At 46.8% G+C, this 55,846-nt stretch overlaps 2 protein-coding genes, 1 long non-coding RNA gene and 2 pseudogenes across 3 annotated transcripts; 2 read left to right on the plus strand and 3 right to left on the minus strand.

Moving 5' to 3' along the window:
- Positions 1 to 237: 237 nt before the first annotated feature.
- Positions 238 to 10,688, plus strand: LOC127215263 (paired immunoglobulin-like type 2 receptor alpha). The gene is made up of 8 exons (XM_051175643.1): positions 238 to 443; positions 753 to 1,154; positions 4,933 to 5,133; positions 5,744 to 5,898; positions 9,366 to 9,432; positions 9,875 to 9,922; positions 10,162 to 10,193; positions 10,345 to 10,688. Exons 1-8 carry the CDS (start codon positions 356 to 358, stop codon positions 10,465 to 10,467), a joined length of 1,116 nt encoding a protein of 371 aa, XP_051031600.1. The 5' UTR covers positions 238 to 355; the 3' UTR covers positions 10,468 to 10,688.
- Positions 10,689 to 11,252: 564 nt separating this feature from the next.
- Positions 11,253 to 29,424, minus strand: LOC127215264 (zinc finger CW-type PWWP domain protein 1-like; annotated as a pseudogene).
- Positions 29,425 to 32,288: 2,864 nt separating this feature from the next.
- Positions 32,289 to 33,627, minus strand: LOC127215257 (uncharacterized). Its single transcript, XR_007833935.1, has 2 exons — positions 33,579 to 33,627; positions 32,289 to 32,537 (listed from the first exon to the last, which is right to left on the minus strand). It is a non-coding gene; the product is annotated as an uncharacterized LOC127215257 (long non-coding RNA).
- Positions 33,628 to 39,658: 6,031 nt separating this feature from the next.
- On the plus strand, positions 39,659 to 44,109 carry LOC127215258 (7SK snRNA methylphosphate capping enzyme-like; annotated as a pseudogene).
- Positions 44,110 to 46,080: 1,971 nt separating this feature from the next.
- On the minus strand, positions 46,081 to 47,348 carry LOC127215259 (protein phosphatase 1 regulatory subunit 35-like). The gene is given in 5 exon segments (XM_051175641.1): positions 46,081 to 46,338; positions 46,419 to 46,555; positions 46,636 to 46,861; positions 46,863 to 46,892; positions 46,973 to 47,348. Coding segments are annotated over 5 exon segments (792 nt in total). The 5' UTR covers positions 47,198 to 47,348; the 3' UTR covers positions 46,081 to 46,164.
- Positions 47,349 to 55,846: the final 8,498 nt, after the last annotated feature.

The raw sequence follows: 55,846 nt of genomic DNA on the forward strand, positions 1-55,846 counted from the left end.
GGGTGACTGTGGTCACATAGGAATGGAAAACACTGGAATAGACAGGAGGTCAGGGAGGAAGAGAGGAGCGCCTGGCTTTGTGAGGCCAATTCCATCTCTTCCTGTCAAAATGGACCTGGGCTCAAGGGCACAGCCTCCCTGTCAGTGACCACAAGGGAGGATCTTCTGCAACATGGGAAGAAGAAGGCAGATGATAAAGGAAGTTGCTGGCCACAGGGAAGTGGAGATGCAGAGGTCCTGCCCCCACTCAGTCCTCCTCATGAGGAGGCCCTGAGGTTGTGAGCCTCTGTACCCTGATTCTCTCCTGAGCCCTGAGCACCCCAGGGTCCCTCCACAGGGCCTGTTCTGCTGCCTGATGGCTCTGCTGCTCTCGATTCCTGGAGGACACCAGGTCATAACATGGACCCTGTTTCTGCTGCTGCCAGCACCATGGCTGCAAGCTGGTGAGTGGAGGGACTTGGCCAGCAGGGACTCTGCCTTAACTATGAAGGAGCAGCGGGGCTGGGAAGAGTGGACCCTCATGTGGACAGGGGTGTGCTAGAGGAGCCAGCTGTCCTCTGTGACCCAAAAGGGAGCTCATCCTCAGAATGGTTAAGGCCAACCTTTCCTGGTCTGGGCTGTCCCATGGGGACTGTGGGATGTAGAACAGTCCCGCCCCGTGTGCAACACCTGCCTGGGGAAGATGGCTCAGGACGTTCCGGGTTGTGCCTTCCATCCCTGAAAGGACTTCATATTCTCCCCAACCTTCCCAGGTATCTCAGCAGCATCCAGCAGAGAAGGACCTTTTGGGATCACCCAACCAGCATGCCTCTCTGGTGTCCAGGGCGGCTCCATCGAGATCCCCTTCTCCTTCTACTTCCCCTGGAAATTGACAACGGGTCCAAATATGTGGATTCTCTGGAGATGGAAGGGCTTCCATGGGGAGTTCATCTACAACTCCTCCTCAGGTTTCATACATAAGCATTTCAAGAACCGGCTCATCCTGAACTGGACACAGCCTCAGACATCCGGACTCCTTAGAATCCTGGACTTGAAGGAGGAGGACAAGACATTTTACTTCTGCAAAGTTTATCTGAACACAACAAAAGGCAATGAGATGTTTCAGTCGATTCCTGGGACCAACCTCACGATCACCCATGATGAGCACATCCCAGGTCAGGCTTTGTTGATGCTGGCTTCCTTGTACCATAGAAGCTAATACAGATCTTACATGTCAGATCCCTGTCACTGACCCCTCTCCTGTGTTCTGTCCCCTCCCCTGAGCCCTGCCACCTTCCCCCTTTCCTCTCCTCATAGTCATCCACGGCCTTAGCTGCTCTCCCTGCGCTGCCGCTCATGGTGCCCTCAGATCCCACCCCACTCCTGGGCCTCCTCTTCCCAGGGGGCCCAGTCTCCTGCTCCTTTCTCCAAACTGCACTACTGCCCCGCCCACCCCACCACCCTTACCATAAACCCACGTGAAACTACAGGATGGAGCAGCCTCACTTGGTCCTGTGTCAGGGTCTCCACAGATCTGGGCTTTATACCATATCTGCCGTCTTCCACAGCAGGTGCCTTCTGGTCCCCGTGTATAACCCCTCACACCCTGGGTCCCCAATTCACCAGTCTCTAAGACACAGCCCTCTCCCTGCCCCTGCCCCCGTTCCTCATTCCCCTCTCATTTTCCTCTTCTCCCCCCCCCCCCGCCGTCCTCAGCATCCCCCATCTTTCCACACAGGCCCCCATGTTCTCACCGTGATCATGTCGTCTGGTCATTCTCCCTCCTCCGTGGGAATGAAACTGCAGCTTCCACACGGAGTGCACACAGGCCCAGCCTCGTCACCGTGTGGGCATTACCCTGGTCATGAGTCGCCATTGCTGGACACTCATGGTCATTATACAAAGAGCATAATTCACCTTTGCACAAGGTCCTGCAGGTGATGAACAGGCCTCAAAGGCACCCTTTACCTCCAACCATCTCTGAAACAGACACATGGCCTCTGTCTGAATTCAGTCTGTTGCTGGCCTCCCTTCTGTCTTGACTTTGTGGAATGTGTATATATGGTGTAACTGTGTGCATGCGTGTGTGTGCATGTTTACATATACCCCGTTTTTGTACTTGAGTAGGCTAGAGGTGGATACTGGCTGCCCTCCTCTAGTTCAGACCCTCCTTCCTCCCTTGAGATGGAGTCTCTCACTGAACACGGTTTCACCGTTTTGGTGTAGGCTGTTGGACTGGGGAAGTCCTACTGATCCTCTTGCCTCCATCTCCCATTGTGTTATGGTTACAGGAGCTCACATGGCCTGTCTTACAAATAAGATATATGAGATCTGAGGAAGGAACACCTAAGGTTAGCCTCTGGCCACACACACACACACACACACACACACACACACACACAAGCACCATGGTGTGTGTACAAAAATTTAATAAAAATAATTTTTTAGAAAATAAGATATAAAATTAAGAGTCAGATATTAATTAATTATCATTAAATACATTGCCAATCTCAGCAGTGCCAGGGACAGGTGGGTTTGTCCCTTCCAGGTTAGGTCCCCCTGCCTTCCCCTGGCAAACCACTCCTCCTCTTAAGCCCTGTGCTGGTTCAGGATAAAGTCCACAGGCAGAACTGGCCAGGCAGCCTCATGTCTGAAGTTCCAACCCCTCCTACAGCTTTCTCTAAATGATTTTTCTGACATGTCTGCTCTTCCCTGCCTCCTTGCTCTTCCTCCTTTCCTAATTTCTCCCAGCCTTTGCCATAACATATTAGTTTCTTGGTGGAAAGATCAATTTCAGGCACCAATTTCTTCCTCTGCTTCAATCAAACACACCATGCTTTTCTACTTTTAGCAGGACTTAAGATGGTCCCCAAGGCCTCTACAAGGGTTCTGCCATTGAGTTACACCTCAACTCTAGTACGAGACTTCCATCAGCATTTTTAAAATTAATTCATTAACTGAACATTGCTGTCAATTTTTTAAATATTAAAATTAATGATATAAAGACATTTTTCTTTCTTTCCATTTTTTTAAGATACTCTCATGTAGCTCAGGTTGTCCTCAAACTTGCTGTGTAACTGAAGATGACCTTGAACTCCTGATCCTCCTGCCTCCACTTCCTAAGAACTGGGATCACAAGGGTGTGTCTTCACTCCTGTGAACAGTGCTTGAGAGGGACTCAGGGTTTCTGCACCCTAGGCAAGCACTCTCCCACTGAACTACATTCACAGACCCCAAAACAATGTGTTTACCCAACCAAAATCTCCACATTTAGTGCAAAGAAATCACAAGGAAGAAATATTTGCAACAATATTGAAAAACAAACCTATGCTGGGTTTATTTTTTTTTTTTACATAATCTAATATATGTAACCAAATTAAATAATACTTTCCTTTCAGTTTTATCTGTCTCTCTCTTTGTGTCTCTCTTTTCTAATGAAAATAGATTCTTCTCCCATAGTATACATCTCAACCCCAATTTCCCCTCCCTTCATTCCTTCCTTCCCCCACATCTCCCCCCTTCCCAGTCCCATTCTCCCTCTGTTTCCTCTTCAGAAAGGAGCAGGCCTCCCAGAGATAACATCAAACCGGCTAAAACAAGATACATCAAGACAAGGCAAATGCCCTCCTATCATGATAGGGTGGACAAGGCAACCCAATAGAAGGAAAAGAGTCCCAAAGCCAGGCAAAAGAGTCAGAGAAACCCCCACTCACACTGTTTGGTGTCCCAAAATATCACCCTAACAGCCATAACATATATTCCCAGCACCTGGAGCAACCCCAGACCTGGTTTTTCAATTCGTCTATACAATAGCATGCTGAGTTTCTTGGCTTTCAGCCTAGCTGATACTTGAGACCCAATTTCACAGAGAGATGCTGTGTCTGAGGAATAGGTGGAGATTGTTGCAAGAGGGCACCAGAAGTATCTTCTGGCCTGCACATGCATATTCAGGGGCACATCTCTATCCGTGTGTGTGTGTGTGTGTGTGTGTGTGTGTGTGTGTGTGTGTGTACTCAAGTACACATGTATCTGTAGATAGGCACACAAGCTGAGCCTGGCAACAAGAATTTCGTGCAAAAACTCGTGTCTTTGGGAGCAGCATTGTCCACCCCGCAGGTACTTGTGTTCTAATGAGAACTGTTACTAGAAATGGACTGTTTTTGATCTGTATGACTTAGAGATTGCTCTTTGTAAGGAATGACATGAGGGTCTGAGAACATTCCTAACAAGAAACAGAGACTTCTCATTGCTCACCTGACTCTCAGCCTCAGCATCTCTTCCCTTCTTCCTGTGTGAGCTTCTAAAAGCTGTTCCCCATCCTGCATCCTCCAAAAGAGACAAGATATCCATGTCCATCCACCCATCCATCCCCCCAATCCAAGAAGAACCAACTGTTGGTTAGTTCAGTGTAGAATCAAAGTTTTGGCCCAGGCACCTCTAACAAGCCAGACTTGGTCATATGTCCTGAACAGGACAAAGAAAAAGATAGTCACAGTGAAGAACACAGGACAGGGGTTTATTCATCATGGCCAGATTGGGAACACAAACAAAGAGCCCAGTGACAACACCCACACTTCTATATTTGGGGTTTTGACATGTCCTGACATGAGGTTTAGGCCTAAGTAGAAGACAATTGATATGCATAGCTAAGCAGCCCCAGTTACTATGTGGCCCCGCCCACAGTGAGCCATCATTGTTTCTAGGCTCCCCTGAAAGTTGATCTGAAGAGTTGTCAGAACTGTGTGAACTCTCTTTCTGGGAGACCTGTTCTTTCTCTGGCTGGCTCCAGGCTTCAGCCTTTTCCTTCTGCCAGCATGAGACTCCTTGGGTGACTCCAGGTCCTTGGAGTGCTTTGCTTCAGTAGTCTGATGGGCAAAGAGTGCTGCAGGGCAACTTCACAACATCTTCATTCCTGCCAGGGAATTTCATGCTGACCATTTTATCTATTCCCAGCCCCCAAGACCACCTCTCCAAACCCCACCACTGCAACTTCCGCACTCACCACAAATGCCCTCACGACCACAGAGGGCAAGATGAACGGGACCAATCAGACCATGGACCTGGGAGCCACAGTTGGGTTGGCAGTGGCCACTGCTGTAGTGCTGGCTGGAGTTTTGGGATGGACAGTGTTCATCAGGTGGAAGAGAAGGAAAGGTAAGTGGTCCAAACTTACCTTTTACCCACCACACTTCCTGAGTGTTTCCCCAGGCTGTCTGCACCAGACTCATCAAAGGTGGTGTTCACAGTGCACAGCCTAGGGCTCAGGAGATGGCTCAGTCAGTAAGTGCTTGTCACCCAAGCTTGAGGTCCCATCACCATAATCTATGTAACCACAGTGCTGAGGAGGTAGAGACAGGGTGATCCCCAAGGATGGATGGCTAGCCATCCTAAACTAAATGGTGAGCTTCTTGTCCCAATGAGAGACTCTGTCTTTAAAAACAAAAACTAAACAAGGTGGACAGCTTTTGAGGACCAATAACTAAGGATGGTGTTTGGCCTCCCCAGGGCAGATCCCTGATGGCCTCCTTTGACTCTGAAGTCAGGCTCTGAGGCTTCTGCTTAGAGAAGCTGGGTCTTTTGTTGCTATGGTTTCAGTGTGGTTGCTTGCAGGTGTGCAATGTTATCTCCACCGGATTCTGCTTTAAGGGAGTTCCTCAAGTGAGGCTTCTGCAGGGTAAAAGTTTGGCAACCACAGTCCAGTCATGACTCAGCTCTTCTCTGTTGGCTTAGTCATTTGTCATCAGTCCACCCCTTTGGTTTACAGAGAAGAAAGGGCCTGCCCAACAGAAAGCCAGGGACGGGAGAGCAGAAGGGACCGGAAGTTGCCTCTACTCAGCTGTATGGCTCCATTTCCCAAAGCCTGGCTTGAAATTGGAGGATCATAAGAAGATAAAATTTCTGTTTCCCAGTAGCTACAAGGTGATGGGGGAGTACTCCCAAGGGCTGAGTGTTCATTTCAGAGAGTGCTGTGGTGGTGACAGACAAGGTCAGAGGAGGTGGTCAGAAGATCACTCAGAGGAAAATTAACACAGGAAGTCAAAGAGTAAATAATGACAGCCAGAGGCAGTGAGATGGCCCAGGAGGTCAGGACACTGGAGATGTCGGGCCACATGGATGAAGAGAAGAACTGACTCATGCATGCTCTGGCATGTGCACACTCACTCACATGGTAAATAAATAGTCATAATACTAGTAAAGTAAAAACAGTGACAGCCAATGTCTGCCCACACCTCAGTCAGTGCACCTGGGTGGGGAGGTCAAGGGCAGCCTTAGTTACCATAAAGTGTTCAAGGCCAACCTGAACAGCATGAGAATTTGTATCAACCCCCATCCCTTGCACAAAATATCCAGGAAAGTGCTGGGAGCCGTGTCGGGACACTCTCTGGCCCTCCAGAAAAGGGAAAACCATCATAGGAACTCTTGAGGAGTGTGGTGCTGGTGGAAGAGGCAGGAGATGATGGAGGGAACCCTGTCTTTCAGGGTACAGCCTCTGATTCTGTCTTATGAAGACATCAGTGAGTGTGAAAGGTCGAGTAGGGCTTCAAGAAGGTCACTGAGACAGGTTACTGGATAGGAAGGGTTTCCTGAGACTTATCAATGCCATGGACAGACAGAAAGGTAGCTAACAACATGGCAGGGGCTCTACAGAGGGCAATAGGCATGGGGTGAGGATAGGGCTGGTTTCACAGTGCACAGGCCTGAACCTGGAAGGAGGCAAGGAACACTAATGCCATTGGAGAGAGAATCCCTGGGCCTGGATGGAAGTAGCTGGGGAGCCACAGCGTCCCAGCAGGGTATCTGTGTGAGGTAAAGCTTGTGGCTGTGGTCCTAAGCGGCAGATGGATGCTAACATCACAGACTTAGGGTGTAGAGAACAGACTGGAGATGGCCAGGCTGTGTCAGTGTACCATAGTAGGGCTGCACATGGGAATGACTGGCCAGAGTCAGGGAAATTTTGAGGCCAAAGCTTTCAGACTTTGTAATAAGCCCGGTGTGGCAATAAGTGTCTGTAACTCCAGTGTGGACTGTGCAGGCTGGAGGATCAGCAGTTCAAAGTCATCCTAGGTTGGAGAAGACCTGAATCAAGCAAAGGCTTAGTGATTACACAAATGCATGGACCAGGGAACAGGAACAAGTCACATTTGTTGCAAAAACTGGTAGGAAACCACCAAGCCATGTAGGGACAGAAGGAGGAAGTCTGTGTGAGGGTTGTAATGGTGGTTACTCTTCCACTGCTGATAAAACATCGAGATCAAAAGTCACTTGTGGAAGACAGAGGTCCTTTTGGCCTGTGTTCCTGAAGGAAGGTTAATAATGGCGGGAAGGCTGGAGGACACTGAGCAGTCACAGCTACAGCCACATGCAGAAAACACAGAGAAAACTGCAGATGAGGAGGGGCAGTAAGTTCTCAAACACATGCCAGGGACACACGCTCCTCCAGAAGACTGCACCTCCTAAATGCTCCATAACCCCCTATCTCCACAGGTCAAGTAGGTGAGCCTGTGGTGAAGATTCTTCATTCAAACCACCACAGCGGTGGGGAATATAGTTGAAGTGCTGTGTGGATCTGATAGAGCTGACTAAAAAAAGTACACCCATATCCTGTATTTGTAAGTAGAAAGAGAAAACATAGAGAGATTGTTCAGGAGTTAAACACTTGCTTCTCTTGCTGAGGACCCAAGTTTAGCTCCCAGCACCCACAAAGAGCAGCTCACACCCTGCTGTAAGTCTGCCGGCAGGCATCCTGTGCTCTCTTCTGCCTCCTTGGACATCATAACAGAGATGGCAAACACAATCACACACACATACACACAATGAAAGGTAAATCTTTAAAACTAAACTGTAACGGAAAACACTTAGGGAAAAAGGAGCCGAATGACTTGTTTTTCAAAACACAGTGATTAATTAACCTTGTCAAAGGGAAGAGGGAGCAGGTGAGTGGGAAACGTCTCATCCATTCATGGCAAAGTCAGTTAACATGTGAGTATTAGAGGCTGGGGTGATGGCTGCTAGACAGAGCACCAGGGTTTCATCCCAGCACCACACTGACTCACAGGCTCCTGCAACCCCTGTGCCAGGGGATCTGATGCCCACTCTGACTGCCACAGGGACCAGGGACACATGTGGCAAACAGGCGTACATGAAGGCAAACATTCATACAATAAAATAAATGAAGTTAAAAAAAAAAAGATATCAAGCCTACTAGTGGTGGCACTCGCCTTTAGTCCCAGCACTCGGGAGGCAGAGGCAGCTGGATCTCTGTGAGTTCGTGGCCAGCCTGATCTACTGAGCTAGTTCCAGGTTAGCAGCCAAAACTACAGAGAAAACCTGTCGTGAAAAACTAAAAACAAAGAAACAAAAAAGATGTCTACGCTCAAGACTAGTGAACCCAATATAATTCCCACCTAAATGACAATGGCTGTTTTGCAGAAAAAAAAAAATCATCTTCTCCGATCCACATGCATTCATTCTCAAAGACAAAACGAGATGAAACAGTAAGAGCAACAAAAACAACAAAATGGTCAATAATGAAGCACTCCCACCGCCTGACCCAGATGTGTTAAAGTTGCAATAGGAGGCTGGAGTGGTGGCTGAGCAGCTAAGAGCACTGGCTGCTCTTGCAGAGGACCTGAATTCTGCTCCCAGCACCCACACCCACATCAGGCAGTTTACAACCGCCTGTAACTCCAGCTCCAGGCATATGGGAAGGTGTGTCCTAAATCCACAGGCATCTGCTCTCATGTGCATCTCCACAAAACAGGAGCAAATAATTTTAAATTTCTAAAAAGAAAGAAGAAGCAGCTACAGTAGCTAAATAAGTAAATAATAGGTATTTTTTAAGCTAAATCACCCCTCACAGGGTAAAAGGTGTTGGTGTCCAAGCCTGGGGCCACATGGTGGAGGGAACCAGACTCCTGCTATTTGCCTTCTGATCCTCACACAAACTGTGGCACATCCCCTACCTTGTAATAAAGTAATAGCAATAAAAAAGAAAAAAAGCTGTAGTCACTTAAACAGCATAGTATGCACTATGAAAATGAGATTAGTAGATTAAATATAATCCAGGGAAGGCAGTTTCTAGCGTCGGAAAAGGAAGGAGGTGAATGTATAGTAGACCAAGCAGGTATGGGGTGAGGGGAACTCAAGGTAAGGAGAAGGGAGCAAAGGACACAGGGGTGGAGCTTGGACCTGGCAGAGATTTGGGGGGAGGGGTTGCTGGGTAGGACCACAGCCCAGCAGAGGTAGTTCCAGGCTCTTCCAGGCTCTTCTCTGAGAGCCTGGGGCAGTTTCTTCCTTCCCCTGTCCACTGAAGATGGTCTGAACAAGGAGGACAGCTAAGAGAAGATCACCATGGATGTCACAATGACACTGTCTCTTCCCCACAGGCCAGAGGACTAACGCTGAAACCCCAGCCAGGTGAGCACCATCCGGGTCCCCTGAAGAGCAGCCAGTGCTCTTAACCACTGCTCCCTCTCTCCAGCCCCTTCAAATAGCATTAAAAACTAAAGGAGAACCAGGCAGAGGGCTCTTCGCATCGCCCACCCCTGACTCATCCTGACTGCTTCCTCCTTGTCCCTGTGACACTGGGCATCTGAATTGTGGTCTTCATGTTTGTGAAGCGGGTACTTTGCCAACTGCACCCTCTCTCCAGCCCTCCACTGTATCTCTTGAGACAGGGTCTTTCACTGAATCAAGAGCTCATCTGTTCCTAGGCTGGTCAGTGAACTCCAGAGACTTACCTGCCTGTCTCTGCTTCTCCTGCATCCATCTTTAAGTGGGTGCTGGGTCTGAAGTCAGGAACTGTACTAATGGAGCCATCTCTCCAGCCCAGCACCTAATGGCTCGATTCCCTCTTGTCCAGACTCTAATATGTGGCCCATCTTGTCTTATGCAGGGAACTCCCTTGAGAACACTGAGAAACACCAGAATGTTGAACCTGAAGGTAAATTCTGCCAGCTTCCTGTTTCCACATTTGGCTGTGACTTCCTCTCCCAAGACCCCATGTTTCCATGAGCATCCCTCAGCATTTTCATCTTTCCCTCCTTCACCCCGTCCCTCTCCTGGAACCAATGTCCCTCTCCTGCAACCAAGGTCCCCACCTCACTGTTGGAACTCCCAGCCATCGGTCCCCCTTCCTGTCACAGGGATAGATTCCAACGCTCCCGTTTCTTTTTTCTCTAGGGCAATATAAGGACCCCAAAGAGAACCCCAAGGTAAACAATGCAGATCAGGCCTGAAGGGGATGCTAAAGGAGGCAGAAGGGTGGAGGCCGGGGGTGTGGGTGGGACAGATGCTCAGGCCGCAGCTGCTGCTTTATGGCAGCCACAGTTTCCCGCTGCCCTCTGACCTCTTGTCTTCCCCCAGGACAACATCGTGTATGCCTCCATTGCCCTCTCAAGCCCGGCCTCCCCAGCAACCCCACCCTGCCCTCCTGTCCCCGGGAACCCCCAGGAAGAGACTGTGTACTCCATCGTAAAGACCAAATGAGTGGGTCAGGGTGGCCATCTCAGAGCCACCTTTGCTTCTAGTAGCAAGACGCCCAGCTTCCACAGCCAGAGACAGAAGCTCAAGGGTCACAGATATCCACGGGCAGAGACAGAAATTCACACGTCAGGGAGCTGGAACTCAGAGAAACGGAGACACTCCCAGTTCCCTTTTCTAACTTCCTTGGCCTTTCTCACAGGAATAAAAAGATACACAGAATTTGCCTAAATGAATCTAATTAAGGGACACTGGTGTGACCTTTAACTTCTGTCCCTCAAGGACTCCTCCTCTATCATTTTTTTTTTAGGTGTGCAAGGCAGGTGATGCCCCAAATGCTGGCAGCCAGTCCACAGGATGTGCCCCCACACCTGTGAGTGTGATAACCAGCACACACTGTGACTGGTTCCCATGTACCACCACACTGAGCATGAGCATCAACCCTAGATAGATGGTGTGAGACAGGGAACTAAACACCCAGAGGGTTTGAATGCTTTCCTAAGGCCATGTCACACCCAGGGAGTATCAGAGCCAGACTCACAGACAAGCTTTCCTGGAGGTTCCCCCAGGTCTGGGCCTCGCTGCTGTCCCCAGCCTCCATACCCTCCACAGTGGGTAGTTTGCCCTAGTGACAGGAAAGGACGCACACCCCAGCAGTAGCCCCAAGACCTGCTTTATTAACCCAGCCTGCACAGCTCTGGTTTGGACCACATACACAGGTCAACAACCCTGACATTTAACAGCTGCTCAAATGCTGACAGGCAGACAATAGTAGGGAAAGCCAGAGCACACTACTCCTCAAAGAGGGCTGCCAGGAAGCCCTCTGGACCGTCCCTCTGCTGGGACTCCCTCTCTCCTCTGGCTCTCCAATGTCTTCCATGAGTTCCTCCAAGTCCAGGTCACTGGAACCATCATCTTCAGGGGGAAGATTACTGCCTCCTGTGTCAGGAGCTCCTGAGGTCCAGGACCTTCCTTTCCCAATGGATGAGCCCCATAGCCAGCTGGTGGGGTAGGGTGCTGAGACACAATTTTAGTTTCTTTCTGCTCAGGTACGGTGGTAGCTGAGGCCTTGCTTTCAGGAGCCTTAAATTTCTTTTTAGGGCCTAAAGAGAACAAGGAACAAAGTTGAGAGTCCCTTTAAGTCACCTATCTGGAGTTTTACAGCCAGATTTCTGAATTCTTATGTTTAATGCATCTGAAAAGATAATCGCCATCTGAATGCAGAATACAGGCTCTCAGGTCACACGTAGACTCTAGCCTGTGTCAGCTGGGTATCCAACATGGGTCTTGAACAAATCTGAAACCTTCTGAGCATTAGTGAATTTGAATTTGAAATGTCAAGAAGCTGGAACGTTGGCTCAGTAGTTAAAACAACTTGCTGGTCTTGTAGAAGGCGGGGCCTCAATTCCCTTTCTCACATAGTGGCTCCCAACCACCTATAACTCCAGTTCCAGAGGCTATGACATCATCTCCTGGCACCAAGTATGTATGTGGTGCACAAATATATATGCACTAAAACACCCATACACATAAAAACCTTAAGTACATATTAAAAATAAATAAATAAAATGTCAAAAACCTAAGGCCCATTCTATGAGATGGAACACATACCTATCACTCTTAAAGTCTCAGGATCTTTGAGAAAGACTAGGGCAGGGCAAAAGATTGTATAAGAGCCAGAGGTAGTTGGAACAGTATTTTCTGAACACAATTGGGCAATTGCCCATATGAACTCACAGTGATTTTGACAGCAGGCATAAGATCTGTGCAAGCTTAAGCCATATAACATTGCAGTATGTAAAGGACATGAAATCTTACTAGTAGCTGTGAAGCTACCGGCATTGTTTTTGAAAAGATTTAATTTTATTTTATGTGTATGGGTGTTTTCCTTTTCCCTGCATGTACACGCATCACATATATGCAGTACAAAGGGGTCAGAAGAAGAGTCATGGATGGTTGTGGGCAATCATGTAGGTGCCAGAAACTGAACCTGAGTCCTCTGGAAGAGCAATCCCTGCTTGATTTAGCTTAGTATCTGATTAGAGAAGGAACGTCAGTTGTCTTTAATGACATGACTGATCCCTTGGTCAGCCAACTACACTCCAGGCCAGGCCCCACTCCCAAGACTAGCTAATGGGGCCTGATGGGGTGAGGGGCAGAAGAAGACTCAAGTGAGTTCTAGGAAAGGTAGGGTGACACAGAGAAACCCTGTCTCAAACCCCACCCCACCCCCAAAAAAAAGAGAAAGAAAAAATTCTCAAAAGAATTAACAATATTACGTTTAAAAAATCAGGTGACCCACACCTTTAGTATCAGCACTTGGGAGGTAAAGGCAGGTGACTTCTGTGAATTTGAGGCCAGTCTGGTCTACAGAGTAAGTTTCTGGTCAGCTATGGTTACACAGTGAGACTGTCTCAAAAACAAAACAAGTTGGTGAGATGGTTCTGTGGGAAACCCACGTGGTAGAAGGAGAGAACTGACTCCCTAATGTTATCTTCTGGCCTCTACTTCTGCACCATGGCATGCACCATGCACACACAGACAAAACAGGTGAGTGTAAAATGCCAAGTATCTAGTCTTGGAACAGTTGAAAGACTTAGTAGGAACATCACGGAATGAATTCAGAGAGCTGCCTGCCTCTGCCTCTTGAGTGCTGGGTTTCCATACTAGAACTGGGCACAATTAAGTTTATAAAGTATGTTCTATGTTCAATCTGAGATATGGCCCTTCACTCAGAATTTCATATGTTCTTCCCCACTCCCCCTTTGGTGTTTTTGAAAAAGGGTCCCACTCTATAGCCTAGAACTCATGTGTAACATGGGCTAGCCTCAGCTTCATAATCCTCTTATACAACAGAAAAGCAAGAATTGTTGAAGAATTGATCAGAAATGACCCAGGGAGGGGAGATGCAGACAAGGACTTCCCTCTCCCTGGCCTTCATGTCTCTGAGCCCTACCTGGATGGTGCAGCTCTGAATTCCCCTGTTCTTCTCTCCCCTCCCAAAGCGCGCCCAGGAGGGACTGTGGTCTCGCTGCCCAGAGACTCCCTTCACAGTCTTCTCTTTTGAAGTCCCATCTTGTCCTCCTGCTGGGCCTGTATAAGCCCCAGCCATAAGCATGAAGAAAATTTGTTGATGGCTTGGCATGGCAGATGATGACCACACATTTGGCTTCTGCCTTGTTCTACATCTCTGGCTCATTCTCTGTCTAGCAGTTCCCTCAGTAGCCTCCAAGTCCAGCCACCTTGACATGCTGTCCCTGGGTCTTCTCCCCACTATGGTTATCCTCAGAATCAGCCTTGGTGACCAAGCTGAGCCCTACACTTTTAGCCTAAGACTTTGAAAACAAGAATGAGGAGCTATGACTTTCTCCCTGGCATCAGCCCAGCCTGTTCTCTCAGGTCCTGGAGATGAGATTCAGTCCAGCACAGCTACCGGAAAACACTCTGCCTCTGCCCTCCCTCCCTTTAGGACTTGCCCCTTTCCAGCTGCCTTCCTTACCTCTGGACTTGGTTTTTCTGGTCTGTATTTTAGCTGGCTTGGGTCTAGGCAAAGTTGAGTCCTTCAATAGGGAAAGAACAGAAAAAGGCAAATTGAATCACAAAACTCTTCCCAAAAAACTGAGGAGGCCCCTAATCATGTGATTCCCATGCAAACATGAGGAACTGAGTTCAATCTCTAGAACACACATACAAAAGCTGAATGGTGAGTTTTAGGTTCCTGTGAGGGGGAACACTTATAATCCCAGCACTGAGGACATGAAAATAAGTGCATCCTTGGGGCTTATTACCTAGCCTATTAAGTGGACAAGCTTCAGTTCTATCTCAAAAACCAAGATGGATGGCACCTGAAGAATGATGCCTGAGACTGACCCCCTAGCCTGGCATGCATTTACACACACATGTGTGCACACCTACACACACATACTCTCATTTTAGTAGAGGTTTGATTGCAGCCTGATGTAGTTTAATCTGTATCAGGACAGAGGAAATGTGTAGTCGCCTTCCCATCTTGTTTAGTACCAATCAATGCAAAGATTGGATGCATAAGAAGAAATTAGCCTGGGGTGGGTAAATTAGAGACTATGAGATGGCTCAGTGGCTCCAAACCTGACAACTCCAGTTCAACTGGAAGGGCCCACAAGGTAAAAGAGAGAACCAACTCCCTCAAATTATTCTCTGGCCTGCATTCCCACCCCCAAAGTAAGTAGGTGTAATAATAATTTTGTAAAGAGGTAAACTAAAAGAGAAGTAGAAAATAAATGTTTCGAAGTGATACTAAGAAAATGGGTGACATCAAACCCAAAAACAAAACAAAACAAAAAAAAATCAACAAAGCCTGCCAATGGTGGCACATGCCTTTAATCCCAGCACTCGTGAGGCAGAGGCAGGCGGATCTCTGTGAGTTTGAGACCAGCCTGGTCTAAGAACTAGTTCCAGGACAGGCTCCAAAGCCACAGAGAACCCCTGTCTCAAAAAAAAAAACAAACAAAAAAAAAAAAAAAAAAAAAAAAAAAAAAAAAAAAAGAAAATGGGTGACATCTTAAGTTGCCACAAAGGAGGAAGGAGTGTTAAAAACAACTAAGGGTTCCCCAAAATTACATGAAGAACCAAAGAAACGCAGCACAAATTGAGACTGTGATCAAAAAGGAATTTCTGAAGGGCTGAGAAAGTCCAACTATGAGGAAGCAAAGCCTTCCTTCCTGGAGCTCCTCAGGGTGGGGCCAGACAGTGCAACCTGGGGCTGGATGGTTCACAAGACACCCCGAATCTATGCCAACCACATCCCTTCAGGAATCCCAAGGAAAAAGTAACAAGAACTTCTTTAAACCAGTATTTGAAGCTTTGCTTTCTTCTCTTCTTTCTCCTCCTTTCTCCTCCCTCTGAGTCCTTCTCTTTCTCCAGACAAGACTCAGGGCTGTTGGACTCACGGAGCATCAAATCTAGAAGAGGGAAAGGAAGGAAGACTTGTATCCAAGATGCATTAGGTGAGGTGGAGGTGATTTCAGGAAACTCATTTTCCAACCCTGCCTGAGTCCTCAGGATGGTTTCCATGTCACCATGACCCCACTCATCACTGCTCACCCACCTGTGTGGGCCACAGTCACAAGCACTCCCACTAGAGAATCTGGATGGGGCAGATGATGCAGGCTTGGGTCCTGTGGAGAGAAGAGGCTCTCCACCCTCCCACCCCATCCTCCTACCTTTCCCTTCCCCACTGCCGTCAGATCCATTGTATCGACTCCAGAAACCAAACGAGTTAACCCGCTCCTGAGGAACCAAGAAACAACAGTATCGCCCACCACCCTCCCAGGCCCAGCTTTTCCCTGTCTTCTAGATTCTAGTTGTGACAAAATCTGCATTCATTTTCCAAACTGTTTTCTCTTGAAGTATCACATTAGCTTTATCTGAACCTTTAATGGAGATTAATTGTAGTCTCTTTCCTGGATTATTCATGATGGAACAAATAACTAGGAAAGAGAAATACACATGTCATTCTCTACCCCACCCCTGCTCCTTTCAGAGAGATCTGAGGGTAAAACCTGTGTTTGGGCTAAGAGAAGACATCACCTGTCCAAGGTTGTGGAAAGGGGTGAGTGGCTTCAGCATCAGGGAAAACTGGCCAGGAAGGAAAGGATAAGCTCTAAAATAAGAGCAGCAATGGGGAAGGCTACCAGTTCCCTGCTGTAGGGTGGCAGGAGGAGTAGATTGAATGGGACCCAGCATGTGGGCTGAGCACTTGCCCACCTGAATATTGATCTGTTCTGCCTTGTGAGCCATTGCTATCGCTGCCTCCAGTTTCTGGTTGTAGTCCTTGTTCCTGCATTTTTTCTGAAATAGAAAGTTAGAATTCATGCTAAATATACGTTTAAAAAATAGTCAATAGAGAAACTCTCAAATAGCTAGTAATTCTTGAAATTATTCAATATGGGGCTAGAGAGATGGCTCAGCAGCTAAGTATTGTTGTTCTTCCAGAGGACCCAAGCTCAATTCTCAGCATCCACATCAGGCAATTAATAATCATCTAAACTCCGGCCTTGGGAGGTATGAAGCTTTGGGCCTCTGTAGGTACCTGCATGCATGCGCACACACCCACAATGAAAAATAAAATAAATTTGTTTTGTTTTGTTTTTTTGAGACACAGTTTCTCTGTGAAAAAATCCTGGCTGTCCTAGAACTCATTCTGTAGACCAGACTGACCTTGAACTCACCAATATCATCCTTTAAAGGCATGTGTCACCACTGCCTGGTTTTTCTTTTTTTAATAAAATTTTTAAAAGAAATATTAATCAGTAATAATATTAGAAAAATGGCCAAAACATACCACTACCTACCAGACATTATCACTTTTTTTTTATATGCAGGATCACACACTGTAACTCAGTTTAGCCTGGCACTTATTGGCCTCAAACTCACAGCAACTCTCTTGCTTCAGCTTCCTTAATGCTGAATTATAGGTGTGGATCACCATACCTAACTTAGACATTATCTTAGCTACAGGTGCTTAACTATCAGTTCCAGATACCGACACAACACTCTGCTCAGAAACAACACTCTCCTTCCCAATAAACTTGTGACATTTCAGTGCCTTCTCCACAGTGACCCACACAAGGATTTGAGAGCAAAGCAGACAGAAGTTCAGGTGACTCCACTTTTCAGTTCCTCACAAGTTCCCCTGAACCAGCAATTTAATGTTCATGGTTCTATTGAATAGGAGGTGTACAACAAACATTTCTTCTTCCTACTCCATAATCCCAAAGGTCATCTCATTAGGCTACAGGATCTCTGCTCACTTTAAAGCTAGTGAAACCCAAAATAATTACAGGGAGGAAATATGATTTAGATAAGCACATGCTTCTCAACTAGGGAAGACTGTCACCCAGAAAATGAGGTTTGAGAACAATTCACAAGGTTTGGGAACAATTATGTGGCTGTCACAATGAGAAGAGGGCAAGACATATGGTACAGGATGCTGCAGTGCCCAGGTGTGCTAACAGGTGCAGCTAACACATGCATTCAAAACAGGTGTTGATAACGCCTGTATGCAGAATAGGTGCAGCTAACACCTGCATGCCAAAAAGATTCAAGCTAACACCTACATTCAGATCAGGTGCAGCTAACACCTGCATGCAGAATAGATGCTGCATGCAGATCAGGTGCTACTAACACCTGCATGCAGAATAGATACAAGTTAATACCTGCATGCAGAACAAATACTAACACCTGCATGCAAAACCAGGTGCTGCTAACTACACAGCAGAGGATTATTTGCATCAAGATGCTCACAGTGCTGGAACTGAGAAACCCTGAGTTAACCTGGGCCCTTATGGTTGCCACTCCCAAACTGACTCAGAACATGGTGTGGTGGTACTTGCCTGTAGTCCCAGAATTTAAGAGGTTGGGGACAGATGATCAGAAGTTCAAGGTCATCCTTGACTACATAGTGAGTTCCAGGCCAGCCTGGGATATATGAGACCCTCTCTCAAAAAAAAAAAAACCAGCAAAGAGTCACATAAAGAAACCTGAAACCCGCTCCCTGTATCACAATAGATACCCAAAGTTTGCTCACCCCTCTGGCTAGCTCCAGAGACAGCTCCTGGAAGTTCTTCAGCATACTGACTGGGATCCACGCACGAGAAAACTGTTTCTCCAAAATATGTCACATGATACTTGGACTGTAACAAAAGATGGGCTTGTTTGGGTTCCTGCCCTTCCCTCTGCTTTTCCCTTGTCAGAAATGGTCGAGAAAGACAGGGTGGAGAGGGATTCACAGGGAAGATGCTGGAGCTCATATGCTCCCTGAGCCCTGGCTCACCTACCCAACTCACTGCACTGTTCCGCTACGCTGACCTTAGGAATCCCAGGCAATGTGTACTGAAAAAAACAAAAATGCCCTGCTAGGAAGCAAGTGTATCTCGATGCAAGTTCATCTCTATATATGTTTATCTTCCCTCCATATCTGTCATCCTCATTAAGTGACTGCTTCCACACATGTCTACTGGCTAAATCTATGTTTCTAACTCTGAACATGTTGGGACTGATATGTAGCTGCTTGGGCCAGAACCAGGAAACTCACCGGCAGGGAATCTAGATGAGACGCGAAAAGAAAATACTCCCCCAAGTCAGGATCCGTTTCTATCATGCCTGGCCACCTGGGGAAGAGAGATAGGAGGAGAAAGGACCAATGGTTAGAACACAACTTCATCATCATGCACACATGGAAATGAACAAGATGTTTTGTAGAAAATACAAATGCTATACTCTGTTAGTCCCTAGTAGTACTCACTACCAAATGATTGGCATGTCTTCCACCAATATAAAAGAGAGCTCAGTCATCCTAACATGCCCGTGGACAGAACCTCTGGCTGGAGACATCACCAGAAGAGATGCTAACCTACTCATCCTTCTCATGCCTCTCAAGTCTCAACATTTTTAAATGTCTTGAAGCAGGGCTTGCCAGCAATATGACTTACAATCCAGGCACTAGGAAAAACTTAGGTAGGGTTTCAAGTTCAAGGCCAGCATTGTCTCAAAAGCAATGCAAAACAACACATGAAAGTGCTTTAGGTCCTCCTTTTTTTTTTTTTTCTGACTCACTGCAACATCAATGGACCTATTTTTTCCAGAGATCCCACCTCTACCCAGGAACCTACAGTCTTCCAAAGCCTTCCAGCTTAGCCCTCACTTTTTCCTCACTGATGCGCTTTCTAATGAAGATACCACATCTATGACAAACGATTGCCACATCCTTTCCTTCCCACATGACTCTACCACTCCCGTGTTCAGGAAATGTTCTCTGTTATGGTGCCCTACCAGGGATAACCGTATTGCTTGGCCCAGATGATGGACCCTGGAACATAGGAGGCATAGGCCACGTCGCTCTCACATCCTGTCCAGGTCTCCTCAGGAATATCACAACGATTGTAATTCAGGTCTGCCAAAAGAGAAGGACTGTAGACATGGGAGGCTCAAAGGGTCAAACTAGGATGAGGGCCACAGATAAGGCAAAGGGAAGTGGTACAGGCTGCAGGTGGGAGAGAAGAGAAACCCACAGAGGAAACGCAGCTAGAGTCAAGACAAGTGGTGCCTCCAAAAACAGATAAGTGTTCGCACCCCAGAGTGACCTGTCCCTTCTATGGAGCAGTGTGGGGGTGGTTTCTCTAGGAGGCTTTCTCATCTGAAAAATAAGTGCACTGGACAAGATGGCCATAGTCTGTCCCAATCAGTTTCAAACATTCTAGAATAAATGCTAAGCTCACTGGGTCTTTCTCACTTGCTTTCCCTCACATGTCATATATCCCTCTCTATCCACAATCCAACACCAATATTCCAGGAAGCACAGATACAATCAGACAAGGCTGACATTAGCGGAGTTCACTCAGTATAGAAATACAGGTTCCCAGGCCACCCATGCCTTCCTCCCCCCAAACAGGAAAATCCTCCCTTCCCAGTCCCTACAAGGACCCCTCAATGTCAGCCACACCTAAGCTGTACCTAATTGAAAGGTACATGCTGGGAAAGAAACAGAGCAGCAATAAAAACTGAGGGGTGCATTTCCATTGCCTTGTACCTGGATTCTGATCACAAGACCAATTATCTGGGAGAACTGAGGGATCAATGTCTCCACGTAGCTGCCGCCATTTCTCACACTTTGGAGAGGAACACTGGACCCAGATAAGACACTGGCCTGTGACAGGAGACAAAAACATGCTCTTCTTCTTCCATCCAACTAAATTGAATATAACTTTCCCGATGGCCACTGAATCATATCTGAGACATAGTAACGGTCAAGTCTCTGAATTAAAATGGCAGAGTGAAAGCTCAGAAAAAGCATCAAGATGCTGAAGGCAACCTAACTTGGTGACAGAGCTGACCTTAGAACTCAAGTCCTACACTGTGATACTCTTCCTGTATTGACATCAAATAGAAAGGTTGCTGAAGCCCTGCAATTCAAAGTATGCACAGTTTCCCCAAGGTTTAGTTTTCAGCACCCACATGAGGCAGCTCACAAATGCCTTAACTTCCATTCCAGGGCATCTGATGTTCCCTTTTGGCCTCCATAGGCATTTTGCTCATGGACACAAACCCACACTCTGACACACACAAACACAATATTAAAACTTAAACAACAACAAAGACACTTTATAGGTTGCCTTAGGGCTGGAAGTATAGCTCAGTGTTCTGTAGAATATTCTTAATTTTTGCAAAACCCAGGAGTCCATCCCTGTAATCACAAAGAAGCAGAAAGCTTGAGGCTAGGAAGCTGCTTTCCTTGGAAGTAGGAGAACTGAGTTAGATCCACATTCTTCCCATGTAAAAAAAATGCTGGGTATGGCGATAGGTGCTTGTAATCCTGGCACTGGGGAGACAGAAAAAGGATGATCCCTAGGGCTCACTGGCTAACTAGCCTAACCCTATTTGATGAGTTCCAGGCCAGTGAGAGGCCCTGGGTCTGACTCTCTGACATAGCACTAATATTCTCCAAATACTAACCAGCACCTCTTTTGTGCACAATACCTGCAATTCTAATTCTTATTTAAATCTCAACAGATTTATCTTTCTGCTATCAAATTACAAGCTTGTGGGGCTGAACAGATGTCTCAATGATTACGGGCACATACAGAGGACCACATAGGGCATCTCTTAACTAACTGCATGTAACTTCAGCCCTAGAGATTGTCTTAGTCAGGGTTACTATTGCTGTGATGAAACACCATGACCAAAGCAACATGGGGAGGAAAGAGCTTATCTGGCTTAAGCTTCCATATCACAGTTTATCATCAAAGGAAGTCATGAGAGGAGCTCAAACAGGGATGGAACCTGAAGGCAGAAGCTAATGCAGAAGCCATGGAGGGTGCTGCTTACTGTCTTGTTCATCATGGCTTGGTCAGCCTTCTTTCTTATAGAACTCAAGACCACCAGCCCAAGGGTGGCACCACCCACAATGAGCTGGGCCCTCCCCATCAATCATTAATTAAGAAAATGCCATACAGGCTTACCTACAGCCCAATTCTTTTTGGGGGAGGTAGTTTTTTGTTTGTTTTGAGACAGGGTTTTTCTGTATTGCTTAGAAGCCTGTTTTGTTTTGTTGCTTGTTTTGAGACAGGGTTTCTCTGTATTGCTTAAGAGCCTGTCCCGGAACTAGCTCTGTAGACCAGGCTGGCCTCAAACTCACAGAGATCTGCCTGCCTCTGCCTCCTGAGCACTGGGATTAAAGATGTGCGCCACCACTGCCTGGCTGCCTGGAGCCCAATCTTATGAAGGCATTTTCTCAATTGAGGGTCCCTCTCCTCTGATGACTGTACCTGTGTCAACTTGACATAAAACAAGCCAGCCCAGGGACCTCATTTCCTCATCTGGCCTCAAAAGGCACTGCAATCATGTGCACAAATCTACATACATATATTTAAAAACAAAATAAATCTTTAAAAAATGACAAAGTTGCATCCTTTAGGTCCAATGCCCAGAGTTCATCCTCCTCCACAAGACACAGGTCTGGATCCAGATCTATTTTCTTAACCCCTTCACCTTATTTTTAAGGCATGATCTCTCTGAACTTGGAGCTTCCTGATTCTGCCCGTACTGGGCTTACAAGCACACACCCTGCACCTAGTTTTTTCACATGGGTTTTAATAAAGGCTCAAACTCAGATCGTCAAGCTTGCTCATCAAGCTCTTTCCTGACCAAGCCATCTCCAAGGTCCTCTATCTTCATTTTGATACCTGGACACTAATGACTGCCCCCACTCAGCCACTACCTCAGATCTCTAAGTGGAATCTGTTCCTTCTCATGCTCCTCACATCTCTCCAGGTAGAAAGTATGGAAACTTCTTCATTCCCACAGCCACTAGGCCTGTCTCCTGTAGAAGCCATCATTCTCTGAGATGCACTTTATTAGACACTAGCTAGCCCTACTGCCTCCTTCACAAGGATGGTAGCATCCTACTCAGTCTTTACCTCTCCACTTCGAGCCTTCAGTTCAGATGACAACCACATCACAGGACTACCTCACAAGCATCCCATTGGTGTCTTAGCCCTTTCCCCACACCCCTCCTCAGTAACCTACTCCACTCCTGCATGACCCAGCCAGTCACTCGGGAAAGCACACACACTCTCGAGTCATATGTTCAATCAGCCTCTGATAGAAATGCCTTGTCCTCTCCACCTCACTTGCTCCCACTCACTTTGTCGCAGTCTCCAGCACACCAGGCTGTCCCACCCACTCCAAGAGCATAAGGACCTCAGGCATCCATGTGGAATCTAGGCACAGTAGTGCACACCTTTGATAGGTAAGATAGGATCCCTGGAATTCATTGGCCAGCCAGCCTTGCTGAATCAGTCATGTCCAGGTTCAGTGAGAGAACTCATCTCAGCATATAAGGTAGAGTGTGAGTGAGGAAGACAGCTAAGGTTAATCTCTACTCGACACACACACATTCTCACACATGCACACACGCAACATGCGCGCACACACACCCACATACAAAACATTTTATATCATCAAACAATGTTTCGCCTGTAAATTTGCTGTGTTAAATTTTTACCCACTGTCAAATTTTACCTCACCCATATCTAATCTCGTCTCTCAGAATCATCAATCACACTTAATTTGGGTCCTTTCAAAATATCATCATATTACATACGAATCATTTCTTAAGCAATTTATCTAAAAACAAAATACTAGGGGGCTGGAGAAATGTCTTGGTGGTTACAATCACTTGTTTTTCCAGAGGGTCTGGGTTCGATTCACAGCACCCACATGATGGCTCACAATCATTTATAACTATACTTCAAGAGGAGTTAACCTCTTCTGGTCTCTGCAGGCACTAAGCATGCACATAGCATAGACATATATTCATACAAAATAACCACACACATAAAATAAAAACTAAACAAAAAATACTAGTTGGGCATGACATGTTAGCTAGAAATGACAGTTGTTGGGCCTGAGGTGATGTTCAATCGGTCCTACGTTTGCCTAGCATACATGAAGCCCTAGAACTTCATTAACTCGGGTGTAGCAGCTGTCATCCCAGCAATTAGGAGAAGGAGGATTGGGAGTCCAAGCCCAGCCTGGACTATAAGAGATCCCGTCTCTTAAAAAAAAAAAAAAAAAAAAAAAAGGCAAAAATCAAACAAAAATCACCAAAAAAATTGCCCCTAATAGCTTGGTATTTATAGAGGTGATCTAGCAAGCCTAAAGAAGAGAGCCTGGCTCTTAAAACCACACACCCAAGAGAGCACCAGCAGCTTTTTGTGCCTGACAAATTTTAAAAGAAAAAGAGAACAAAAGGTTGTGTGGGTAGGGAAGTGGGGGTGGATCTGAGAGCTGTTGAGGGAAGAGTGAATAAGATAAATATATTAAAAGAACTAGTAAGAAATGAGCAAGAGGGGAAAAAGAAAAACCTGTTTTCTGCTCACCATGTGCAAGTGTGTGGCTGCATGGCAGTGGCAGTGGAGACTGATGTAAGTCCACACACTCAGAGCATTCTGGTTGCGTGCTCATTTCTGAGAGGCCAGCTTCCTGTTCCCTAGTATACCCCTTTCTCCTGTGTCCTCTCATCCTTCTGGCACTTTCCTTTGCTCAGTTCTTTTTTTTTTTTTTTTTTTTTTTCCATCCAGTCTCAAAAAGTCAGAGTTCCAAAGCTCGGCCAAAGATTGTCTCTCCTCACGCCACACTTTCCCCTAAACCCAAATTTATTCATCTCCATAGTTCTGAAATCCATTTTTCATTCCTGACAATACACAGTTGTGTACTTCTGGATTCTGTTATAAATTAAGTGCAACTTTGCTCTTTGACACCTGTATGCTATTATGTCATATGGTAACATTGTATTGTACTAATTTTTGTGGTACTGACGAGTGAGCCCAGGACAGTGTACACACTGAGCAAAAGCTCTACCACTGAGCTACTCACCCACTCCTAAGACATCTGGGATGTCTTAGATGTCTCACATATTAAATGTCATCTAATACATCTCATACATTAGATGCCAAATTTTATGCACCTAAACCAGAATGTTTAATCTTCTCCCATGGTTTCTTCTACTCCATTTCCTGTCACATACGTGGTATGCCAGACACCGATCTTTTTGATATTTTCCTCTCTTATACTCAACCAATTACTAATCCTTACTCAGTTCTTGTGATTCTATCTCTAAAACATTACAACACCATACACTTCTACCTCTGCTTTCATCATCCTAATCCAAAGCTGCGGTGCTCTCTTGGGTGTGTGGTTTTCCACTGGAGTGTAGACAGTTTCCTTTAAGGTCAAGGCCATCTTTTCATGGCCACTATACATTCTGACAATAGTACTCATTTAGGAATGGGTTTGTCCTCCTCCACACTCCATTCTCTGATGAAGATCATTTTCAATCATTACATTAAAAATGTCATTCACCTGGATACAGTCCACCAATGGCTTCTCACTGTCCTTGGGATAAAATTCTCACTACCTGGTGTTTTCCTTTCAAAGATTTAATTTATTTATACTTATATATCTGTGTAATGTATGTATCTGTGTGTTTGCACATGAGTGCATGTGCCCATGGAGGCCAGAAGAGGGCATCAGATCTTCTACAGCTAAAAGTATATGAGTGGTTTGAGCCACCTGACCTGGGTGCTGAGACTCACACTCAGCTCCTCTGAAAGTGTCTATGGTATTTTCTTTTACTGGGTTACTGCTTATCTCTGTTGTGGAATATTATTTTAACTAGGTAAAGATGTGTTACATTTGTTTATGTTGCAGAATAGTACTTTGACTGTATGAAGGTGGTTATTCTGCATTTGTTTAACAATGTAAGGATATGTGCTTAATTATGTAAAGATGTGTTGAATTTGTTTCACCTTGCCTGCCTAAGGTACCTAATTGGTCTAATAAAAGGCTGAATGGCCAATACATAGGCAGGAGAAAGGATAGGCAGGTCTGGTAAGCACAGAGAATAAATAGGAGGAGAAATCTAGGCTCGGGAGAGAAGGGCAGAACAGGAGAAGGAAGAGGAGAGAATGAGGAAGACATCCTGGGCAAGAAGCCAAGCAGCCACCAGCCAGCGGACAGGAGAAGCAGTGGAAGTAAGTTACAAAAAGGAAGAAGAAAGCCCTGAGTCAAAAGGAAGACAGAGAAATGGGTTATTTAAGTTAAAAGAGCTAACCAGAAACAAGCTTAAGCTACATTAAGCATTCAAAACTAATAAAAAGCCTTTGTATCATGATTTGGGTGGTGGTCCAAAAGAAAGAGCCTGGTATAAATTTGTTTTTATTTATTGAGTCACTACCTAGCTCTTTCCATTTTTTTCAAAGCTACTCCCCATACCTCATCCCCGTGATCTCAGAACTCCAATCACATGGGCTTTTTTTCAATACCCAGAATAAACCAAGTCTTATCTTACCTAAAACTTTCTCCTACCCTCCACTTAGATAACTTCTAGTTGGTTTTCAGGTTTTAGCTGAAACATACTTTCCCTAGGGAAAAAAGTGATTCATTTACCGAAAAAAAAAAATGTTTCGGTTCTCCTTTGAGAAATAATCCATTTACATCTTTCCTTTGGGTGATTTAAGCCCACACAAGTGATCGCCTGAAGAGATCACACTTCCAGCTCCTCCTTTAGCATGTAACTGCATTAAGTCCTTGTTTACTACCATGATGGTGCTTGCAGTCTTTCAAGAGTGTCTCCCTAAGATAAGCAAACCAATTTATGCTTTTACAATAAAAATTGTGCAAATATAGGGATGAGGAGATGACTCAGTCAGTAAAGTACTTTTCATTGCAAGTGCTGAGTTCAGTCTCCAGAACCCATGTAAAAAGACGACAAGCACAGGGCTGGTGAGACTACTGAGCCTGATGGTTTAAGTTTGATCCCTGAGACCCATATGATAGAAAGAGAACCAATTCTTGCAAATTGCCTGAGAACTCTGCATAAGTCAAGAGCATGTACACACACGTACACACACACTGTAACTTAAAAGTTTCTTTAAATTCTGGGCACATGGGGAAATATTTGCAATCAGCACTGGGGAGATGGGAACAGGTGGATTCCTAGGCTCACTGGCCTGCCAAGCTAAGCCTACTTTGTGAGCTCCAGGCTAATGAAAGCCCATCTCAAAACAAAAACAAAAACAAAAACAGTTCCTGAGGAACAACAGCTGAAGTTGCCTTTGGCCTACACGCACATATGAACAAGCATGTACCTGCACACACATGAACAAATACAACATGAATGCACATATGTACAACATGAATGCACATATGTACACATTAAAATTTGAACTATGTACATATATACATATTATCAGACACTAGCTGAATTTTTATTCCACTGGTCCTTATACTTACTATTCTAGGTTGTTGTTTATTTTTAAGACATGATCTCAATATATACTTTGGCTGATCTGGAGCTCACTACATAGACCAGGCTGGCCTCCAACTTACAGATATCTGCCTGCCTCTGTCTCCTGAGTGCTGAGATTAAAGACATGGGCCATCACACCCAGCTTGATTTTTTTTTTTTAATGCATGTGAGCCTGTTTTCTTCCAATTTATTTTTTATTTTTTTAAACTTACTGATAAATTATGTGATCTATTTTATTTCTTATAACCAAACTTCTCAAGGTCATCTTCATTATTTGATACATACATCTATCATCTATCTGACACTCTAAATTGTAGTTTCTCTTAGGAAGGGCGATCAGATTGGCTCATCATTTTTTGTTGTTTTTGTTTTTGAGGGGTTTCTTGCTTTATTTTGGTTTTTTGTTTTTTGAGATAAGGTTTCTCTGTATAGCATTGGCTGTCCTGGGACTAGACTGACCTCAAATGCACAGAGATCCCCCCTGCCTCTGCCTTCTTATAGGTGTGTGTGCCACCACACCCAGCCCAGCTCATCATTTGTCTTTGATAGTTTGTTTTATATCTATGTGTGTGTGAACGTGGGTACAAGCGTGTAAATGCAGGCCATGTGCATGCCACAGCATATGTGTGGTCAAAAGACAACTTTGCCTTCTTTGAGATGGTCTCTCATTTTTTTTCCTCTCTGTATATGCCAGGCTAAGTAGCTATTAAGCTTGTAGAGATTCTCCTATCTCCACCTCCTACCTCCCTGTAGGAACCCTTCATTTACATGTGTGTGCTACTGTATTAAGGTCTATGTGAGCTCTGAAGGTATGAACTCAAATCTTCATATTTGTTTGGAAAATATTTTATTAACTGATCCATCATTGTTCATCATTTCTTGCCCCTATATCTAGCACATCATATAAGTCACTAGTAACTACTATGCAAAGAGTAAGTTGGTAAAGGGATTCAGTGGCAGACTGCATGGTTAGCATATACATTGGGTTCATTCTCAAGCCAAGGAAACAGAAGTTCCTATCTCATCCATCCTTTCCTTCATTCCATCAGAGACTAACATCTTCAACCTTCCTGATAAAGAATAAGTTCTCTGGCTCTTCTCCAGCCCTACCTCTTCAGCCCTCCCGCTTTCCTTTGGTATATAACTGTGTTCAAGTGTCTACCTTCCATAGATGGCATTGCTCTTATTTGCCCATACTATTACTGTTGTGTTGCTTTTCTACTCTTCATTGTGGTAGTGGTGGTTTGATCAAGCTAGGAAACTGTCTACCACTGAGCTGCTTCCCCTAGTCCTCTCTTTCACAATGAAGTTATAAACCTGACATGGCAGCACATGCCTATAATTTAGCCCTTGGGAGGTACAGACAGGAAGATCAGGAATTCAAGGTTATCCTCAACTACTCGGTGATTTCAAGGCTAACCTGGACTACATGAAACACAGTCTCAAAATAAAAGGAAGTTATAAAAAAGAAAAAACATACCATAATTCTCACTTCACTCCCTTTTATCTACCTTTCCTCCTTCTTACTTCTCACATCTAAACTAAAGGTGATGGTAGTAGTAGTAGTAGTAGTGTGTGTGTGTGTGTGTGTGTGTGTGTGTGTGTGTGTGTGTGTACATGGATACATGTGTGCACATGCATGTGGAGGATACAGGTCAACATTGGCTGTGTTTTTTTAATTGCTTCTCCACCTTTGAAAAAAGTTTTGAAGCTGGGCAGTGATGGTGCACATCTTGAATTCCAGCACTTGGAAGGCAGAGGCAGGTGGATCTCTGAGTTGGAGGCCAACCTGGTCTACAGAGTGAATTCCAGGACAGCCAGGACTGTTACAAAGAGAAACCCTGTCTGAAAAAAAATTTAAGATGGTCTCTCACTACACTTGGCATTCACTCATTGGTCTTGACTGTCTGGCCAGTGAACCCCATGGACTCTCCTGTCTCATCTCTCCGGGACTAGAACTACAGGAGTGCACCATTATGAGGGTGCTTTTTATGTGGATTCTAGGGATCTGTCACAGGTCCTTATGCTTCATGGCAAGCACTTTACAACCAAATCATCTTAGTGCCAATTCTTAACCAACCTTGACCAACCCATATACCAGCCATAATGAGACCCTGATAGCTTTACTAATTGTGATGTGCTTGAGCACAATCAGATCATCATTCTGTGACTTCTCTGTGGTTGCATTTGACAAGACTGGGTATACTCTCTCTTTCATGAAATTCTCTCTCACCTGACAGGGTTACACCACCCTCTCCTAACCATTCTATTCTCTTTTCTGGCCACACCTTTGTTCTCTTCCTGGACACCATCTAAAGTACCCAGTCCAGAGTGTGGACTGTGAGAACAAATAACCAAACAGATGAAATCTTTCTATTTCTTCCTCTTTCCATATCATCTCAGACGCAACTGTGAAAGATAAATTACAGTCTCTGTGGTTCCCTCTAACATCCTAGTTACTGCATATCTCCTCCATCTTGAATTTTCAGCCCAAGTTTTTCCAGGCTCTGCTGAGCTCCACCAAAGCCACCTTCTTCTCTCTGCTGGCCCTTGATCTGAGAAGGACCCTGAATCATTGTCTTCTGCTTGTCTTTCAGAATGCACTCACCGTCCATCTTGGATTTCCTCCATTTTCTCATCTTCTGGGAAAATAAAATAACATACTGTGAGGTGGGGAGAGACAAAAAAGGATCTTTGTAGGCAATAAAAAAACAGTGACATAACCACCAGAAAGTTTCAAGCCTGGGGCAGAAAGTCTTAGCATACCCATTATTTCTTGAATAAGTACTTGAACCAGGATCCAAAGACAACTGGCTTGGGCTGACAAGACGGTCTTCCCCAGAAGCCATAGTGGAAGGAGAGAACTGACTTCCAAAAACTGTCCCCTGACCTCCACCCATACACCACATCATGTGCATGCCCTCTACTAATAATAAATAACATTTTTAAAATGCAAAGGGTATCTGGGAGCTGAGAGAGAAGACCCTAGTTTGGCTCCCAGGGCCCACTTTGGACAACCCACAACCACCTATAACTCCAGCTGCAGGGGACCCAACATCCTCTTCCGGGTTCTGTAGGCACCCACATATACACAGTACACAGACACATAAACACACTTACATACACGTAAATAGAAGATCTTTTAAAGGCCATATAATGACACTTATTAGCTTTCTTTTTCTTTTGCTTAAAGAAAGTCTATTAAATTTCTTCTTAGAAGCCAGCTGGTCTGGCTTAGATGTCCCTAATCTCAGAGTTCACTTCCTTTTCTAGAGAAGATGCAATCTCTGGAGTATCAGGTATTATCACCTTCTCCCTGAAAATGATATTGTTTAAATAAAAAGTTTTCAGAGAGACACCTGCCATTCCAATCCTTTGAAAGAGACTCCAGGGTTAAAAGTAAAACAGGAATTCTAGACTGGACTGGGAAATGTAGCTCAGTGGTACAGCACATACTTAGCATGCACTAGGAACTGGGTTTAATTCCCAAAAGACACATTCAAGTCCCAAGTCTCCTAAGGTCTCCTGAGGTCATATTATCCAACTTGTGGCACATTTCCTTCCCTAACTCTAACAGGCATCTGTCCTGAGCTAAGAGAAATCAGTATAAGTACAATAGATGACTAAATAAACAGGAAAACTGGGCACCAGTTTATATCCACCCGGTGTTCAATTTGTCCCTCTGGGATAAACTTACCCATCAGCATTTTCATTATCAGTGGCAGAAGAAGCAATTCCTGGCTCTTTGTCTGATTTGGTAGGTATTATGGGTTGGACACAGGAAGTCTCTGCAAAATTAAGGCCAGACCCCAGCCCTTCCAAAACAAAGTATTACAAGCAAGGAAGAAACAAAACAAAACAAATGCTCTAGTATTTCTAAACCACAGCATTCCATTCAAATATCATACCCTTGTGCTTCAAAGAGTCTACCTTTGGTATTTTGTCATATGGTAGAACTTGAAATCATTACAATTCAAGAAAAACTAAAATCCATATTTTTCTGCAAGCTTTCCATATTGATCAGCCTCATTCCAGGGCAGCTAAGTAATAATGTAATTGTGTATAATATGTACTATATTTTATCTTATTTTTCCTCAAACTTCTTTTAAGAAAAGTACACCCACAAATATCTTATATGAGACCATTCTCCTTAATCACGTGACCTTATAGAAAAGGCCCCTAAGACTATGTAACAGTCCTTTTTTCTAAAAATCAAACCAAGGGCTGGGGAAATAACTCAGTCAATAAGTGCTGCTTTACAAGTATGAGGACCTGAGTTCAAGTCTCCTAACCCACATAAAATCAAAATAAAACAAATCAAATGTGGTGACATACACTTGTAATCCCAGCACTGAGGAGACTGGAAAAGGCAGATCCCTGAGACTTCCAGCTGCCTAGACTAGCGGAACTGACTAGGCCCCAGGCTAGTGGGGGACACTGTCTCAAAAAACAAGGTAGAGCCTTATGAATGACAACTAGGTTGACTTCCAGCCTCAATCCACAGGAGCAGACACATGCATCCATACCTGTACTTATGTCCACCTACATACATTAGCACAGCACACATGAACCTGTGAATACACTTAAACATAAAGACATTACAAAAATGGTAATAAAAACCAAATCCCTAAAAAAGGAACCAAACCAATATTAAAAATATGCAAAACTTGTGCCAGTAAGATGGCTCAGCAGGTGGGGTGCTTACCGCCAAGCCCAGGACCCACATAGTAGAAAGAGAACAAGTAGAAGAGGATGCTTACAAACTGTCCTCTCACCTGTACACACAAACCATGGCATGCATGCTCACACACACACACACACACACACACACACACACACACACACACACACTAAAAAAAATAATAAAATGTAATTTAAATATACATACTATACACACATAAAATACATTCTCCAAATCTGGACAAACTATCTTTTCTAAGTAGACTGCAAACATATATGAGTAAATCAAAATTGCATTTGGAAAACTCAGGTGAGGCTACATTGATTCTGAAGTCAGTATCACCTACTTTCCCAAAGACATTTCTTTCCCTTTTCTTTCACATGACTTAGCGCAGGCCTATTGATAGGAGATTAAATATCTCAAGTATCATTTGAGACTTTCTCAGGAAGATGGGAGAAAAAGAAGCTGTCAGACTTATACTACCCCTCAAATGACAGTCACTCTGCTTTTCTCTTCACACCAGGCCATACCCAAGTACTCCTGCAGAGACTTCCGTAGTACAGTCTGGAAAATCTCTTCAAATTCTTCGTTGGTAAGGGCTTGTTTTCCTGCAGAGATGGAAGGAAGGAAAACAGCTTGCCTAGCATGCATCAGGTCTTGGAGTCATTCCTCAGTAACACCCCCAAAACACACACACACACACACACACACATTCCCCCCAACACAAAAAGATTCTGTTTATCTGGCTTATCCAGGAAACAGAGCAGGAGGGACTGTACTACTAGAGTGTGATGTACACCTTTCCTTTCTTCTCAGCTAGCTTGTCTTGAGCCTTTCGCTTTTTCTCCTGGACTCCGCTTGGACCATGTTCTGTGGTTGTCTTCTGCTCCTTCTTCTTTGAGCTGGCTTTGGGCTGGCTTGGCTTGGCCTCTGCCTCTGGAGAACTGGTCCCCTGGGTGTCCTCCTTCCATGAGTCAGCCTGAGGGCTCACACTATGTGATTTTTGTATAGGTGGGGCAAAGGTTTTCTTTGTCCCCTTTTCATATTCTGAAGAAATATGATCAAATGGGAAATTAGGAAATCGGTGTTTAACAGAGATTGCCAAACACTGCCTGTGGAGTAGTCAAATCGGAATTAGCTTTTAACAAATCCAGATTTCTCCCCTTAATATTCCATTCCCCAGCCCAGGAATTTGTAATCTGACAAGATTAGCTGGTTCTAACATACTCCAAGTTTTCTACCATTAATTCAAAATGATTAAAACAAACATGTAGGAAGGTGAATTATTCAAGTATGAATTGTTTTTTTCTTAAATAGGTTCATTTTAATTTCATGAAAATAAACTTTAAAAAAAAACTACTGAGCACTTAGAAACGACTCAAGGCTTAATCTTTTTTTTCTAAAAAAAAAATCTATTTTTAATTTTAACTGATCAAAATGCATACAAGAATGTCCCTGAACTAAACAAAACACAATAAAATGCCCAAGGCCTAGTCTGATGCTATCTCCTCTGTGAAAAGGATACTGATCCCACCAGGTATAAGTGATAATCTATTTATTCTGAGCATTTTTAACACTGTACTTCTCTAGTGGCATTCAGCATATTTAACTTCATATTATCGATACTTAAACACATTTTTCTCCATGTGAATCCATATATTCTTTGGGCATGGCTGCTTTTTAAAGATTTATGTATTCAATTTTTTTACCTAAGTGAATGTGTGTGCAGGTGCATGCAGGTGTTCATGGAGGCCAAAGGGCATGCAATCCCCTGCATATGGAGCTACTGGCAGCTGTAATTGCCTGATGAGTATTCTGGGAACCACTGCCTGATGAAGATTTTGGGAACCACCCCTGAGTCCTCTGGATGGGCAGCGAGTGCTCTTAACCACTAAGCTGTATCTCCAGTCCCGAGCAGCAGGGCTGTTTCTAAGTCATATTTATTTTGCTCAGTGCAACTGGCAAAATAGTAGTTTGAACAAAGTGAACAGAATTCATGGGACTATAATCCCCCTTTGAAGGAAAGGATGGATAAAGGGGGAAAGGGAGAGAAATGTATTAAGTGAATGTCTCTAATCCTTGGCTCACCTTTGTTATTCTGTGATGCTGCCATCATTCAGCAGAAACTACACTTCCCCTTGCCTCTGTTAGAAGGAAAGAAATTGTTATTACTTTGGTTAAACATAATTTAAACTTTATTTTCTCCATGTCTTCTTAGATTTAAATTTCTCTGGATCCAGGACAACACTTCTGCCTTGTTCACTCCATTCCTACCCTGCATCAGTACTGACTATTTCCCTGGGCATGCATAAGTTGCTGTTTTGAAGATTAGCAGCAATGCTTGGTTTTATGGTTTTTCAGTACTGGATATTAAATCTATGCCTTTGTACATACTAGCCAAACAAATGCTTTACCTGAACCCTATCATACACAGAAAGAAGGAGAGAGAGAGATAGAGAGGAGGGAAAGAAAGAAAGAAAGGAAGGAAGGAAGGAAGGAAGGAAAAGATAGCTTGGCAATTAAGCGCATTTGTTATTCTTGTTGACTGGGTTTCAATTCCCAGCACCCATAGAGTATTTGACAACCATCTGTAACTCCAATTCAGGGGATCAGATGCCCTTTTGCTAACCTTGGCAGGCACCAAGCACACAAATGATGTACATACATAACATTCAGGTAAAACGCTCACAAATAAAAAAAATGAATAAATCTAATTAATATTTTCATAAAAAGGAAAAAAATGATGGAGCATTATTGCACTATTACATAAATAAGATGTAGCAATTCCATAAGCAGTGATGTATATGTAGTAAATAGCTTCCCTTAATATAAAGTTGCTCACAAATAAAACGAATAAATCTAATTAATATTTTCATAAAAAAGGAAAAAACGGGGCATTATTGCACTATTACATAAATAAGATGTAGCAATTCCATGAGCAGTGATGTATATATAGTAAATAGCTCCCCTTAATATAAAGTTGGAATGTAATGAACATTACTTTCAAAAAATTTTTTTTTTTGAAGACAGGGTTTCTCTGTGGTTTTGGAGGTTGTCCTGGAACTAGCTCTTGCAGACCAGGTTGGTCTGGAACTCACTGAGATCCACTGGCCTCTGCCTCCCTGAGTGCTGGGACTAAAGGCGTGCACCACCACCACCTGGCTACTTTTAAAAATTCTAACCCAATCAGTAAATAAGAGAAAGTCAGGAAGTTACTTTTTGATAAGTCAAGCTGCTGCTTCCTGTTTGAGATGAATTTGCTTCTTCTACAACAGCAAATATTAAAAAGCTGACTCACAGAGAAAAAAAAAAAAAACAGTTAATAAAAATGCAAAATACCACCTTGCACTTGTTAGAGTGTGAAAGTAGAAACTGACAATGTCTCATATCATTTCCACTTTATATTTTTGAGGCAGGTCTGTCAGTGAAACAGAGCTTGCCATTTCAGATAGTCTGGCTGGTCAACAAGCCCCCCAGGACCCAACTGTCTCCACCTCCCACAGACTACACCACTACGTCCAGCTTTTTGTGTGGATGCTGGGGATCCTCTACTTATGCAGTAGGTATTTACTTGCTGAGTTATCCTCCCAAGTCTCCATAGGTTTTAATTTCCTCTTTTCTCTCAAGAGAAATGAAAAGAAGACAGGAAGGGAAATAGAAAAAACAACAACAAGGGAGACAATCCTAGCTGCAACAATGGAACAACAGCTCTACCATCCAGGGCAAGTGCTTGCTGCTCTTCCGAGAACCCAAGTTCAGTTCTCAGCATCTGTAATGGGTGGTTCACAACTGCCTATAACCCCAGCTGTCCAGGATCTGTCCCTCTTCCAGCCTCTGCAAGCATTCACACACATATGTGGTTTGCACACATACTTTAAAAATAATAATAATAAAACTTCTTGGATTCCTCTGCAGATTTTTAAGAGTATAAGAGACCAAATCTGGTATGCTGGGTATGATGGCATATATTTCTAATCAGAATGAGAAATTCAAGGCCAGCATGGGCTACATGAGACCATACCTCAGTGAACAAAAACAGCAGGGAGGGGGACTCATAAGACCCCCCTCTCCTTGAAGATCTGAAAGCAACACTAGTTGCTAAGGAGAGAAACATTTTCAATGATGAAGCCACCGGTAAGATGGAAATAAGAGAAGATAGTTAGGTTGACTATAGTTGAAATATATTATATACACGTGCAAATTTAGCACAATGAAACCATTATTATAGATAATATTTTTTAAATGTTTACAAATAAAAGTTTTAAATATACCTGATGTAGTGAAATTACTTAAGTGCTGCCATTATTTGTCAAAAAAAATCAATTAGGAGCTGGCTCAGTCGTTAAGAGCACTGGTTGCTCTTTCAGAGGACCTAAATTCAACTCCCAGAAACTACATTAATAGCTCACAACTATCTGTAATGAGATCTGGTGCCCTCTTCTGGCAGACATGCAGGCAGAACACTATACATAATAAATCTTATTTAAAAAAAAAAAAAAAAAAAAAAAAAGCATTATCCACCTTACCATGTCCTCCTCCTGAATATGCAATTATTCCCTCTTTATATTGTTTCTCCATTCTTTAAAGAAAAGCCAGCCCTTTGCTATTGTCTATTATCATAGATCCCAAGAGTTTCTACAAATTGCAAAGACTAGTTAATACTAGCATTCATGAGGTTGAGGCAGTATTTAGAGTTCAAACTGGAGGGCTTCATAGCAAGACACAGCCATTAAAAAGGACTATTTAGCTGGGTGTTATTGGCACGCCTTTAGTCCCAGCACTCAAGAGGCTGAGGCAAGTGGATCTCTGTGAGTTCTAGACCAGCCAGATCTACAAGAGATACAAGCCACATAGAAACTCTGTCTTGAAAAACAAAAATAAGAAGAAAAGGACTATCTTACCCTCCTGTAAGCTAGGATAGGGATTCATGTCTGAATTCCAGCTATAGGGATATTGAGGCAGGAGGGTGAGTTCTAGTTTGAGACCAACAGACAACCCTGTCAAAACAAAAAAGAAAAAAGAAAGACCTCCTATATTTAAAATGGTCAGTGGCTGTAATCCCAGAACTTGAGAGACTGATGGAAGTCCACCGCTACAACTTCAAGTCCAGTCTGAGCTACAAGTGATTACTTCAAGAACAGCCAGGGACACAAACAAGACCCTGTCTCTGCAAATAAAAATAGAGACAGAGACAGACAGACAGAGAGAGAGAGAGAGAGAGAGAGAGAGAGAGAGAGAGAGAGAGGGAGGGAGGGATGCTGGGGAGACGGATTAGTGGGCAGGGGTGCTTGTGTCAAGCCTAATGACCTGAGATTGATTCCAGAGCCCACGTGTTGATGATGGTGGGGGAACAGGTTATCCTCTGGCCTCTACATGCTCTATGACATGTGCACACACGAACACACAAACACACCCCACACAACAAATAAATAGATAAGGGTAATAAAACTTTTAAAGATAAAACTCATTTAAAATTTTCATTTCCTTTAAGATGGAGTTAATGGCCTTTTGACATTAATGTCTAACAGCCTATAAACTCCTGCCTATTCTCATGACTCGATTAACTTTTTAAGTTCCCTTTTGAGTGTATATGTATGCTCTAGAAACCTTTTAAACATTTAGCAAGAAAAGAAAGACTAGTAGTCCATCCACCCTGACCAAATTTACTTTCAGCAGAAATTATCCAAGCTAAACTTCCCACGGGTAGTGTATTGGGGCGGGAGGCTTGGGGACGGGGAGAGGGGATGGGAGGGAGGTGGTGGCGCACGCCTTTAATTCCTGCACTCGGGAGGCAGAGACAGGTGGATCTCTGAGACCAGCCAGAGCTACATACAGAGAAACCCTGTCTCTGGGAGACAAAAGGAAAGAAAAAGAAAAAGAAAGAAAACGGAGGGAGGGGAGAGACAGGGGAAAGACCAAAGATACGGTCACTTGTGAGCTAAACAGTTTCTTTCTGGGGTGGAAGGGTTTGGAGACAAGGTTTCTCTATACAGCAGCCCTGGCTGTTTTTTGTGACCAGGCTGGCCTGGAACTCACAGAGAATCCCTCCTGTCTTGCGAGTGGGATTAAAGTGGTGTGTCCACGACCACTCGGCACAAAAAACAGATTCTTTCGACAGAGCTGATGTCCTTTCTAGTCTTGGCATGGCTCTCTAGGTGGCTTCCACTCGTGCCCCTCCCCCCACCTTGTCCCAGACCTCAGGCTGCGCCCTCAGGGATGTCCTCGCTTCAGGGACTGTGTCCGATGCCTCGCAGCGCGCCCCCCTTTTCGGCTTCCAAGCTATTGAGATGCGGTGCCATAAATACACAGCCCCACGGAGAAACCCCAAAGTAGAAATTTTATGTGTTCCTCTACTTGTCCTCCTTCTTCCCCAGTCTCTCTGGGACAGCCATTAGAAATCGGAGTTGTCTCCCAGTCAAACAAGCCTCGCCTCTCCTCATCCTGACCAGGCATCCCACCATGAGAGCCTCTTCCCCTCAGCTCCCGCTCAGCCTCACTGTCCCTCAAGTCCTCATTTCCCGCCACGACTCCGGCTTGTGTGTGCTGTGAGTGGTTTGGAAAGTGGGGATTCTGAGGAGAAAGGTCAGCTGAAGGTCTGAAAAAATTTCTCCTCAGCCAACAGGTACCAGGATTCACCGCACCTAACACGTCCCTCGATGGCTGGATAAAAGCCAACTACCTTCTGGGCCGACGAGGATGTAAAGATGAGGCGCAGCCTACGCTGTCGCAGCCATTCCGCACATCCCTTTCCACCTCGACCTATTTTTCCCGCCACCAAGACAAGGCACGAGGATCACTGGACAAATTCCGCCCCCAAGTGGCGAGCGCTCAGAGATGACGCGCATGCGCAGCTGGAAGCCGCTTTGCGTATGCGCAGTTGAAGTATACCGCCATCTTCCAAACTAAAGCCTACTGAAACTACAAGTCCCATAATCCTCGCGGGCGCCGGGCTTTCCCCCCCCCCCCGCTCAGGGCACTTCGTTCTGGTGTCTGCTTCAAATCGCCTGATTTCATGTTATAACCCGTATCTTTTCGTTTCCCTCACGCTTTTATATTTTGTCTGAGACCATCTCGCCTCTACAGTGCTCTTATTTGACAATCTGTTGGCAGGGAACCTCCCTCCACCTGCCATCACTCTGGGGACTCGGCACCGAATGTTTCCCATTGGCCCGAGCAAGGAGGCCAAAGCGAGTCGTTACGCTTTCCCGCCCACACTTGTTTGTGTTTGTAAGTGGAGCAAAGCTGCAGCTGGAAGTGCTGCGGGATCAACAGCACTAGCGGGTGGCACTGGCGAACGCCAGCCTTCAGGCTATGAACTGACGCGCAGGCGCCGCACTGTGGCGGAGACGTGCGAGACCAATCGCAGGTGTAGGGGAAGGAAGGCGTGGTTCTCTAGGTGTTCGCAGTTCGGGGGAAAAGAGGAGGGTAGCGAGAACTGGGCCTTTTCTTGGGAGTAGGAACTTAGACAACGTAAGATGTTTTAGTGCAGGTTTATTGTTTTCAGTTCAGAGACTATTTTAAATGACGAATTGCATTTTACTGATAACAGTTCTTGAGACAGTGCTCGAATCCTTCGCCTACTTTTATCATTCTCCCTTCCGGTTTCCATAAGCCCTCCTAATTCTAATGAGATGGGCGGGAGCAAGAGGGAGGGAGATAATTCATGAGAATAATTCATGAGCCCGCCCCTTTCGCTGGGGGAATGCACACCCTTGGAATCGTGCTGACGCACGCTGCGTGTCTAACCTAGGGAAGCGGCGTCACACTCCCCGCCCCTAGGACTGAAGGGGCGGAGCATCATCTCCAGCACGTGTCGCTCCTTCTACCCGCGCAAGCCCAAAAGGACTGTGCGCAGGCGCTCTCTAGGAGGGGCGGGGATGGGGGAGGAAGGAGGCGGGGCAGGGGGGTTGTTGGGTTTAGAGCCGGGCGGAGACCGCGGAGCCTCATTCCTCAGGAACCAGGGTCGGGTGTCAAGGAGACATTTTCACGCCAGCGCCCGTTCCCCGCCTACGGTGGGTGGGATCGCACGGCAGAGACAAAGGATATCAGTAGGGCTTGGACAGAGCAGCGAAGGGAAGTCGGGTGTCCGTGTGGGGTGGTGGGCGTCTCGGGCTGGGGGAGGGTGAGGCTATTAGGGAGGGGGGGGCTGTATTTAAACTCTCGGAGCCGTTAAGTTGGGGTCTCACTCCCGATGCGCGCGCAGCCCGGGTGGTGGCGGAGTGCGCATGCGTGGGCCCTGGGCGAGCGCATCGCGCGCCCGTCGTGCGCGCTCGCGCCAGAGTGGTAGTGGCGGCGGAGGAAAGGGTGGCGGCGCACGCGCAGTTGGTTCCTCGGCTTGTCCGGGTCTCGCGGGCATCTTGTTTTGGTCTCGCGGGCGAGTGGGGCGCGCTTGGTGTGTCGCGGGAGGGAGGTGGAGGCGCTTGGGCGCGAGGCAGAGCTGCGCGCGCACTCGGGGAAGGGGAGGGAGTGAGGTGATCTTAGGGTTTGCAGGGGGCTTCCCCTTAGTCTCTTCTCAGTACCCTCGCTTGGGGAGGGGAAATTAAACAGGGAGAGGAGATGATCGAGATGGCGGCGGAGAAGGAGCCCTTTCTGGTGCCGGCCCCGCCGCCGCCGCTCAAAGATGAGTCGGGTGGAGGGGCGGCCCCGAGGTGCGATCGCACCGAGAGGCTGCCTCCGGGGAGCTCCGCGACGGGACGGAGCGCGGGCCGGGCCCACGCGCGCACTCGGCCGGGGCCGCAGCCAGCGGAGGGGGCGGCCCCCAGGCACAGGCGCATGGGGAGCCCCAGGGGCGAGCCACCGCTCCTGCGGACGTGGGGGAGGGACGGGGTGGTAGCGGGACGGACCTGGGTCCCCCGGCCCCTCCTCGACCTCGCAATGGCTACCAACCTCACCGACCCCCCGGGGGTGGCGGGGGCAAAAGAAGAAATAGCTGTAACGTAGGGGGGAGGGAGCGGTGGAGGCTTCAAACATCCGGCCTTCAAGAGGCGCCGGCGTGTGAATTCGGACTGCGACTCAGTGTTACCCTCCAATTTTCTTCTGGGGGGCAATATATTTGATCCACTGAACCTGAATAGCCTCCTGGATGAGGAAGTAAGTCGAGCACTCAATGCGGAGACCCCAAAGTCGTCCCCACTTCCGGCTAAGGGGCGAGACCCTGTGGAGATCCTCATCCCCAAAGATATCACTGACCCGCTCAGTCTCAACACTTGCACTGATGAGGCCCACGTAGTTCTTGCCTCGCCACTCAAGATTGGTCGCAAGCGCCATAGACACCGGGGACCTCACCACCAGCAGCAGCAGGCATCTGGAGGGAATGATAGCCACGCCGCGCTGCCCACTGACCCTCTCACCCCCTCACTCCATGGGGAGGGTACCACGCAGCAACAGCACAAGGGCCAGAATCGAGATGCCCCTCAACCCTATGAACTCAACACAGCCATCAACTGCAGGGATGAAGTTGTGTCTCCCCTTCCATCTGCCCTGCAGGGTTCCTCAGGCTCCCTTTCTGCCCCTCCAGCTGCCTCAGTTACCTCTGCACCCTCATCATCATCTTCCTCCTCCCGACATCGCAAACGTCGCAGGACTTCCAGCAAGTCGGAGGCAGGGGCTAGGGGGTGGAAGCCAGGGTTCCAAGGAAAAGGGCAGAGGGAGTGGGGGGAGGCCGTCATCACCACCCACTACCTGCAACTGGCTTCAAAAAGCAACAGCGAAAGTTCCAGTATGGGAATTACTGCAAGTACTATGGCTATCGCAATCCATCCTGCGAGGATGTGCGACTTAGGGTATTGAAGCCCGAGTGGTTTCAAGGCCGGGACGTCCTAGACCTGGGCTGCAATGTTGGCCATCTGACCCTAAGTATTGCCTGCAAGTGGGGCCCAGCCCGAATGGTGGGGCTGGACATTGATCCACGACTTATCCACTCTGCCCGCCAAAATATCCGACACTACCTGTCTGAGGAGCTTCGTCTCCAAGCCCAGACTTCTGAGGGTGACCCAGGGACAGAGGGGAGGAAGGGACTACCGCTGTCCGAAAAAAGGAGCTGCTTCCCAGCCTCACTGACAGCCAGCAGGGGTCCCATCGCTGCCACCCCAAAGTGCCCTTGGATGGAGCGGACACATCTGTCTTCCCCAACAATGTCGTCTTCGTCACGGTAAGAGAGTCCAAAGGCTCCTGGAGTAGGGTCCAAGTGTGAAGATGAGATTAAGTAGGAATGTGGGGGGAAGGTCATGACCTAGAGGTGTGCCCCTGCATTTGTTCCTCCCTACAAGAACCTTCTGGAGGGAACAGTCTGCATTGGCCAGAGAATCTCTACTGGGTGTGATGTCTTTCCTCCCTATAAATAACATGCAAAGTGGGATCTCTACCTGCAGGCTCTAACATCTGGTCTTCTCTCATGACTACAAGGATCTCATGCCCGAAAGGGGGCTGAGCTTGTCCTGCTTCCATTGGGGACTATAATCCAAGCCATCTACCTTCCCTTGAGGGTAACCTCTACTGCTCTGTCCAGATGGAACCTTGTCCTCAAATCTCCTGGGGAGAGCTTGAGGTTGCTGGAGAGGGAGACTGTAGCACTCTTATATGTGTAGTTTTGGGGCCTTTGATAGGGACATTGTTGCATCAGCTGCTTTTTGTTTCCCTAGATAAGTACAGACTGTTGAAGTTACTGGTCAGGAACACAGTAGGCTTGGCTCTCTGTCTTTTCCGACATGACTGAATAGCAGGAGAGGGGGGCTGTGAAGGGAGGGAGAGAGTAGCCAGCCTGACAAAGGATATGTCCCTGTCTCCACTAGCTTCCTCCATTGAGCAGTTGGGCCATCCCAGAGGCATGTGTGCCCGTGGCTTAGCCTGAAAACATGTCTTTCCTGGGAGTGGTGGCAAGTTTACCTTCCAAAGAAGGTTTCTTAGGCTTTTGTTTCGCTTTGAGAAAAATAGGCCTGAAATGTTAGACTCTGATGGGAGAGCCTGTATGGAGTGGGCCTAAGTCCTTAGGACCCGCCGCCTGTGTATGTGAAGTCCTCTGGGCTGGGGTCTTGGGTGCATTCCAGTATTCTCCAGTTATTCCTCTGGTAATTCAATTTAAATTTGTCCAGGCCTCCCTTTTAGGTTTGCTTGGTTTAGCACCAGGAGGAAGCAGAGGCAGGAAAGGGAGAAGAGACCATGAGGCATTTGTCAGGAGCTCGGAGAAGGCCACTGGGGGCTGAAGTGAGGTTGTGTGTAGGACTTCGTCTCAGTCTGCAGGTGGTTGTAGGGCCAGTGGTGCTCCTCTTCCTCTCTGTGACCTCTTTCCCATCTTCTGGCCCTCAGGGTAACTATGTCCTCGACAGAGATGAGCTGGTGGATGCCCAAAGACCCGAGTACGATGTGGTGCTCTGTCTCAGCCTCACCAAGTGGGTGCACCTGAACTGGGGGTGACGAGGGGCTGAAGCGCATGTTCCGCCGGATCTGCCGGCATCTTCGCCCTGGGGGCATTCTGGTTCTGGAGCCCCAACCATGGTCCTCCTACTGCAGGAGAAAGTCTCTAACGGTGAGTTGGGTTTCTGTAGAGATAGGGGATAATCATGTTTTTATTTTACTGGGGATTAAACCCCAGACCTCACACATGGCAGAGTGAGCTGTAGCCCCAGCTGGTTCTTTAAATTTGGGGGGGGCAATTATTTCTAGACAGGGTTTCTCTGTGTAGCCTTGGCCTTCTGGAATTATCTCTGTACACCAGGCTGGCCTCTAAACTCAGAGATCTGCCTGCCTCTGCCTCCCAAGTTCTGGGATCAAAGGCATGTGCCACCAACCACCTGGTTACCCATTTTGTATTTTGAGACTGGCTAAGCTGCTGGCCTGAACTGGCTCTGTAGGGTTGCAGACTGGGTCTTGAACTCTCCATCCATCCTTCTGCTTCAGCCTTCTAAATACCTGAGATGACTGGCTTATACCACCATACCCAGCTCAGACTTTCTGAGCAACGACAAAAAGGTTGTTGTTCTTGGCCAGGAAAGAGATGGCGATGGCAAGCTGAAGTGACACACACACCCCCTACCCCTATTTCCCCAGGAAACAATCTATAAGAACTACTTTCGAATCCAGCTGAAGCCAGAGCAGTTCAGTTCCTACCTAACATCCCCAGAGGTGGGGCTTCTCCAGCTATGAGCTTGTGGCCACACCAAGTAACACCTCCAGAGGTAAGTATGGCTCCACTCTGTCACTGGGAGGAGTGGGTGCTGGCCCTGTGGAGAATCTCAGTCCCACCCACCTGCTTTCTGTGTTCTTTCAGGCTTTCAGCGTCCTGTGTACTTGTTCCACAAGGCCCGTTCCCCCAGCCACTAAGTGGCCTTCTGGACAGAAGGTGTGAAGAGGCTGCCCTTGCTGCTCCTGAGGACCTAGGGGGAAGAGGAAAGTATCCCAAGGTCTTTCCTGTCTAACTCCAAAAGTTTCCTTTCTTGGATCTGTAAAGAGAGCTTTTCTTAAGTTGCTTCCCCAAGCCTTCTCCTTGACACCTCTGGCACTTGAGTAAGCCCAGCTGTGCTGGAATTACATCAGCTTCTTCTCCCAGCCTGCTGGGCTGGATGGCATGGACTGTTTGCTGACTGTCCTCCTAGGGCATGGGAAGGGGAATGTCAAATTCTCTAGGCCCCTTCCTCCTGTTCTCGGAAGGACATTCCTGCTTCTCGGCCTTTGTTCCTAGCTGCACTTAAGTGGACCATGGATGGACTAAGGGTGTTAGGAGGGGAAGTTTGGTAAGGAGACACAGGTACTGTGAAAATCCTTCCTTCTGCTGTCCCCCAGTGGGAAAGGGAGCTGGGTTTGGAATGTGAGAACAGCACAATAAACTTGATAACTAGGGCCATGGCCCCTGCACCTGTGTCTGGCACTTTCTAGTGGGATGGTACATCTTAGTAGGATTGTGTGGCTCTTTGCCCATCCTAGCATCTCAGGGTGGGTTTTGCTGGTTGTGGTGTACTGGCTCTTTATCCCAGCACTTGGGAGACAGGTAGGCCAATTGATCTCTTGAGGTTTGAGGCAAGCCTGGGTGGACTGCATAGTGAGACACTAAATCTCACGGGGCTGGAAGACTGTTGGAGTCTTGTCTTAGTTTGGTTACTACTGCTGTGATAAGACACCATGACTTAGGGAAGAAAGAGTTTATTAAGGTTATGCATCCACATTTCAGTTCATCAAAGGAAGTCAGAACAAGAACTTAAGTAGGGAAGAGCAAGGACCTGGAAGCAGGAGCTGATGTGGAAGCCATAGAAGGTGCTACTTTTTGACTTGTTCCTCAGAGTTTGCTTAGCCTCCTCTTAGGACTACTGGCCCAGGGACTGTCCCCATCACTCACTAAGAAAATGTCTTACAGACCAGGTAGTGGTGATGAATGCCTTTGATCCCAGCACTTGGGAGACAGAGACAGGTGGATCTCAGTGAATTCAAGGCCAGCCTGGTCTACAAAGCAAGTTTCAGGACAGTCCCACAGAGAAACCACCACCCCAAAAAAAAAAAAAAAAAAATGCCCTACAGACTTGTCTTTGTCTATAGCCCGGTCTTATAAAGGCATTTTCTCATTTGAGGCTCCCTCCTGATAACTCTAGCTTGTGTCAAATTGACATTAAACTAGCCAGTACCCTTATACACTGCTCCAGAAAGGGGAAGGAGTAATGCAAACTTTGGTGTGTAGCTTAATGATTCCAAGTTAACTTCCTCCAAAAGAAACCCCAGGTAACTGTCTGTACATGGGAGTGAGATGGAAGGCTACCTTCGGAGGGCTCAGCAGTGGGGGTGAAGTAGAGCTAGAAATGAACAGCCCAGAGCCACAAAACTGCTCCAGGATCCGTGGGTGTTGGGGGTGCTTTGCAAAATGAATGTCTTCGTTGGTTTGTCAATGGTTGCTATAACATTGAATAAAAATTGTGCACTCCTATGTTAGTCCCAGACTAATGGGCAATACTCAAATGAAACAGGCAAAGTCTCCTTTAAAGCAATTATTTAATGTTAAATCCCATGTTTGGGTAAATACTTTTTGTTCAGAAGGATTTGAATAGCCAAGTTTAGTGATGCATGCCTTTAATCCTGGCACTTTGGAAGCAGAGGTAGGCAATATGAGTTCAAGGCCAGACTGGAATACATGTATTCCAAGACAACCAGAAGCTATACAGACAGCTACATTAAAATTTATTATAAATGGGGCAGATCAGGGTGCTTTTTTGGTTAGGTTTTTGAGACGGTATCCCCTTAGTTTTGCCTGAAACTCCTGTCCTTCCTGTCTCTACAAGCAGCAGCCAAAGTGGAAATCTAAAGCACTTTGACTATTTGTGCATGCGCTTGCACATGCTTAACCAAACACCACCACTGAGCTGAACCTACCCAGGCTGAAACCACACTAATAGAAATCCTTTGTGTAAGTCAGACTCCTTGAACACAGGACCCTTCTGCCTCGGCCTCCCAAGTCCTGGGACATGGTGCCATGATGTGAGGCTGTCTCAAATTCCAATTATAATCAAAACAAGGTTATTGAAGTGGAAAGTCTTGCCACACAGTGCTTTCCACTTGTCATCATTGAGGGGGCCAGAAAATTTCTACCTACAGGCAGCTTCCAACCAGGAGCTCAATTGTTTAAACACAAAAACTTTATTCGATGAGGAAACAGTTTTAACAACGTACTGCCTAGCAATACAGGGAGTTGTGAAGGCTATGCTTCCCAGCGCCTCAGCATCCGATGCATGAGAAAGGTATCTTCTGAAGGGCGGGGCCGGGCTTGAAGCCTTAGCGGGGGCAGCCCGTCCACTGTTAAGTGCGGAGATTCGTAGCACAGAGAGTCTGGGTTGCACAGCACCGTCATGTCTGGCCCCTGCCCGAGCACCTCCTGTGGGAAGGTGAGGCCCAATGCAAGATTACACTCCGAATAGAGGAGGGGAGCCCAGTCCCCCGGATCCCTTCCTTCACCTTCGGGGGCGGGGCTCGGGGCTGCGGCGGCAGCATCGCCAGCTTCTCCCTCAGCGCCGCGTTCAGAACTTGCTCCTCCGGCACCTGCAGACTCACCAGGTCTCGGTAGAGTCGCTTAGAGCGCGGCACGTTCAACCCTGCGAGCGCAGGAGAGGCGGGGGTGAGCAGCGCCCTTCTCCCAGACCACCGCGCCGGGGCGGGCGCCTGCCCCCCTCACCCTCCGCCACGGTCTCCTCCAGGGCGCAGCGGGTCTGGAACGACTTCCTCAGCTGCTCCTCCACCGCCTTCGAGGCGTCGAACTGGCCGCTGGCCACGGCGGCGCGCGCATTCTGCAGCTCCAGACTCAAAGCCAGGCTGCTCTGCAGGGCGGGTGCCTCCAGCTCATGGGGCGCCGCGGGATCTTCGCTCGGTACGCCGGCCTCGAGTAGCGGCTCGGAGCGGACAAGGGGAGGACGGCGCCAGGTGAAAACGAACCTGGGAGGAAAGGGCGGAACGGTGAGCGGCGGAGTCCGGGACGCTCGGCGAGCAGGGGACCCGGCCTCGCCGCCGCTCACCTGGCGCCCCCTCCGGCCGCCCCGCCGCCCCCTCCGCCGTCCCGGGCTGCCGTTCTGCCGCTCTGGACTCTCGGGCAACGGGCTCGGGCTCAGGCTCAAATCCAAGCCCGGCTCGGGCTCTGGGGCTAGTGGCTCCGGGGCTCTCGGCTCCGGGGCTGGCCCCGGGACCCCCACAGCCTCCTCGCCCTCCATAGATTCCAATTCCGACGCCCGGTAGCCCATCATCTCGCCGACGCTGCAGGGATCCGAGGTTTCGGGTCCCGGCGTCACCTCTTTCCTCGCACCCCTCTGGGGGCTACTACTACCGGAAACCGTTAGCCCTTACCCACCGACGTACGACAACAAGCCCGCCGCGCCACTCCATTGGCGCTCCCGGGCGTCGTTCCCAGCGCCCCACCCTCCAGCTTCCGGGTGCACTTCCGCCCTCAGACACTGACTTCGCCCTTAAGGCGGGGCGTTAGAGCGCCGGTGCGTAGATGCCCTATGGATCCCAGCAAGGCTACTTGTGCTTTCGGGGACGCGGATATGGCGTCCTTACCTGTCAGAATCATCTTCGCATTTGGTCTGGGGTTAGAGTGTTAGTTCTCTTTTACAAAATAGTCACTGCTCTAGTATCTAGACATCCTGCGCGGTGCCGCCACGGTGTTTATGAAGGTTTCCCCTGTACGTGGAAGCGGGCTCGTTGCAAAATCCCTGAATTCTTGTATTTGAGTAGGAAACACTATAGAAACATCCGGAATAGTACCTTAATTTTAAGTCCACATGCTTGGGGCCCCGAAAGATGGCTCCGAAGTTAAAGGAGTTTGCCACCAACCCTGACAGTCTGAGCTCAAATCCTGGGTGGAACGAGAGAACTGACTCCCACAAATTGTCTACTGACCGCAAACACACACTAGTAAATCCACATCCTAATCCAACCACATGAAAAAGACCTTAAAAGCAATGGCAGCTTGGGAGTTAGAAGCAGAAAGTGATCAGAAGGAATTCGGGTCCAGCCTTGGCTACAGAGGGATTAGTGGACACCTTGGGCTATGAGAGAGACCTGATTAACTTAAACCCAAAATTGTGGCTTCTGGATTCTATATCCTTGGAAAATTGAAAACTTGTACACACCTGTTCATCTCATCTTTACTCATAGCCCCAAACTGATAATGTCCTTCAACAGATAAAGGGTTAAAGGTACATAAATATCATAAAATAGTGCTGAGCAATAATGGGGAGCAAACTATTGATATAGTGCAGCGACTACAGTGGGTGATACCCTCTGGCAATCTGCAAAGGGGTAGACAATGTATAGTTTCTTTTACACATTTCAGAAACAATAAAAAGTTCAGCGTGGTGTGGTGATACAAACCTGTAATACCAGTATTTGGGAGGCAGCCAAGCAGAATCGGGAATTCAAGGTCATCCTCAGCTGCATACGGAGTTTGAGGCCAGCCTGAGCTAACAAAGAGCTAAGGGTAGAGGGGAAAGTAGGAGAGTAGAAACCTTTTCTGTACTGATTCTTCACCTGTTTGTTTGCTTGAGACAGGGTCTCACTATGCATCTCTGGCTGTCCTGGAACTCACTCACTCTGTAGACCAGGATGGCCTCAAACTCACAGAGACCCTCCTGCTTCTGCTTCCTGGGATTAAAGGCATGCACTGCCATGCTTAGCAAAAAGATGATTTTTTTTAAAAACCTTCACGTTTTATTCTCTTATGAGGTGGAGAAAGGAACTGCCAACCAACATTGCCTGGTTCCGTGGTTCCTCAATAAGAAAACAACTGAGCTTCTGTTTATCTTCACTGAAGATCTAGATGGTTATAAGAAGTTGAACACTCTTGTTGAAGGCTGCATCTCTTGGGGGCAGTGGCAGGAATCAAATACAGAACTACTCAGAATATTTGTGTTACAAGGGTCCTTGATGACCTTCCATGAAGACCATCATGGGCCTTACTGCTGCTCCCTAGAAGAAACAGGAATGCCATAATCTAGAGGACGAAACACAGGAGGTGGCAGGAATTCTAGAGGTGGAGAGTACATGGGAGATGGCTCCTAGGTGTGAGCATTAGAATCTGAGTTTGGAGATGGGCACATACCTTTAATCCCAGCACTGGGGAGGCAGAGGTAGGTGTATCTCTGTGAGTTCAAGGAGCTTGGTTTACAGAACCAGTTCTAGGACAGCCAGGGCTACACAGAGAAACCCTGTCTAGAAAAACAAACAACAAAAAAGCATCTGATTCCCAGCACCTCTGGAAAAGCCAGGTGCAATGTCTGCAAGCCCAGTGCAGAGGGGTGGAAACAGGTGAATCCAATGGGCTCACTGGCCAGCCAGCCTACCCAAAACATTGAGTTCCAGGCTCACATTGCACACACGCACGTGGCACCTGCACCTGAACACACGGGTGTGGAAGTGTGTGAATGAGGTGGGCCATTCAGAGGGGGCCTAGTGGGAAAGCAAGGTGTAGCGTTCATGCAATCCCAGCCATAGAGGCTGAGGCAAGAAAATCACAGCCTGGTCTACAGAGCTAATTCTAGGACAGCCAGGACTACACAAGAGAAGCCCTGTCTCAAAAAACAAACAAAAACGGAATGTGAAACAGACAGTGTCTCATTATATATTCCTGGCTGGTCTGGAACTCTCCTGTGGAACAGGCTGGCCTATGTTTTAAATATTAGCTGTGTGTGTGTGTGTGTGTGTGTGTGTGTGTGTGTGCGCGCGCGCGTGCGCGCGCGCGCGCGCGCGTGTCCACTACAAAGGTCACAGAACAATTTGTAGGATTTGGTTTTCTCCTTTCACCATGTGTGTAGATCAAACTCAGATCAAACTCGGGTTTTCAGCCTTTGTGGCAAGCGCCTTTATCTGCTGAGCCACCTCACCATCCCGATCTTGTGGGTTCTACCAGGGTCTCTTGTGATATTACTATAAGAAGCCACACAATGACCCTCCATTCATGGCCTCCTAACTTTCTCTTCACCTCCCCTGAACCCCAGGCATCTTGCTACATAGCTCACACTGGCCTTGAACTTGTGACTTGTATTCCTTCTCTTTCAGCCTTCTGATGGTTGGTCTTAGGGGTGATTGCTACCACACGCACTTCTATTTATTGTTCTCGGTTTATATTTTTGTGTGTGCAAGCAGGTGCGTGTGTGTGCGTGCGTGCGTGTGACTGACCTGCAACTCACCAGTTGAGCTATGCTGGCTATAGCAAGCCCAGGGATGCTCCTGTCTCCACCTCCCCTGCAATGGTGTTAATGGGCATGTACTAACCACTCCTGGATTCTTTTGTTTTTGTTGCTGATTTGTTTTTTGTCTTAAACATGGATTCTAGGAATGGAACTCATGTCCACCTTTCCTTTTTCTTGGTTATGGCTGACTCCATTTTGTATCTGGAAAATCTAATTTCAGATTTTCATGTGCCATGAAAAACTAAAGCCGAGTCCAGGGTGATTCTGAGGTGGGCCACTTTTGTTTGTTTATTGAAACTTGGTTTCTCTGTGTGTCCCCTGGCCATCCTGGAACTTGCTCTGTAGACCAGGCTGGCCTCAAACTCACAGAAATGCACCTGTCTCTGCCTCCTGAATGCTGAGATTAAAAGTGTGGGCTACCCTGCCACTGCTGAGCTGGTGGATTTCTCTGATCACAAGGTTTGGAGAGTCCATGAAGAAGAAATAGCACCCAGATCTGAGAGAAGGGCTTTAATTTTTTAAATTTAAATTATTTTCCTTTTATGTGCATGAGTTATCTTGCCAGATATGTAGATCAAGTGTGTGCCTGGTACCCTAAAAGGACAAAAAATGGAGTCAGACCCCCTGGAACTGGTTACATTTGGTTGTGAGTGGTAATATAAGTGCTGGGAAATGGGCCTGCAGCCCCTGAAAGAGCTTCTGCTGAGCCCAGGATTTTTTTTCCTAAGATTTATTATTATGTATAGTGTTCTGCCTGCATGTATGCCTGTAGGCCAGAAGGGGGCACCAGATCTCACTACAGATGGTTGGGAGCCACCATGTGGTTGCTGGGAATTTAACTCAGGACCTCTGGAAGAGCAGTCAGTGCTCTTAACCACTGAGCCATCTCTCCAGTACCAAGATTTTATTGATTTATTTATTTTTATTTATTTATTTTTATTTAGTGAGATAAGGTCCTACTATGTACCCCAGACTGGGCTGGTAAACTTACCAAATAGCCTAACATAATATTCCTGTTTCAGCCTCTCAAATGTTGGAACAAGAGGCACCTGGCCACCATACTGGATTGGACAGGATGTTTTGGACAAAGATGCTCTTAGGATTCCCTCACCACCACCACCACCACCAGAGGAGTGGTAATGGATGGTAGGGAAATCTTAAGGAAAAAAAACAGGGGAAAGGAAGAATGGAAGTTTTAGGTGTAGTGGTTCCACACCTGTAGTACCAGCCATTGGAACCCTGAACCCTGAAAAAGACTGTGTGTAGCTGTGTGTAGTTGTGTTTTCTGATTTTTGTTTTTGTGTTTTACTCTTTTGGCTCTTTCTTTGGAGGGGCTCACCATCCAACTCCCAAATAATCACACACAGAATCATATTCTTACTTACTAAACGCCCAGTCTTGGCTTGTTTCTTGTCAGCTTTTCTTAAATTATCCTGTCTACCTTTTGCCTCTGGGCTTTTACTTCTCTCTTTCTGGACGTCTTTTCTTTCTTTCTTACTCCACGGCTTGTTGGGTAGCTGGGCGACTGGCGCTTCTTTTCAATCCTCATCCCTTCTCTCTCTTTCCCACCCCTTCTATTTATTTCTCCTTTTACTCCTCTTCTGCCAGCCCCACCTGCCCCTCTCCAACCTCGCCATTGTCCGTTCAGCTCTTTATTAGCCCACCAGGTGTTTCAGACAGGCACAGAAACACAGCTTCACGGAGTTAAACAAATTCAGCACAAAAGAATGCAACACATCTTTGCATCATTAAACAAATGTTCCACAGCTAAAACAAATGTAACCCATCTTAAAATAATATTCCACAACAACGGTGGGTTTGAATCCAGCCTGGAATACATGGGGGGACTATCTGAAAAGGGATGGGGAGATGCTCAGTAGAGCGCTTGTGTGGCATGCATGAAGTGGCGGGTTCCATCCATCCCCAGCACCCGCCACTTTCAAAAGAACAAGCATGGTAACACATGCTTGTAATCCCAGCACTTGGGAGGAGGGATGCAAAAGGATAGGGAGTTCAAGGCCAACCTGGGCAACAAGAGACCTGATCTCAAAAAATGCACACATAAAATTTTAGTTAATTTTTAAAAGAAGGCAGAATAATGGGGGAGGGGGACAGGAAAAGGTAGCTTTCTTTCTCTATCTCTGTAGTTAGAAGACCCAGCATGCTCTCTCTGGTCTTCTGAAAGCTCTCCTCTTTCTCTAGGGGCTCTGAGCTTTCTGAATGGATCAGAATGGAGGTCAACTAGGCAGATGGAGAAAAAGCATCCATTCCAACCCCCGTGGCCCCTGCTCGGCCAAGCTCAGACAGGACTAGGGAGGGAGTCTGGTGAGACTGGGAAGGCTCCCGAGGCTGCTGGCTGAACGCACCGTCCGCCGTCTGCCTCCCCCACTTGAGCTGAAAGGACAAATGAGGATGGCGTTCCTTTCCATCAGCCCACAGCCTCTGGCCCAGACCCAATTCTTAGGCCTGTAGTTACCTGCAAGGTTATTTACAGCCACCGACTGGGCCTGCCTATTTGGCCTCACTGGACCCTCTGTGTAGACTCTGAAACCCTGTCTCCCTTTCTCCCTCTTTTCTGGTTTTTGAGCCTAGCCTCAGCCTCTGGAGTAGCTGGGATCACATGTGCTGCCCACCCAGAGTTTGGCGGGGTACTCTGTGTGAGATTCGGGATCAGGCCACAATGCCTTAGGAACAGTCTTCTTCACTGGGGACCTCAGGAGTGGAGGGTTCCGGGGCTGAGGGCGTGGCCCAGTTGGTGAGGTGCTTGTCCTGGCTTGCTAAAGTCCTGGGTTTGATCCCCAGCACCACATTAAACAACAGCAAACAAACAAAACAATAGGCATGTGGACCCTTACAGAGTCAGGAAGGAGTTCAAGATGATCCTTGTTTCCACTGTGAGTTCGAGGTCAGCCTGGGCTACTGAGTGATGTGGGATGTCTCTCTGTATGCTGTGAATATGTTTTATTACCATTGGTTAGTAAAGAAGCTGATTTGGCTAATAGTCAGGCAGGATAGAGCCAGGCAGGAATCCAGAAATAAAGGGAGAAGGGTGGAGTCAGAGAGATGTCAGCAGCCACCAGGGAAGCAAAAGTGAGGTAACAAGCTACGAGTCACGTGGCAATACAGAATAAGAGAAATGGGTTTAGTTGTAACCCTGAGCTAACAAGCTAAACAAGTTTGTCGTTAATATTAAGCCTCCGAGTGGTTATTCAGGAACTAGCAGGCAGGAGAGAAATGTCTGGTTACAACAGAGTAAGTTCAAAGCCAGCCTGAGCAGTTTAGTGAGAACCTGTCCCAAAATAAAATGTAAAAGGAGAACCAGGTATAAAATCTCTGTGATCCCACCTTTAAGGGGAGAGGTAAGCCAGGCAGTGGTGGCGCACGCCTTTAGTCCCAGCACTTGGGTGGCAGAGGCAGATGGATCCCTGTGAGTTCAAGGCCAGTCTGGTCTACAGGATAGCCAGGACGGTTTCACAGAGAAATCCTGTCTCAAAAAACATACAGCAAGGCTGAGGCAAAAGGATCTAGAGTTCCGGGCTAGCCTGAGCTACAGTGAGAATGTGCCTTTTAAAAAAAAAAAAAGGTATGGGGCCAGAGAAATGGCCTGATAGCCAAAAGTACAGGCTACTCTTTAGAGGTCCTGGATTTGGCTCCGCTGCGATCCTGTGGCAGCTCATAACCACTCTGTGACTCTGATCTGGGTGCTAGGCATGCACATGGTGCACAGACAAACGCAGGCAAAACCCCCTTATAGATGGTCTGAAATTTTAGGAAGTATGTGTGTATTGGGAGTGGCTGGGGAGTTGGTACAGTCAGGGGGTAAAGGGGGTCATGTGCAATCATGAGGACCTAAGTCCCATCCCCAGCACCCAGGAAAAAGCTATCTGTGGTGATGTACATTTGTAATCCTAGTGCAAGAAGCCAAGACAGGTGGATCCCCTTGAAGGTCAGTTAGCTCTAGCTACATTGGTGAGTCCCCGGAGAAAACCCCTCCGCCTTAAAAACCAAGGTGGGGAGTGGCTGAGGATGATGGCAGAGACTGATTGCTACACCCTGCACACATATGCACACGTCCTGAACGTGTGGCTTCGTAGCTAAGACACTTGCCTGTGGCTCAGAGGTAGAACACTAAGCTCTGGTACTGCATCAAGCCCCAGGCACCACAGTGCATAATGCCTATCTGGGCAGAGCCCTGCTAACACTGCCACCCTCTATACAGTTCCTCATGTTGAGGTGGCCCCCAACCATAACATTATTTGTGTTGCTACTTCATAACTGTCATTTTGCTACTGTTATGAATTGTAACAGAAATATCTGCTATGTGGGAGATTTGATAGGCAACCCGTGAGGGGGCCCTCGTCACCACCTCCCCCAAAGGAGTTGAACCCAAAGGTTGAGGTCTACAGGGGTAGCGCCTAGTGAGCTGATTTGAGTGTAATCCTCCCGCCGGCTGCTCTTTACTGTTCCCTTGCTGGGCAGGGCCCAACATGCAACTCACAAGGTGTGTGTGTGTGTGTGAGTGTGTGTGAGTGTGTGGGTGTGTGTATGAGTATGGGTGTGTGAGTGTGTGTGTGTGAGAGTGTGAGGGTATGAGCGTGTGTGGGTGTGTGTGAGTGTGACAGTGTGGGTGTGTGAGAGTGTGGGTGTGAGTGGGTATGTGGGTGTGAGTGTGAGAGTGTGGGGTGTGTGTGAGAGAGTGTGTGTGAAGGTGTGTGAATGTGTGAGTGTGGGTGTGTGAGTGTGTGTGTGAGTGGGGGGTGAGAGTGTGTGTGTGAGTGTGAGTGTGAGTGGGTGTGTGAGTGTGTGAGAGTGTGGGGTAAGAGTGTGTGTGTGTGAGTGGGTGTGTGAGTGTGAGTGTGGGTGTGTGAGTGTGTGAGAGTGTGTGTGAGTGAGTGTGTGTGAGTGTGTGTGTGAGTGGGTGTGTGTGTGAGAGTGTAGGGCGTGTGTGAGTGGGTGTGTGAGTGTGGGTGTGTGAGTGTGGGGTGTGTGTGTTAGCGTGCACAAACCATGAGTATATGGAATCAGAGGACAGTTTGTATTTATTGTGGGAGTCATTTTCCTTCCACCACATGGGTCCCAGGAATTATATTCAGGTTGTCACACTCAGTGGCAGTGGCTTTACCTGCTGAGCCATCTCCAGCCTCCACCTTATTTTTGGAAACTGTCTCTTGGTGACTCGAAGCTGATGTGCGCTGCTGTGCCTGGCGTTTTACTAAAGGTGCTGAATTCAAACTCAGGTCCCTATGCTAGGTAGCTGAGGCTGACCTTGACCTCTGATCTCCCCACCTCCACCTCCCTGGTGCTGGGATGACGGCACTGCCTTGCCTAGTTTATACAGTGCTATGGATTGAACCCGTGGCTTTGTGCACTAGTAGGCAAGCATACTACCCAACTGAGCCACAGCCCCACTCTACGATTTATTGTGTCATCATCCAGCACAGCAGCCAGCCCTTCCCTGTCTCCTCCCTTCCCCTCTTCTCTCTTGCCCAAGGAACATGCTGCTTTTTAGCTCCCAAGCCTTGATGCTTCCAAAAAAAAAAAAAAAGCAGTAGCTGAGCTGAGCATGTAGCTCAGTTTGCAGAATGGCTGTCTAACATCCTAACACACAGAAAGAATGGGAGGCTGGACCGGACTACATGAGCCTTGTTTCAAAGACACAAGGAAAGCTGGAGAGATTGATCAACAGCTAAAGCACTTGCTCTC

This window comes from Phodopus roborovskii, unplaced genomic scaffold, assembly GCF_943737965.1.
Source record: "Phodopus roborovskii unplaced genomic scaffold, PHOROB, whole genome shotgun sequence".
NCBI classification, from domain to species: domain Eukaryota; kingdom Metazoa; phylum Chordata; class Mammalia; order Rodentia; family Cricetidae; genus Phodopus; species Phodopus roborovskii.

Excerpts from the sequence above, each read along its gene's own strand:
- LOC127215263 (XM_051175643.1), top strand. The coding sequence starts at position 356 with ATGGCTCTGCTGCTCTCGATTCCTGGAGGACACCAGGTCATAACATGG. Across the intron at positions 444-752 it reads AGCACCATGGCTGCAAGCTG|GTATCTCAGCAGCATCCAGC; the intron begins GTGAGTGGAGGG and ends CAACCTTCCCAG. Across the intron at positions 9,433-9,874 it reads TCCCCTGAAGAGCAGCCAGT|GGAACTCCCTTGAGAACACT; the intron begins GCTCTTAACCAC and ends TGTCTTATGCAG.